Source organism: Netta rufina, assembly GCF_964035555.1.
Source record: "Netta rufina genome assembly, chromosome: 3".
Taxonomy (NCBI): Eukaryota; Metazoa; Chordata; class Aves; order Anseriformes; family Anatidae; genus Netta; species Netta rufina.
Window position 1 is genome coordinate 117,327,285 of NC_140125.1, and position 72,089 is coordinate 117,399,373.

Sequence of the window (72,089 nt, forward strand, 5' to 3'; positions counted from 1 at the left end):
TCATTAGTGAAGACCAACATCAACAAAACAGAGAAATGATTCTGTGAGTCTTTCCTTAAGGAGCACTGCAGTCACATTTTAAGTAAGTTGTTACATAACTCCATAAACTAGTCTGATTACCAAAGAGCAGGTGTCTGAAAGTTTTTGCAATATAGGGTCAGGTTGTCAAATCAAGCCATTTAGAAATGTTAATTTCAAAATTGGGGAAGAAATATAAAGTTTAATTTCCATCTCTCTCATTTTGATATCAGAGAACAGAATGTTTATTTTCAGAGCTGCTGAAATTATTAATTTACACTTGCTCATTTCAATGCCTTTTAGGTAGGAAACATTGATTTGTATTATACTTGTACATTTATAATAATGAAAGCAATGATATATAATTACCTTAGGATTACAACTCCAAATGGCATGTTTATATTAATATTAATATCATATTCTATCACTAACATTAATATTACATGGGAAGCAATGAGGATGTAGTTAACCTAATTCAGACAATAAGTCTGTGCCTAAATTTTTAGATTATAGCTGATCTGTGTGTCATGGGCAGGGCAGGGCAGGGCAGGGCAGGGCAGGGCAGGGCAGGGCAGGGCAGGGCAGGGCAGGGCAGGGCAGGGCAGGGAAGGGAAGGGAAGGGAAGGGAAGGGAAGGGAAGGGAAGGGAAGGGAAGGGAAGGGAAGGGAAGGGAAGGGAAGGGAAGGGAAGGGAAGGGAAGGGAAGGGAAGGGAAGGGAAGGGAAGGGAAGGGAAGGGAAGGGAGAAACTTAAGGTCCGTTAATAACATATAATGTGAATTGCACTCAGAATCCCACTATTCCTTGGGCTGAAGTCCCTGGTGGGCTATATCTTCCACACTTTGATACAGGAGCAAGTTGAAGGCAATATCCAGGGAGTGGTTTGACTCTGGATATATTATAAGCAATTTTGGGAGCCTGAAATATGTTTCCCTTAAAGATAAAATTTACTAGCTTTGCTATATATTCTTTCAAGTACCCAGAAAATTTTTAACTCCCTAAAGCACTGCCTATGGTCATATTATCTGAGTGCCTAATTCCAGAAAGCAAGTTAAGAGAGTGGAGGAAAAAAAAAAATGTAGGAGAAGAGGGTATCAAAAAGTATTTTCAATTCAGATAATAGGTCAGATTTTATTTTTTCTTCACTTTCATTATAACTGATCAACTTTCTTCTGACATGAAACTTAAATGATGTCTTTTGAGTTCACTCTACAGTCTATGTCCTGAAATGTGAAGAGTATGCTTCCTGGTCTTCAGTTCAGCAGAGTTTTGGCAGAGCATGAGAGCATTCTAATCCTATATGAATATAATTTAAACATAGTTTTTCAATGGAATCACCAAAGAAACAGTCTGTATCTACATAAATATAGTATCTACACAAGCATAATTGAATTAAATTTGATAAATAAGTGTGGAATATCCTAACTCTGTCATATTAAGTTTTCAGTAAAGGGCAGTTTGTTTCTCCTTGACTATGTGCCTTTTTTTCTTAAGGATGGGGTCTTTTTGTTTGGTAATAGGAACAATAAAAAACTAAAAAGTATATGTTTTATTCAGATGAACAAGCCAGTTCCAGATTTTCATGTTCGTATCTGAACCAAGGAAACTGGAAGATATGTTTATATTTTTAGTTTAAATTTTTTAAGGAAACAAGTTTAGCAACTTCTCTGATTGTTTTGTTTGGCTTCTAAGAGGAAGAAGTTTTAGAAAGGATTAAGTCCTATTTAAAATATGGAGGTGGAGAGGAAGGATAACTTTGCAACTGAGACAGCAACTCCTGGGACTCGCCTGACTCTTGTGATACAAAAAATAAATCATTCAGTAGTAGTTCATGCATAAAATCTTCAGTTTAGCATTGCATCATCTAACTTCTACTTTTCCTGTCAATCATGGAAATCCCTAAAGTTATCACTCAAGATACTTATTCAAAGAAAGCTTGGGGACTTACGACACTTTGGAGACACAAAATACTAAGGTGGAGAAATCCAGGCACATGGGAAAGGACAGCAGAGGCAAGCAAGGCCTTGCATTCTCTGTCTTAGGGAGACAAACAATTATTTAAAGTTCATTAACTTCAACCCTTTCTCTTTAGTCAAGTGCCTACATCAATTTAAAATAAAGATGAGGAGAATATAGACAGAGAAGAAAAGGTGAAAAATTCTGAATTCTTAATCTGGGGGATCTGACTGGCATTCCTGCTCCAAAGAGTTTGCAGCATGTTGAATTTCTTCAGTGTGTAAAATTCTTCTCAGGAGGAGGTGTCAAGGCTCTAGGTGTTTGGTGAGGCATCCCATCACGTTGCACCCAGGTCCGCATCCTTAATGACATAGTATTCCCAAGTTTCTTGTGAAAACAAAACAAAAGAAAACAAAGCAAAACAACAAAAAAAAAGACAAGTAATAAAGAGGAATAAAATATAATGACATGAGTAGGATACATAGGTAAATTCTGGTATCAGAGTAACTGCTGATTCTAGTAATACAGACATCACTAGGCAAGGCTCTTTTCCAAATAGCCCAGATGTCGTGCAAGACTTGGCCTGGGAGAAGTAGGTTTAGATTCCTGGTCCAAGTCACATAAAGGAAGAACCAAATCTTCATTTACCACCTCCCATTATCTGAATTAGATTAACTGCATCCTCATAGTTTTCCATGATTTTTCTAGTGATAGAGTATTATATTGTTAACATAAACACATCATTTGCTGTTGTAATCCTAGTAATACTACTGCAAAGGGTGATAGATTATTTTATTGTTCTCTAGTATGGGCAAAGTAATTCACACTGGAGCAGAGTCATCTAGGGGGAATATTTCCACCAGAACTTCAGCAACAACTTCTTTCATGGTATCAGAAAATCCTTTATGTGAGAAAAGATAGCACTGAAGGTATGTAAGTGTTTGTAGTTGTGGAGAAGGAAGGAATAGATTGGCATGGAAAAACTGAATTTTGGATTTAGATGTAGTGAAATCTCTGAGCATAACTGTGAATTGAGACATTTTTCTGTACAACTCATTTCCTGTTTATAAAGGACTCCACTGGCTGCATCAAAGACTAAAAGCCAAGTAAGTACCACAGATAGACAAGTGACATCTGAAATCTTTTTTTATTATTATTGGAGAAATTCAAAATTTTAATTCTATTTTTCCAAATAGAGAATAGCATTCTCCTCAACAAAATTCACTATCTTTTAGACTGTCAATGTGGGCTAAATAGCTATGAGTGGATATTTCCTATCATTAGCTCAAAACAGACATTCATGTTTTGTACCCTGATTTTAAATTTGTACCTATCTACTTCTTCATATTTGAAAAAAAAAAAAAAAAAAAATCCTAAAAAATAAATAAATAAAATCTAATTGCTGAGATGCTGTTTTTAAATTCTTCTCTACACACCTCCTCTTGCCTTTTAAGTTTTCTCTTCTTTGCTTTTTTTCCAGCTATTTGACAATTTTACAATTGCTGCCAAAAGCAAATAGAAGAACATCCTTGCTCTCAGCTGGAAAAACAGAGCAAAGGTATCTTCAGTGTCTCCATGTGGTGACAGCTGGGATTTTCATAAGGTTGTTTTGCTCTTTGTTATCATTCATCCCCTACAACTCTTCCCCATCCCAGATCCAGAGAAGAAAGGCAGAAAGAAAACCCCAAAGCAAAGGCAGCAGCAATGTCCTCCTGTAAACAGACTATGTCTTCAAACATACTGTGAATGGTTTTCTAACAGGGCACACACCTTACTAGCAAGAAGGACTCTAAAGCATTCCTATGAGTTTGCCAAACATGTCATTATTAACATGCTCTTAAAACCAGGGGAGACAGTGACAACAAACTAGCTGCTGGGTTTCCTGTTTCGTGGTTTTTCGGTTGGTCTTACTGATTCTGTCGGGTACAGATTTCTTTTTCTATCTTCCTCTCACATAAAAGGGCAGGAATCATAGGGAAGTCCCTGCTAGCCTTCAGCAATGTATTTCTGTACCTTCTTTTCACAAGAATGTAGAACTGATGATTGAAATGGTCACACTAGTCCTTTTCAGCCTGCATGCTCCTCTGCATGGTTCTCAGGATGTTTCAGAGCCCTTTGGGGGAAGACATTTCAGATTGTGTTGCTCTCTCTGCAAGCAGCGGTATGGGAGGTTGGCAGTACCAAAGCAGAAGAAGTGGGTCCTGATGCCCCAGGGTCACACCTTCCTCCTGATCCCCAGCTTGGGAACAGTCTGTATCAAAGGGAAGAGCAGGTAGGTCATCCCTGGTGGGAGAACTCCCATTCTCTTCACCACAGGCTTATTAAATATGGCAAACTGCATGGACCTGTCCAAGTGGGCTCAGCACACGTGGCTGTGCTTTCCTGGCTTGCTGCAAGATGCCCCTGGCAGAGGCAGAGGCAGAGTTTGAGGATCTGTCTCCAAGAAAACTGAGCATTCTAGCTTTGGAAAGCCAAATGCAAAGAAAGTAACCCCCTTGATATGACTGTGGATGCAACATGGAAAATAGATGTGTCATCAAAATATTGGAAGATTAATTTATTTTAAGAGTTTGTCTTGGTATTATTCACAAAGAAAATAGCTAAAATGCACATTGAATCAATGCTTTCTGGAAAGGCATGAATAAGCAGACTGAATTTGGTTACATTTTGATACATACGCTACATGACTTCTTCCCCTTTAAAACAAATTGCAAAGAGACTGTTCAATGAAAAATACTGAATTATAAAATATACATGGGAATAAATGGAAAATATATGGTCAGGAAAAAAAAAATAGTTTGCAAGAACAGGTAGAAAACGCTTAGGAAAGGATTGAACGTTCAGATAGAGACATCAGAAAACCGCCTTTACACGACAGCTTGCAGCGAGCAGCAGAGGGCGCTAAGATAAATTGATTTATTTTAAACTCCAGCCAATACTAGGGTTTTTCAGGGGAGTTGGATATGGGAGTATATAATGTATTATAAAGATTCGCGACGGCTTTAAAATATGAAGAATGACTGAAAGTTCTGAAACATGATGAGAAGCAAGTAAATATTTAAAAAAAAAAAAAATCTATGAAATAACTATAATATAACTTACTGAATTAAAATCGATATTTTTTCTCCCACCGCCAAAGCAGCCATCACAGAGTGGAATATCCACTTTCTCCTGTGCCAGGGTTATTAAAAGACAGCTTGGTGAGATGCTCAGGATAATTGACCTAGGCCCTACATTGCATTTAAAAGCAGAGGATAAAATATATTCTTGATTCACTGTAAAAGAGATTCAAACACTAAGCACTCTGTTAAGGAGAAAAAAAAAAAAAATCAGTGCACATAACGAAGTTGCACCCACACACATTTATCCTGACGGAGGAAACACTGACAGCAGCAGCATTTGTAGCAGAGGAAACGTTTGGCTGCTTGTAACTCCCAGCCACGGGCTGCAAACAGGAGGAGGGAGCTGCAGGAAGGGAACCCCCATCAGAGGGCGCCGCTGCCCCGCTCAACGCCGCTCGGCGCCACCGGCTCCAGGGCCATTTCCCGGCGTTGGCACAGCTGGGGCGGCGGGGGGGAAAGGGGTTGGGGTGCCCTGCACGGCCCAACAGTGGACTGGAGGCAAAAGTATCCCTTTTTGCAACAAGAAAAAAAAAATATATATATATATATATATACATATATATATACATATATATATATTCATTGCCAGGGTGAGGGTGCAGTGGCCCTGCCCAACTCACCAGTGCAGAAGCAAGGGCTTTCCTTCCTGAAAGCATTTCCCGAAATGAGAGAGAAACGTCTGTTGGTGTTTTGTGTGCGCTTTTTTTGTTATTATTTATTTATTTATTTTAAAGATATGAAAGTATTGGTTGTAACGGTCAGTTCCAAGGATGTGTCTCGCATTCTGAAAGCAGGTTTTATTTCGGGTACAAATACGTGCAGCTCTTACAGATTGAAACTGCTAAATTAGGAAGACTAAAAGAGGCTGCAGAGAGGGAGGAATTTCTAAACAAGCTCAAATATATATATATATATGGATGACCTTTGTTTAATATTTGTATGAACATTGGAGACACCTATGCCCTGTTTTGCAAATGCAAGCAAATGCAAGCAAACTGTGGTACTCGAAAACAGACATTTAAAGTCTACACCTTTCTGTTAGCAGAGAGCTAGTGGCCGCCAGATCTATTTTAGCTTCTTTTCTTTCTCCCCTCCTCTCCCCTCCCCCAGCAGGCAAGGCATATTTAACTCAGGGTGCCAAGAATAGTAAAGCATTAGCTGTCATGAAGCACATTCACTCTGCCCTGTGCCAGCCTCGCAGGACATGACTCAAAGACTTTAGCAAAGGTGATGGCAAAGTGTCCCTTTATGAGCCTGATATTTTTCTAAGAGGGCCATTCAGTTCTGTAGGTGCAATGAAAGAGTGTGTGGGGTGGCTTCATAGCTCTTTCTGCACATCCGCATGCAAACAGCATAGATCTCTTCTCCTTTTCAACATTTTTTAACACTATTGCTTCGGCTGAAATGCTCTGGCCAACCCACTCAGAGATGTGCTCTTTTCTCCTCCTCCTCTGTGCAGTGACTGTGCTAAGAAAAAAAAAAAAAAAAAAAAAAAAAAAAGATCTGCTTTAATAACTTCCAGCAAGACGGTTGCCCAGCTCCTGGTGTAATATCTGGCTGTTATGTGTCTCTTGCCTTTTGCGGGTTGACTTTTTAGAAGATGTGCACTTAGAAACGGGGAGGAGAGAGAAGGGAGGCTGCAGGAGCTGGGAGCTGGGGGAAAGAGGGGTGAATTTATACTTTCTTCTTGAATTTAAGGCCAAAGCGAACAAAAAAAGACAAGCCCATCCTTCCCACCAGCCAACCAAACAGCACCAGAAGTGTCTCCTGATGAAGTTCTCCTCGTTTTCGAGATTACATATATAATAGCATCTTTACCTGTAGCACCTTTGAAAGTACAAAGCACACCATGCACTTTCCCATAGGATCACATGCAGAATAACAAAGATTTGTAAGAACCAGAGACAGGTCCTTTAATTTAGAAACACCTTCTTTCTCTCTGTCTGTGTGTGTCTCTCTCATTTTTTCCTCTTTTCCCCCCTCCTGGTGCACCAGCCGGCTGTAAAACTCAATTATTCCCTTTCAAAAGCAGAGATGAGCTCTGCCTGCCTGAAGAATAGGTCGCTTCTTTGCGGAACAACGTGTTAAAAACGGACAATGCGAACGAAGGTTTGCCTGGGGAAAAAAAATAAATAAATAAAGGTTAAAAATGGTCCAGCTCCTCCTCTCCCCTTCCAAACCGAGGGCTAGCCGGGAAACGCGCAAACCTAACTCTGTTTTTAATCGTTTTTCAGAAAGTAGCTAATCGCTATTCAAATGTGTGCAGAGGAAGGCTTGCTGAACTCTTTTTCTTCTTTTTCTTCTTCTTTTTCTTTTTTTTTTTCTTTTTTTTTTTTTTTCCAGAGAAAACGTTTCTAAGTTATAAAATATACAGTCCAAATCCGAAGTATAAGGCTTTCAAAAGAAAATCATTGATCTAAATATTTTACTTTAAAATTGGCTTGAATGTGTTGAGGAGTCGCGGGTTTGGTGTTTTACTGCATATGAGAGGATAATTTCTGGACATGTAAATAAAAGCATATTGCATGTGGGGAAAAGCATAATATCTCATTGCAAATGATGTATCGCCTAGTGCAGAGACCACCTATTCTTTATTTTAATATAAATAGGATTGCAAAAAATGTTCATTAATTTCTTCTATCTATCTATCCATCCATCCACCCATCTATAAAAATAACAGATATATGCACCATATAATATGTCCATTTGATCACTGTATATTCACGTATATAAGTACAGATGTATAAATATATACACATATGCTTTTAGGTACAGTCCTACATAAATTGTTCATGTTTGTATGTATACGTGAGTATGTAATGTGTAGTATAAATGTGTCTGGGTATATCTATACATACACAGGAATATATATAATTTACATATATAAATTTGTCATTTTATATATGTCTATACGTGGGAAAGTTATATGTTTGGAGATATATGTGTGTACATGTGCCTGTATATGTATGGCAGTGTATGTGAAACTGCATACATGTGTATATCTTAATACGTCTGCACATATGTATAAGTCTATATATCTGTGTATATGTAGATATATAGTCACATATATGTCTGTAGATATATATAACTATGTAACAGATAATATTTTTTACTCTCCGATTGAGGTTTACTTCTGCAGCCTATTGTTTCAGACAACAGATATAAGTTGCGATGGAAGAGGAACGTCGGATTTGGTGTCTGTCCCCCATTTCCAATTATAGATGGATCATTACAGACAGAGAAGTACTGAGAATCCAGACATCTGCTCTTCACATGAATGCACTCACCTCCTAGAGAACAGCCTGCCATCATGCTCTGGAAACTGGTTGAAAATGTCAAGTATGAAGATATCTATGAGGTGAGTATATAATATGCATATGAGTAAGAGAGTATATGTATATTTAAATATACATCTAGCTGTATATAGGCACACTATACAATACATATATAGCTCTACTTCTACATATACGCAGATACAGAGACGCGCACACCAACACACACAAGTATAGAGACAGGAAACCAAGAGTAAATGCTTAAATGCTTATTTATTTGCATATTTGTATTCAGCATGCCAAGTCCTAAACTTTTTTTTTTCTTTCGTGGAAAAGCTGTTTGATGCGATTTAAAACATCAAAGAAATGATCTGGGGGTTGGAATGAGGCAACTTAAAGGCAAGAGTTGATTGTTTAGACCTCGAATTAAATATAATTCGATTAAATACGGACAAATGTCGAGAAAAAAAAAATGAAATTAGAAGAGAAACACAATCTGGTATTCGGGGACGGGAAGCGTTTCTTTCTTTTCTTTATTTTTTTCCGATCCCGGTAAATTTTATTTTTTTTTTCTTTTCCTTGTTTTTACACTCGGATACATTTTTACGACCTTTTCTACATGTGCACCAACAGCTAAGGTGTACATGCATACATACAGCCGCACTAGTGAAGCGGCACACACATTCTTGCACGGACGTGTGTGCACGTACCCGAACCGGTACGCTCGCAGTCAGCTCCGTATCGTCCGCAGGCATGAAAAGTTGTCTGCTTTTTCGGACCTCCTCGGTATTTTCGAGGTCAAAAAGCAGACTTGGGGTGGGAGGTGGGGGAGGAATCACAACACAAACACTGCGAAAACGTTTCTCAATTTTGCACCGTTTCCTGACCGGGATCTTTCCCCAAACGACTCCGCGAATGCATTTGGTGTAAGTTTAGCAGTGTGATGGCTTTGCTCCGAAAAGGAAAAGATGTGGAAGGAAAGGCGCCTGCTTTGCCGCTTTGTGCATTATTTTTGAATGTTTATTATTGTTACTATTATTGAGGGCAGTTGAGGGAAGGGGATTCTCGCGGCTGTGGCTGTGGCGGGGGGATTTTTAAAAGGGCCAAATCCGGAGCTGGGGCGCCTCGGGGCTCACCCGCCGGCTGCCCCCGGGAAGCGCCGTCGGGACCGCACTTACAGCGGAAAAGTCCCGAGCAACAACAGCACACACACATCCCAAAAAGAGAGGAAAAAAAAAAAAAAAAGAGAGAGAGAGAAAGAGAGAAAAAAAAAGAAAGAGGCAGAGGGGGTGGGGGGTTTGCAGCCGGCTAAAGGATGGGATGGAGGGGAGCCGGGAGGGGAGCCGCAGTCCGCTCGGGAAAAATGTCTCCGCTCTCAAAAGCTCCCGTCAGGCTAATTATCAACTGGCAAAACCCAGCCTGAGCTACGGAGGCACAGCCCGGCGTCTGTAAGCATCCCCCCGGCGATCACCAGCCCGCAGAGCCCTCTCTGCTTCTCTCTCCCCGTCCCCAGGCACAGCCCGACCATTGTCTGTGCCCGCAGCAGCAGGCGACAAAACATCTCCCTGTCCTGCGAGGTCGGGGAATGTCGGGGATTTTCCCCCCCTCGCTGTTTTTGGAAGGGATTTTTAAGCCTGCTCCGGCCGCCGGGCGTTTTGCAGCCACGCGTTTCTGCATTGCCGTGGGAGAGAGGCGAAGTTGGGGAGCACTTGGATGGACTAGGGCTGCAGGAGGGATGCACCCCAACTTGAGGGAGCGCTCCGGGTCTTTCTGTAACATGCAGCCTTGGAAAAAAAAAAAAAAAAAAAAAAAAAAAAAAAAAAAAAAAGCTTTTGCTTGTTCGGAAAGGAGCTGAAGCCTTTTAGGCTTCTCTTTTTTTTTAAAAAAAAAAAAAAAAAAAAAAACTTTTCCTTTACGAATTATAATTAACAGCACGATGGCAGGGGCATCTTAGACACTTAAACTGGATCTGTTCTTAAAACAAAAGTGTGTGCGTGTGTGTCTCTGTGTGTATGTGCGTGTGTGTGCGGGGGGGGTGGGGGGGTGCTGCTCTGGGAAGTGTGAGTCTATTTAGGAAGGAACGTAAGTTGAACTTTAACAGAAATGGCAGACAGTCCAGTTGAACGGGTTCCTGCAACATCAAAAAGGTTTTATATCGCCTCTGGCTTTGCCTCGAAACTATAAATTTACTATGCTTTAAAATTCACTGCATACATTTTACATTTGGGTGAAAATCGGGGTATATATGTACATATATATATGGTGGGAAGAACAGGATTCAGAATTAAATGGAACCCAATTTAACCCAGATTTAGCATTTATTTGGCTATTGAGAACAAATACGATCTGGTAACATGCACCAGAATGGCTTAATCTCCGCTCTAAATAAGCATATTATAGTCACTGCACATTTCTTCTTCTTTTTCTTAAAAAAAAGAAAGAATTAAAAATGTCTCTTTTTCCCTCAAAAAAAAAAAAAAAAAAAAAGTACAAGAACAAAAGCACCAAAGGCAATCAATTCATCGTATTAGGAATGTATAATTAAATGTAAAAGAAAAAAAAAAAAAAAAAAGGAAATGTGTTTTTCTTCTTCTTCGCCTCTAGCATTGCTTCATCTCACTTCCTTACTCCAGCTCAGCAGACTCTACTTTCCGCGTCTTCCTCCGCTCGAGTTAATTGAAGTTATGCCTCTTCCTTGCTAAACTTTTTCCCCCCTCTCCCTCTCCCCAAACTCTGCCTCTGCCAGCCCCCCTCGTCTGATTACATCTAGTAATTCTCCACTGAATGAACGTCATTTACAATAGTAGGGGAGCTCTCGAGCTGGCTGCCAGCTTCACGCTCCATTTGGTCCTGCATTCTCCCTTTAAAGTAGTCGTGTAATATTAATAGTCATGAATATCAATTATTATGAGGCGGTGTAGAGAAGGGAGGAAGGGGTAGCGGAGCAGTCTGAGCCTAGCCTTGGGTTGAAGAGGATTGTATTTGGGAGCTCAAAGGGAGAAAAAAAAAAAAAAAAAAAGAAAAAAAAAAAAAAAGGAAAAAAAAAAAGAGAGAGGGAGGGGTAAATCATATATGTAGATAGAGGTTTCCAGGCTCGGTTTTGGGGGCATTGGTCTTTTTTTTTCTTTTTTTTTTTTTTTTTTTTTTGATGGATAGACTTCGAAATATCTCAAGCTGTTCTCCTGTGTCCAACACGTCCCTTTGCAGATCTCCTTGATATTTTTCCCTCCAATTATTAGTATTATCACCACTATTTTATTTTTAGCTATTACAAGACTTTTTTTATTTCCAGATGTTAGTCCACACCTATTCCGCCATGGTGAGTTTGGATCCATGTTGTACTAGAATTGCATGTTCTCTCTCTCTCTTGATCTGTTGTCTCTCTCTCTCCCTCTCTCTCTCTTTTTAAACGCCTTTGGCTTGGTAATTTAGCACAATAATTGGAGGAGGCTTGCAGCTGCTTCTCCCTTTTTGCATTGTGTGTTCTCGATTTGAGCTAGGGGAGTTTGGGGGGGAGAGTAGGGAAGAAAAAAAAAACTTTTTTTTTTTTTTTTTTAACCATGTGTGCCATTGCTTGTGGGGGTTTGAGCTACACTTTGCGGAATAGATATTTTTCTTGTTTACTTTAGCCTCGCAGCTTCAGCACGATGGAGTTGGACAAAACTCCTCTCCCACCTTTTCTCTGAAGCCTCCACACACTTTCCCCCCCCCCCCCCCCAAGCCCCCCCATACCCCAAAGACTTTTCATTACAATTACCCTCCACCCCCACCCCTTTCTCCGGAATATAATATCGAAAAGAGACAAAAGACACTGCAAGTTGCTGCAGAAATCATAGCGGCTGGATTTGTTCAATACCGATGTTTCATTTTTATTTGGTTTGATGTTTTTTTTTATTATTTTTTTTGGGGGGTGGACTCTTCATACAAAGAGCCCCCGACATATTTTATTATTACTATTATTATTATTATTATTATTATTATTATTATTTTAAGTCCTTTATCGGACGACTGCTTTACTCGGACTCCTCCGAGAAGTACAACTTTCCTTTTGGTCTTTTCCACGTGAAGATGGGTTGGTGACTTTGAGTTGCAGCACAGGGAATAAACAGAAGTTTGTGAACTTTAGGCAGGACAAGGGGTGGGTTGTTAGGAGGGATGCTTTTGGGGGGATATTTTTATTTTTATTTTTAAATCTCTGGTTTTATTTTGTGGGCTGATGGAAGGAGAATCATGTTACTAGACTCAAGTCACACATCATATACGTATATGGAATCCCAGTCCTACATTTTTAATTATGACATTTAGCATTTCAGCTGTCTCCCCCCCCCCCCCCCCCCCCACTTCGCCCTTCCCGATAGTTATTGGGAATAGTATTGGGAATGGGCACGGACTGGGGACGAAGTGCTGGGACATTTCTCATCTGTGGCGGGGGAGGGGGACACGACTGAACGCTGGTTCACAATTGTTCTTTTTTCTTTTTCTTTTTTTTTTTTTTTTATTTTTATTTTGGGGTGGGTGACTTGCTGCTGGGTTTGTATTCATTTTATTTATACTAGGGGAAAAAAAAAAAAAAAGTCCTCTTTTTTTTTTTGTTGTTGTTTTTCTTCAATTCCGCTTGTAGGACCGGCATGATGGAGTGCCCAGCCACAGTTCCAGGCTGTCCCAGCTGGGATCCGTCTCCCAGGGACCCTACTCCAGCGCTCCTCCGCTGTCTCACACCCCGTCCTCGGATTTCCAGCCGCCTTATTTCCCACCCCCCTACCAGCCTCTTCCTTACCACCAAAGCCAGGACCCTTACTCCCATGTCAATGACCCCTACTCCCTAAACCCCTTGCATCAACCCCAGCAGCACCCCTGGGGACAGAGGCAGAGGCAAGAGGTGGGATCAGAAACCGGGTCACTGCTGCCACAGCCTCGGGCCGCCCTGCCCCAGCTCTCGGGACTGGACCCCAGGCGGGACTACCACTCAGTACGGAGGCCAGATGTCCTTCTGCATTCAGCTCACCATGGCCTTGACTCCGGCATGGGGGACAGCCTTTCTCTGCATGGCATCGGACACCCAGGGATGGAGGAGGTCCAGGTAAGGCACCGCGCTTCTTTCTCCTGGGCAATGCAGACGCCTTCTAGCCTGGAGCCCTGCCCAGGCTAGAAACGATCAGCGAGGGTTTGCAGCAGTTTCTGTGTGGGTTACTATCCTTTGGAAACACTGGAATTATAATTGTGATGTTTCCCCTCTTTTTTTTTATTTATTTATTTTTTTCCATCGCTGTCACGCACAGGCTCTGCTTTGTAAACTCTCCTCTACATGGAAAACCAGCAGAGTGAGTGGGAAAGGCAGACATGCTGCTCTAAATATTCCACGTGTTTCAAAAGCTGGCAGAGTTTAAGCCTGTTTTTTCAAATCCCAGTTACTTCACGTGCAATCTCAGCTCTACCCCTCCACCCCCCAAACTAACTTCCTGAACTCCAGGGATTTTGATGAAATTGTCAAATTACTTTTTATTTTTTTTTCATCCGTGAGGGAGGGAAAATATAAACAAAACCCAAACCAAAAGCAGCAACTGGCCATCAGGAAGAATCCTGCTCCCCCTTTTAAGGACAGCTGTTAGGGTAGCACTAATTTTAAATTGTTTTATTCGCTGCTATGGAAAACAAAGGAGTTTCACCGGGCTCAAAGCACAATGTTTCCCAGCCTTCCCCCATCCCACGCGAAACTCATCATCACGTGTTATTTCCTAAAAACAGAAAGGCCCTTAACAGCTTCGGTGCTGGGGCGGTTTGCACCTTGCTGGAGCAGGGCATGGCCAACCGGTGGGGGACCCGAGATGGAGGCTGGAGCCTCCGGGGGCCAGGTCCTGTATCCAGCTTTAGAAGTCGGAATTTGGGATTTCTTCTCCATTCCTTTTTTTTTTTTTTTTTTTTTTTCCCTCCTACATTTCTATATGATACATATAATGAGTATATATATATATTCAAACTTGGAATAAACACAGATACGGGTGACTGGATGAGACATAGACTTCAAAGTTATGGAAGGAGAAGGCTGAGAAGGAAACAAAAAATAGTTGTGGAAAAGGATCCTTCTGAACATCATGGGAATCCGTGGCAGAGGAGCAGGGGGGCTGTATTACATCGGCTCAAGAATTGTCTTGAGCTTCACGGGGAAATCACGGAGATTTGCTAGGGATCAGGACAGGGAAGAGTGCTGTAGGTACAGGGAGGTTTTCTTCCTGGATTTCCTGCTGCCTCTGAGCTCCTTGCCCCTTTGGTCCCTTTTTCCTGCGGGTTCCCAAGCTGGTCGGGCAGACCTGGGGGCAGACCCCGAGCCCCACGGGCCGTGGGCGCAGCTCTCATCCCGCATTCCTGGTTCAAACTCCCTTGCAGTTCAAGGCGAGTTTTACCTCTGTGAATGCAGAAAGGGGCTCTCTGTGGTTCTATCTTTCTGCAATAGACGTTAGCTAGCATTTGTGCTTTGATATTTACACCCTCCACAAAGAAAAGCCGGTAATTGTTGGCTCTAGTGCTCTTGTGAGAGAGAGAGGAGAGGGAGGGAAGGGAGAGGGAAGGGAGAAGGAAGGGGAGGGAAAAAGGGAGAAAGAAGGGAAAAGAGAAGGGAGAGAGTAAGGGAGGGAAGAAAACGAAGGAGAGAGGACGGAGAGAAAAAGAGAAATGAAGGAAGAAGGGGAGAAAAGGAAGAAGAAGAAGGCAATGATGAAGAGAGAGAGATAAAGTCATAGGAAAAAGAAATAGGAAAGAGAGAGAAAAAAGAGAGAAGGATAAAAGGAGAGAAGGAGAGAAGGAGAGAAAGAAAGCCCCTAAACCTCTGATCAGCTCATATAAAGCAGTTCTCCCCTTTTGCAGCAGCCCCCCCGTGCCTCCCCCCGGCGGCTCGGAGCGCAGCGCTGTGCCGGGCGCTGCCGCAGCGAGGCCACCCGCGACCTGCTCCAGCGGTGTGGGAATAAGGTTAGGGATAGGGATGGGCAGAGGAAGCTGTGGACCAGCAGGTCTGTGGTTCTTGTCTGTGGTTCTGAGGCCACGGGGAAGCAAACAGGCCCCTTATTTGCAAAAGTTTGGTCGCAGACTAAGGGAGGAGGAGAGGAGAGAGAGGGTATCCCAAGGAGAAACACGTGAATGGAGAAGTGTCCAACTGCAAGTTAGCAGAGGCAGGAGGGAAAACAGCCCAGTCCTCTCTCCTCTCGTTCAGCATTTTCTATTCTTGTCCCTCCATTAGTGACAGATGAAGCTGGGCAACTTTCCACCGTGAATTTTAGGATGGATTTACCTGAGTTGTAAGGATTCGGCTCAGACCGTGAGAAGTCCCATTTCAGCAACATATATTTACCATCTACAAACACTAAATAGAATTTTCAGGAAGGGTCACGACTCTTTTTTTTTTTTTTTTTTTTTTCCTAAGTGGTTCAAAAAGTTGAACCGGTATCTAGGCAGACAGTTAAATAAAGAAGGGTATCTTTGCTTTAGCATATTCATCTCCGATTAAATAGATGCCTCGAGAATGGGTTGGGCTGTCAAGAGAGAAAGAGAGTGCGTGACAGCAAGAAACAGTGGTTATTATATAAACACCAAATCCAGGCCATGTGTAAGCCATTGTCCAGGGGTAGAATTAAGTGACTGTAACACGATAGCGCTCTGTTATTGTAAACAGGACGTATTGTATTGCTATTGCTGCCCCTTTGGAAAGGAATTTTCAATCTGCGATTTACAGCCATCACACAGGGAACAGGGAAGCCAGGACCTAATAATTGAAAATAAATTTGCATTATCTAATAGGGACACTGAAAAACATCATTGTAAACCCAGATTTATTTTTTTTTTTCCCACAATCTAGACAAAAGTAGGGTTCTACTGGAAAGAGATACGACAAAAATATATGCAGGGAAAAACACAAAGTCTTTAAAAGAAAAAAAAAATCACTGCCCAGGTTCTCCTCTCAGTTATTTCCCTAGGTGTTGAATAAGGTGTATACATATATGCACATATATTTATGGTATATAGGAAGCTCGGTGCTATCAGATTATTGGCGGAGCGGAGGGAGGGCAATCTTCCTCTCTTGATTTTGTGAGTTGGAAACTCATCACCTTTCCCCTCCCTGCACACACACCTCCACTCCTCCGCCCGCTCAAGGCCGGCCCCGCGCCTGTGTACTAGCAGGAGACACGGAAAGTTAAGTTGCACCAAAACACCCGAGTCTCTTATAAAGTAACCCCTGGTATCACTTTTAACTAAAGAAGTCTAGTAATTAAAAGTCTGAGTTGTTTTTCCACGTTTCCGCATGCAGTCCTAATTAAATCTTTACGATCCTCTCTGTGACTATTAACTGCCAGCATGCTGAGCGAATATCCTGTACAAAAACCCAGCAGGAGGGCGTAATTAGATAGAAAATCAGACAGGAGTCTTCTCATTAACTACAACAACTAACCCACGTTGCTGATGGAGTGAGCGGAGTGCACGCACACACATAAAGCGTGTGCACAACCATATACTCCAGAGATAAGGTGAGATAAGGGGAAAAAAAATGAAAAGGAAAGATGGCGCTTCATATTTACCTTCAGTTCTGTGCCATCGAGTTGCAACACGATGGGCTCCAGCAGGCTGCAGGATTTGCTCATCATCCCTCTTTGGTAGCTGCTCAGGGAAAGGAGTGAAGACTTTGTAATTTTATTTTGTGCCCTTTAGGTATGTAGCCTATTGATTATGAGAGAGACACACAGACATGCACAAGCACACAGCATAAGGAACCACTGTGTGTGTGCGCATTTGGTTGTATATGTAAGGAAAAAAGAGAGGAAAGATCTCCGTCACTTTTTGGGGAGATGTAATTTTCTCCCAAATCATATTCCATCTTGAATGTCTGCCGAGCAGAGAAAGAGTCAGAGATAAACGTTGGATCCGGATAAGCTCAGCCTCTCGGAGTAGCAAAGATAAAGTTAAAATAATAGAGAATAAAATCATTGTTTTGCTGTAAAGAGGTTTTCCTTATCAGGGAAAAAAGTGAGAACTCCCAAATATGAAATAACCTGAAAGAAAAAAAAAAAAAAAGCCAAATAACAAATAGAATGTATATGTATATATTAATAAAACCAAGAAACACACAAGTCCTTCGTTCACCTGGAACCCAGAATTTATCCTAAAACGGAACCTGGAGCAATTCTGCAATTAATTGTTCTTACGACACTGCTTTTTGAGAGGTAATTTTACTGTACTGACCGCAGATTGAGCGGTAATTTGTGTTTGTTTGTTTTCGTATATCGCACCTTCGCGCTGAGAAATGAAACCCAACATTTGCTCTGTCCTCTTTTGCCCGTCTTTGTTCTCTTCTCTGTTAGAGAAGTTAATACCATAATAACAGGTGTGCTTCGAAAGGAACTGAAAACAGTAATAATAGAAAAGTGTTTGAAAGGGAGAGCGGGACACTATTTCTAGACAATCAATGTAATAGTTTATACTTTTGATAATGTATAGTTCCGCTCCCTCCTCCCGCCCCACAAATTTAGGACATGTAAGCAACCCCGGGAGCTGTAAATCTCTTTCTGCTTGCACCCTATACGACGTGGGCGTTGCGCTGCTCTCCGAATTGCTCAGGCTTTAATTAAAAGTCCATAATGTAAACTATTATATATAAAAAGTAAATGGCCCTTGAATTATTAAGATGTAGCAGGGTAAACAAACAAACAAAAACAAAACAAAAAAATAAACGGAGGGGGGGAGGGGAGGACAGGGGAGGGAGAATTTAAGTTGTCCTTAATCGTGTTCATTTATGTCATGCGATAGATCTTGCAGATGCTACCAAATTGCCAGATTTTCAAAGGAAGAAATATAAAGCTTTATCGAATGCAAAGAAGTCAATGTGATATCCATGTTTTATAAGATAACAAAAACAGTATTGCACCCCATATGCTTCACACCTCTTTTTTATTAGAAGACTATATAATTTGTAAGAATTTCATTTCCTTGTCGATTTGGGGGAATAATAATAACAATAATAATAATAAAAATCCCTCCTCCCCTAGTGAATTAATATAAATGGAAATAACAGAAACTCCAGTTTGGAATGACATGATTTATGTACGCGATTCTTTAATATCCAGTCAATTTGAATAGTGATGTTTTTATATCCACAGTCAGTTGAAGATGCCAATAACAGCGGTATGAACTTATTGGACCAGTCTGTCATTAAAAAAGGTATGGATTATTCCAACAAGCTAGACAAACTTTTACTGTGTAGCAATATCTCCATGATATATTTTTACTTTGGGGCAATTAATTTATCTGGGAAGCAGGCATACATGGCAGCAAGATGAATAGCTGTTTAGATCTGTAGATAGAGTGAAGGGAAAAGGAGAGACGTGTGAAAGGAAAGTTGATTTTTCCCTCCAATCGGATTAATTACATTACCTCTCTCAAATAGGGCACCCCGTGCTCCAACGCAGTTTGTACACCCCCCACCCCACCCCCCCGAAAGTCCTCGTTGGGGATCGCTTGAATTTAACGGGGGGAAGGGGAGGGGTGTTGAATCCCTTTTGGGTTTAAATGCACCTCCCAGGCGAATCATACGTGAAGGAGAGAGAAAGAAATGCCTGTGGAAAGGCAGCCCTGACTTCCTTTCCCCCTTCCTCCAAAAGCCCCCCCCCTTCCCCCTGCCTATTTTTTAAATCTTTCTACATATGCACACATGATTTAGTGTAACTGCAGAATCACCCCATACTGTTAAAGGGAATGTGATATTAACAAATGTTTGCAGTCTCTTGTACAGCTGTAAGCAAAATAATTAACTAATTAAACTAATTAAATGTAATTACAATAACTCATTTTGGGCGTATTGCAGCTGCTTAATTTTTTTACATTTCTCTGACAGTCACTCGAAGATGCTTGGCGATTAGTGTTGTGTTATGCTGATAGACATTAAACAGATCACACACTGCAAATGTAGGGAAAGCTATCTTTAATTATCTAAGGAGTTTCTATTTCTAGATTCAATTTTAAGTACCAGAGATGAGGCTTAGAAATGCTGTCCCTTATGCTTGCTATCAACAGCACTTATCTCCAGGACCTTATTATTTGTCAAATGTGCAGAAAAGCTACAAATATTTTAGTGCAGATGATCTTCTAGAATGTAAAGCAAAATAATAGTGAAAGTGTTTATTTAAATGTGTTCAAGACAGCATGAGGTCCTTCCGTGTATTTATTGTTTTTTATTTCAGTCCTCATGTATAGTCCCTGTCTTTCACAGAATCGAGTTGTAGTTATTTGAGGGAGGACAGATGAGAACCTGAAGATCATTTGGCAGCATCATTTATAACCACCGGTTGAAAAGTGGAAGGTGTTTCTGAGAAAGACAGAAAATTACTTACCTTAAAAAAAAAAAAATCATCATTTGTATGCGATTAGTAGGTTTGGTGCTCAGGATCTGTAACCTGACGGCTTCTGGTTGCATTTTCCCCCTTCCCCCCCCCCCCCCCCCCCGCTCTCTCCTCCCCTCTCCTCTCCTTTCCTCTTCTCCCTTCCCCGCCCCGCACGCTACCTCACACACGATGTTTCCTCTTGGGCGTATTTGATTAATTGGTGCTTGATTTGTGGTCGGGAGGCTTCTTTTTAACGCCGGGCTGCGCTCGTACTTTTGTTCCGCAGCCTGGTACCCGCAAAACCCCCTTCTGCGTGAGCACCCAGCCCGGAGTGGGTTTTCCCCACTCTGGCTGGGGCTCCCCTTCGTCCGAGGACAGCAGAAGCATGTAATGTGCGTGCTGAGTGGTGGAGTTAGCCACTGAATAGCTTAAAATCCGAATGTTATTAAGGATATGGGTTAGGTGTAGATGGAGATGTGTTGAGTGTGCATGGGCAGAGCAGTGGCCCCGTTTCGAGCAGCTGCCGCACGGTCCCATATAGGTGGCCCTGCGTGGGTGTATTTGCAGCTATAAGGGTGAGACGCTCTGAATTTCATCCACGTTACGTATGCAGTTTAGAAATCTGATTGCTAAAACCACCGAGATTCGTCTGCAGCTGTTTTGAAGTCACCAGAGCAGCGTTTGCTGCCTCAGAGGCAATGCCGAGCTCTAAGAAACTTTCCAGCAGAAGGGAAAATTGAGAGCTCAGTTTCCCTTTGCATAGCGAGTTCCCTGGGTGTGGAGGAGGAGAAGTGGGCAATAAGTGGCAGGGAACATTTGTAGCAGACGACATTTATTCAGGGCGAAAAAAAGGGACACAGAGAGGGTTCAGCCTGAATTTTGCTTTGTTCCCCGCACTTCGCAGCTGTGAAGATGTTCTTTGAAGTAATAATAAGTTATTTAAACTCTGTAGGTCATTATTGCAGGCAGATGACACATAGATAATGTTTTATTTTTGTGCTGCAGAGCACTCCTCTGGATGCATATTTACTAGATGAGGATTGGAGGGGGTCTGTTTCACAAAAACCTGGTTTGGTGACTAAAATGCTTTAATTAAACTGTAGTGAAAAGAATATGATGCAGACTTGAAGTATAAGCTTAATTAAATTATCCAGACTGTAAAGGCCTACTTCTTTATGGTCTTTGAGACCTGCAGATGGAATTATCTATCTGTCTATGCAAAGGGATTGCCAAAATATTAAGGAAATTTTATAAGGATTCATACACAGCTATTGATTTATCTCACGTATCGATCCCACACAATAGATTACATATACACAGTCTCTTGTTATGTTTGCTATCTCAGCTTACTTGACATTTCTGAAGTAATTTAGTTAAGAGGAAATGAGTTGTTCCCAGTAGAGAGAGCAAACGAGTGGAGTGAAGGTAGCCAGCGTGATAAATGGCTCTTTCATTTGGAGATCTCCAGAGCTCGTTTAAGGCTAATTTTCTGTATTAGCCCCCTTTGAGCTATTAATGCAATAGGCAGGGACCGTGGCCCCTCATCTCTTAGCTGCCCCATTAGAGCGAGCATTAAGCTACCAAGCCTGAACTCTACTGTGGTGGTGGTGGTAGCGGTGAAATAATGAAAGGTGCTTTTTAAACTCTCCTAATCTAAACTGGCAGAGGGTGGTTAATACGATTTGAAGGGGGCTGGTCAATGAACAATCAATAAACTAATAATGAGAAGGATGCGGTACATTAACAGTCTAAAAATCCAACAAGACATTAAAAAATCATCGTTAACTCCTAGTTCCATTAAGATTTGGGTGGTGGAAGTAAGAGGGAGGGAGCCAGATAAATCATCAAGATGATGATAATCATCAAGAGCATTAATACCAGATTTAACTCAGCTGTAAGAACTTACCGGCTACACGTTTTGAGGCCTTTTCCTCCATTTCTGCTGCAGTGAGGGGAAGGTTTTCGGTGTGTTAGGGATAAAAGACAGGGTCCCCTTGTCAACTGCCCATCTGAGATTTGCTTGGCACAGTCTATGGTGAAATAAGTTGTCGTCTTTCAAAACCTTGCGTGGCCCGAGTCCAAAGTTATTTTTTTGTGACTCTGGGGCACAGTCTGTGACCTTAAAATTATCCTGATGTATTTATTTACTTTCGGCTATTTCTGAAGTGTCCAAACACTTCCATCTGATTTAGCACGAAAGACCACTTTAACCTAACACCTTTTCCATTGTCTCTTTGCTGACACGCTCTATTATTGATATTGTTTTAAAGAAACATATGAAAGGAGACGAAAAATAAAGTACTTAGTCGTAGAGCATAAGCTTCCTCCCCACCCCCTTCTTGAGGTATCCAGCAATAAATGATTAACTGGAAACCACTCCGGACACAGCTTTTCAGGTGGTAGATCTGGGAATCAAACGTTACTTCAGAGATTTTGCTTCGCTGCCACTCTCTTTGTGCCTTTTTCTGGACTACCCATTGAGCCTTATGATCCCTTTTAATTTAATGCAAAACAATTTCGGGGGAATACATTTCACTTTGAAACGTACTCCTGGCTTTCAGGGAAAGGGACAGAGGAGGGGGGCGAGGGGAAGAGAAGGAGAAGAGAGGGACAGGAGGGAAGGGAACAAGAATACACACACTTTCTGTATTTGCACATTAAGTCTACAACAAGAATAGGGTATTTAGTAGCAATGGGTAAGGCATTGTCCCTGGATTTGCTAGGTTTGGCTACAAAGCCAGACCAATAACAACAAAGCCTTGATGCTATGATGGACAAGCTTCCTTCACACCCAATAAGTAGATAAAAAGGTTTGAGGGTGGTCTGATAACTCTTTAGTAATAACTTTGTCCGTTAAGTTTAATAAGAAATATTTGTCGCGATTGATTGCTTGACGGATCGACTATCCTGTTATTTGCCACGGATATTGAGACGGTACCCATAGCTTAGAGCTTCCTTTTTTTTTTTTTTTTTTTTTTTTTCAGTTGCTTTCAGGACAAAATTCTACTTATTTGTTTATTTTTAGAGATGGTGAATGCCCTTTTAATGCCGCTTACACACTTGTGAGTGTGCATTTGTGCGCGTTTTCACGCGTTTGTGAAGAGCAACCCGGAAGAGAGCCACCACCACCAGAAAAAAATGGGAAAAAAAAAAAAGGAAGAAAAAAAAAAGGAAAAAAACAACCTCAAGACTTAATGTATGCACAGAAAATTGTAAACATGTAAAGAACTGAAAGCTTCACGCTGAGTTTCGCCATGCTCCATTTCCTCACCATTTCCTGCTGTCGTTTTAAAGCGATCTCACTCATCTAGAGATCCCGTTTGCAGGAACAGTATGCTTATAATTACTAACAAATCAAGCGGCTACTGTTGCTCTCCCGGTTTATTGATAAGCTGAAGAGAAATGGAAGGGGGAGAAATGACAAAGAGGCTAGAAGTAACCACAGGAAGAGAAAGAGGAAGAAAGGGAGGGAGAAATAGAAAGAAGGGAAGGAAGGGAGAGAAACTGACACGAGGAAGAGAGAAAGAAGGGAGAGATTTGGAAAGGGGAAATTGGGTGAAAGTGGTCGTGGTCACGATCCAAACGCGTTTAGAAGTGAAAGAAAATCTAACAGTTTATTCTGGGGACAATGGGAACTAAATCACTGGGAATAAATTTAAAGCAGAGGTGGTGGAGACACTATATATATATATATATATATATATGTATACATATATATATAGGCGTGTGTTCTTCCATGCTATGTCAGCAGTTCCTAAGCAGCTGGGAAAGCTGGCATCGACTAAAAATATACTGTCCATTTCGGTTTACACCAGGCTGCATGCACACAGGGATTTGACACTTGCAGCTGCGCGCACGGACGTGTGTAGCTGTTCACCCACTAAAACCTCCACATTATATTATCTCTGGTAATGCCTGGGCTATATCTGAAAAGCTATAGCCATGATAAACATATAGATATGATATAGATACAGATAATTCATTCCGTGGCAAACACTTTTTTAGGCAGCATTAGGTAATTTACAGAAGATATCGAGTGTAGATAGAATACATCTCTCTGAAGCTATGAAATCGCAATAGATATGCTTACACCGCCTGGTAAGCCTCTAAAACGGGTTGAGAGTTATTAAGACTCCCAACTGCTTGGCATGTTCATGTGGTTCTTTTCGGGGAGGCAATGCCAGGAACAATAGCTGAGGAGCGCTCAGCATAGCAGGGAAGGCAGCCAGACTGCTTACCAAAAGCAATTTGCATGGGAAAAAAAAAATGAGCACGTGAAAATCTATATTTCAAAGGTTAACTAATGTAATAAGTGCTCCGAAAGGCCACAGAGAGTGGAGTGAGGTCTGTTTAAGCCTTGCCCGGGTACTTCTCTCTTTAGTGAGTTTAGACTAAGATCAGATGTTCGTGGAATTGCTGCCTCTTGTTTAATTTCTCAGTTCACTGGACAGTGACCTGATAAACTGGCCACTAAATATAGCCACAGCAGAGGTGTGCTCAATCCACTGAGCCTGTGTGTTTGTCCGAAGGGAAGGGGAAGAAAGAAAAAGAAAAAAAAAAAAAAAGACAGTGATGGAAATCTCTCTGGTGTGGCATTCCTTTAATTTATCTGTTTTTTACTTTTTCTTGGTGGTGCTCTAACATGAAGCTCCAGAGCATGGTGTAGGAAATAAGTGATATATCTATATGTGATGAGGGGAGGAGAGAGACGTTACAGCACAACATCTGCCAGCACTACATCTGATACCCCGGAGGAGTCTCTTCCTATAGAATCAATGGCAGAAATCCTATTAATAGCAAGGAAAGCAGGAGCGGGCCTCTAACTCTTTTATAACTGTTTCTGTTCCGATCTCAAACTATTTGAAACCGCCTTTATGAGCTGCATAATGTGCCTAACTAAAAATAATAGAGAAATAGGAATCCATTTCACTTTCCGATTCCCTGAAGTAAAGCCACTCAAAATAATTTGTTTATACTGGAGACTATATACAAGGCATATGAAGCAATACGTATATCTAAAATCGACATGCCTTTTGGTTTTTAGCTGTTATAGAGCTTTTATTGTGGGGGTCTGGTCTGGCGGTAGGAAATGATCTGTAATAAAAACAGTGAAACACGGTTGTGTCTATTCCATACACTGAGGTTATAAAATTGGCAATTGCCCAGTAGTTAGCACTTGGTAATATATTAGGATACCCGATCTTATTGTTTAGCAGCTCCAGACGACTTAAATATCCCCTCAACCCTAATGGGTTGATTCTCCAGATATGTTGCAAATAAACAGGGTTTTTATGACTTAACTGACATGTATTATAACTACCTAAATAGCTGGCATATGTGCAGAATAGACCCCTATTATTTGCCGAATTGGTTTTACAATTGATTGAGTGGGAAATGGGAGACAGCGAGGCACTATCTGCTCTGCGAGGGTGTGTAATCAATTAGGCTGCTCCTCCGGAACATGCCCGCCGCTCGGCCACGACACCACCAACAGCAAACCCACAAGTGCGGAGCACACTTTCGAGAAGGAAAACGCGTGTTGCCGTGATTCCGAGAGGAAGCAGCAGTAGCAGCTGTCAACTCTTATTAACTCCTGCATAAAACATACCTTAAGTACGGTTTGTTATCAATTACTTGCAGAAATGAAACAACTGGGAAAATGCAGCGAGGCTCCCTATAAATTAAAGTGATTGGTTGATTGATTAGAGCACCTGCTGTAAATCATAACAGTTACACACAATTATGAGAGAGCCATTTAAGTTCATTTGTAAACAAAATTCGTGGCACGGGGGAATTGCTCTCGGTTTTGGTTAAGCTTTTTTTTTTTTTTTTTTTTTTTTTTTTTTTTTCTCTCTCCTCTCTTCCCCTCCTTGTTTATTTCGGAGTATGTCTGGTTGCTATTACAGGAATTTGTTCGTTATAATCCCCTCGGTTACTCTTAAAACAACCTTTTAGTTTATCAGAGAAAAGGAATACTTTGTCTGATTGTGAACAGAATAAAATGGTTTTTATTTCGTTTTGGTTCGCCCTTTTGTTTTGATTTTTTTTTTTCATAACTTTCTTTAAATATGTGCTACAGTAAATAGATAATCTCTATTTAGGGACTGGAGACTTCCCACTACTTTAAGAACAACACAATATGATTAAGTTGGTGAACGCCACGTTAGACCAGATATTTTTTCTGCTGTTTATTTATTTATTTTTTTTTTCTGAAGGAAAAGGCTTATTTTATTTCATAAACCAGACTTAATAAAAACACAAAGCAATAACAGAGCTGTTTTCTGGTTGCTGTATCCTCCAGCCTCGATACTTATTTAAGACAGCAATTCCCTTAGTGTAGCGAATTTATTCCCGGCTCAGCTTAACAGTAATGGGAAGCATTAGGAAAGAAGCACATTTTCCTTTAAAAAATATATTTATTTTATTTTTTATTCCTGCAAAGTGTCCGGTGCTGTCTGTTGTAGAAAAACACTGGGGGGAGGGGGAAGGGGGGGGGGATTGTACAGGCCAGGCCAGGCCTCAAAGTTGCCCAACACTTACCATGTGTATTTTATTTCCCTGTGATTAAACCCTGCACAGAGGCTATACTGAACCACCTTTCTCTCCATCTATTATTAATTTTTATACCCTTAAAAATTGGGGGTGAAGCACCATTTAGGCTGTTGTAGGTGCTAGAGCTTAAAAATTCCCTTTCATTTTACTCTGCTGGGCATGGCAGAAAGACTGTGCTTATCCCGTACTCCTTCGCGACATGATGGTTTCTCCCCTCCCTCCTTTTTCTTTCTCCAGTTCCGGTTCCTCCAAAATCTGTTACTTCTTTGATGATGAATAAAGATGGCTTCCTGGGTGGAATTTCAGTCAATACCGGAGAGGTGTTTTGCTCTGTACCTGGCCGCTTGTCTTTGCTTAGTTCAACTTCAAAATATAAAGTAACAGTGGGAGAAGTTCAAAGACGCCTTTCTCCTCCCGAGTGTCTGAACGCATCCCTCCTAGGAGGAGTTCTTAGAAGGTAAGAGACTGGGACGCATTTGTGAACAAGCCCGCGTGCGGGCATCCTTGCATGCACCAGAAATGTTTGATCAATAGTAAAGTTGATTGCAAATGTACATTGGTTTTATTGTCGCAGCATATGTGTGCTACTTTGAGAATGAGGAGAAAATATGTTATATTCAGACACTGAGATGAATGTTACATTAGGATAATGTAACATTAGGATAATATTCAGACACTGAGATGAGGCTACAGAAAGTTTGGGCCATGTATAGATGTTATCAGAGCTTCCCAAAATGAAGTGAGGCAAGATAAGTTTTCACTCTTGTACACGCACACGCTTTCTATATATCCTCCTTGTCTTTACTTTTCTTTTAGCAAATGCACAAGATAAAATGCCTCACTGGGCATGGGGAAATTAGATGTTGCAGGATGAGCCTGTTATATTTCAGTGATAAGCTGATTTCTGAGATAAATCTGTGTGGCATTCTCTATATGGTAATAACGATACGGTAATTAAACGGTGTCACACGTGACATTACTGAAAGCAGTAGGAGATTAAGAGGCAACCTGTAAAGTAGGTGAGTACCCGACTCAAGAAAAGCCATTAACAGATAGTTTGGAAAGTCAGTAACTTAGTGCTTCATCTAGAGAAAGTTGGTAGTGGAGTCTCTCAGAGTCAGTCCCGAGGCCTATGCTGCTGAGTATTTGTGCAATCCACCCACTGATGTCCTGGGGGATTTTGCTGAAGGCCTCCAGTTTATATTGTTGGTACTCGTTAAGCAAGAGGCAGAGGACCTATGGGTCTCCATCACTTCAGGGCTGTTCATTTAGTTATCAGTAACAAGAACTTGAGTTCTGAAGTCACCAGCTGAACTATCAGGGAGAGAGAAAGGCCTTTATCTTCCTAAGAGGGCTGTGAATTGTCAGTATGATTTGTCTGGGAGAAAGGTGAACTAAGGATATAGACCAGTCAGAGCAGGGAAGAGGTCGTGGGGTGGTGTAAGGTACTCTCAAGTCAATGGCAGGTGGAGAAAAAATAACAGGAGGTATACGGCAGACTGGAAAATAAAGGGTGACTTCTATCAGTAACAGACGCATATGAATTAACCCAGAAAAAGAATCAGAATACGTTTAAAAGTTGCTAGTGTTAGAGAAAGAACAAATCTTCCCAACTTCTGTAGTAGCTATTGGGCAACTTTGACTCTCAGGTGCTTTAAAATGAAGTTTTTTGTGAATTTTTTTCCTGCAAACAATTCTGTGATGACATCTTTAGCTCCATCTCCGTGTCTGGACGGGGGGGGGGGGGGGGGGGAGGGAGCGGAGCGGAACATGTCCTGCTACACGCAGCCGCCCTAAAATACACGTGAGAATTAGGAGCTCCTAAAATAGCTGCCATTCCACGTGAATGTCTGTAATCAATGTTCAGCTGCGATCCTTGCCAGCAAGAGAGGCAAAGTTTTCCTTACAGACGCTAACCTGCCTGCTCCTCCTGTCCAGCCGCAAATGGAGCAGGGAGGACATCTGAAAGATATACTGTAGAAAATATAATTATCAAGGTAAAGAAACATCATTATTGAGCTTCAGTGGATTTCTGGAGGTGGCCCAAGACATAATCATTGGCTGCTGCTGACTTCAGTTCCTATCTTGAATCAGAATTTTAGACAAGCTTTTGGTTCAGAGCAGATGAAATATAGGAAGCCGTTCCCTTGCAATTCTGCCGTCTCTCCCTATTTACTTTGATATCAAATAGTGGGAAGCCAGTCTGGCTTCTCTGTCGTTTCTGGCTTCCTTTCCGTAAATGTCACTGCCAATTCTTCAGCAAGTAAGAAGTAATAAACACGTGAGATGGACCCTGATCTCAGTGTCAAAGCCCTTACTGATTTCACAGGTAGCAAGATTTCATCCCCGGAGGTTTACGTTATCTATAGGTGTTTGAACAATAGCTCTGTATTTGCCACCTATAGCTCACTTGTCATTTTAGTGTCCTTATCAGTAACCTCCAACAAATATTCACATCTTCCTTCAGGCCGCACAATCCCTCTGTATAACGCACTGCCTTCAGATGAGCGCTGCCTTTCCGCACACACTCACACATGCACGAAATGGTTCCTGAAGTTTCATACTTTTTTTTTCCTTCTACTCTATTCATCCACAGTCACACACATTATCCCTTCGAGCCTTTGTAATTATTTATTTTATTTTATTTTGTTCTCATTCTTCTTTCTATTCTGGTTCTTTCCTAAAATAAATAAGGATTTAATTCTCTATCTTTCTGTCCATCTCCACGCTCCATCCTACGAGTTAGTGTCTTACAGTAGGAACCCATTTGCTCTCTAGATCAAAACCTTACACAGTAATTATTGTTATCTGGCGTTATTTCATTTCCCTGGATAAAACGGGGAGAAAAGTGGGCTCATCCCCATTCCCACCCCTGGGAGAGATAAAGCAGATCTCAGCAAACTGGAGCAGAAACCAACACACCCAAAGTGCTTAACACCGAGTGAAAACTCTCCCAGGCTCCACTGACTGCACAGATTAAATGTTTCTTCCAGGAACACTGCGGGGTTAATCACGATGTTAATTTCTTTGTAATTCTAGAGCCAAATCGAAAAACGGGGGGAGATCTTTGCGAGAAAGGCTAGAAAAAATCGGTTTGAATTTACCAGCCGGCAGGCGTAAGGCTGCAAATGTCACTTTACTCACCTCCCTGGTGGAAGGTAAGCGAGGGTCGCAGCTCCCTTCACACCCCTGCCTGCTCTCAGCTCGTGTCTGACATTTTGCGAACCAAAAAAAACTTTCGGGATCAGGTGGGAAAGCCTTGCAAAGGTGAAATGCAGGGCGGGGGGAGCACTAACGCTGGTTAAGGATCCCTGTCCCCAAAAATGAGATTACTGGCCTGAGGGTCATTGACTGATCTTGGTGGCAAGTATGAAGGTGTGTGCATCTGGTACGTGTGTATTTATGTTTGTGTGTGTATATATATATATAATGCGTGTGCATGCTTATGCAGGGCAGTCCCATTCGTCATTGCTAGTAATTACTAGGATGTGCTCTCCAGCTCCATGTCTGCTCCATCCTTTTACTAATTTGGCCCTCCCGAGTTTATTTATGGCAGATGCCCCCTACAGGACGCCCATAGAGGAAAAAAAAAAAAAAAAAAAAAAAAAAAACTACCGAAAGAAATCTGGGGAAAGAAATCAGCAATTGAGGAGTCACAGAGCGCAGTTTTCCTTAAGGTGGCTGGAGCAAAACAAAGACGAGAGAGGGAAGCGGGAGGGACTGAAGCTTCACTTCGTTTCTAGTCAAATGATGTCATTTTGGTGTTCAGCGTGTTTTCTTTGATTTATTGTTGCTGTAGCGAAGAGCCATTTTTAGAGCTTCTAATATGTTTAGGATACGTGTGTGTTTATGCTGAGAGAAGTTGGACCTTCTCCAAAAAACATAACCAGAATAGTATGGATGCAATTATGAATTATATGTATCTACATTATACATACACACCGAGAGGCGTATAAATAATCCACTTATCTCTTCTGCATATAAGCATGCATAAACATTTGCGCTAGATATTAACTTTTCAACTCTTTTGATTGAGTTATGGCAGTGATAAGCCCTTACCGCATGCAGAGCTGAAGGCAGGCTCGCAGCCGGGGGGGGGCTGACAGCAACGAGCTCCTCCTGGTACCTCATATGGCTTCTGCTAAGTGTGCAAAGCACAGAGCAGGGTTCCGATATAGAGTCGGGGGCGCTCGCTATAGGGGACTCTCAGCATTCCGGGTGCGGTGAGCTGCCCCTATAACGCCGGGGTTGCTATCCATAGGCGTCAATGCGGGCTCAGCATCCCACTCTTCGCAAAACCAGAGCATCCCCAGAGCTGTGAGACATGAAAAAAAAAAAACTGTCAAGTGCATAGGAAGGCAGACCTCGCTCTGCTTTCCCTGAAGTCCTTACAACCTGAGAGCTCCCTCTCTGTGGAAGGGGCAGCACCTGCTGGAGGTGAAGGCTATGTTGTGCCACCAGCCAGCCTCGGGCATTGTAGTCATCCCACTGCAGAGAGCAGGAGGGCTCCGGCAGGGTGCTCCCGATTTCATTACGGGGGTCGCTGATTAGCGAGAAGCCTTGGAAAGCGGGGGTGAAGTCGAAAAGCAAATCCGTATCGTTGAAAATCCGGATCGTTGAAAATAACGCGGTCCTGGAGTTGTTAGATATATCTGTTTGGCGTGTTGAAAATCTTCCCCCTGCTCCCTCAGGCCGTGCTTTAAAGGGTTTAATGCTTTATTCTAGAGGGGTTGAGCTATAATCTGGTGGAATCCCTCTAGAGTCTGAGGTTTTAATGATTATTATTATTTTATTTTAAAATTTTCCCCTCTTCTTTCCCCCCTTTCTTCAGCTACTGTCTTCTTCTTGTGGCATAAAGTACATCAGTAGGAGTTTGATGACATGAACCTCTGGAGGCAAGAAATCTGAAACCAGGCAGGCAGGGGAAGTGACAATTGCAATTAGAGTTAGAATAATTATTTTTCACAGAAAAGGTTGCCATTAGTTGCTGTCTTTCCATTGGGCAGAGAGGAGTTCCTGTTGCACAAGGGTCAGTTAAGATAGCAGGCTGCATTTCCTCCGATGGAAATTATCACTTATCTCCCACATTTTACTGATGTGGCAATAATTGTGATAATGATGTAAGTGCTCTGTGTGCATAAGTGTGTTTATCACGTCCTATACTGAAATGACAGTAATATGAACAAGTCCACATCTGTAAAATTTTGGACAGTGTTTCTTCTGGTGTATTGAAACAGGAATGGTTTCTCTGCTCTAGGGGAAATTTGTGTCTTGCTGTCTTTTGGGACTTGACTAGCTTCCCTTTGCTGTTTTTTTTTTTTTTTTTTTTTTTTTTTGGTCCAGTTCAAGTGAAAAGGGAGTGAGTGTGTATGTGTGTGGGTGTGTGTACTTTCCCAAAATTCTGCACAAGATGAGTTGCATGTGCATATGCCATCACAACTACATTGGAGCAAAGACAAATCTCATCAACTGTAAATCTGTCCCATAAACTTCCTTCTTCCCCCAAAAGAGGGCTTGGGGAGGGAAAAGCCTGTCCCTAAGGTGCAGGGGTTATTGTTGGATTTGTTAAAACCAAAAGAGCTGCTCTCTCCCAGGGGGAGCAGTGGGCAGCAGCAAACTGCTGCACGATGCTTTGGCAGGTCGGACCCAGCCCAGGGTGGGGCCGGGAATATTAATGCCCCTCTCATTCCATCCAGGTGAGGCCGTTCATTTAGCCCGGGATTTTGGGTACATCTGCGAAACGGAGTTCCCAGCCAAGGCTGTTTCTGAATACCTGAACAGACAGCACACGGACCCCAGCGACCTCCACTCCAGGAAAAACATGCTGCTTGCTACAAAGTGAGTGTGAAGTTGACCACCCTCTTCTGCCCTCCCCTGGAAACCCTCCCTCATCTCCTAAAACCCTATGTCTGAGCTCGTTTTAAAGGCAGATGGAGCTTCCAGTCCCCAAAAGACAGCGGCCCCGGGGGGGAGGAAGGAATATTGCCCTGTGGGCAGGGTAGACCCTATTGTCTGTGTGTTCCTCTGCAGTGGGAAACGCGTTGAATTTACAGATGATGTGGGTGACTGACCCCTAGCTACCATGCACCATTTCCAAAAATTGTTATAACAAGAGGACTAAAAATTTATTTTACTTCTACATATGTCTCTGTCCCTCTTGCTGCTCATGCACACCTGTCTGTCTGTAAACATATTATCCATACAGTCACCATCTTATCCATACAGTTTAATTAAAAAAGTCACCATGTACTGCTAATTGCCCTCGCTTTTCTCCCCCCAACCCATTTCTCTCCCTCGGGATTTTATTGGTGGCTTTGTTGTATGGGATGGTTTACACCCAGCTGAACCTCCTGGGCCTGAAACTGGGTGATTCAGAGTTTGCTTGGGTCTGTGGCAGTGGGTGCTGTGTGCCTCTGCACGTTTCTGTCTCTGGGAGAAAGAAAGGAAAAGAAAAAAGGAGAAAAAAAATCACCCCAAATGTGATCTCATTTATTTCATGCTCTGGGACGTGGCTTGCCTCCAATGACAGTGTAATTTAAAGAAATATATGGAGGGTTGAAAAATCATTTGCTCAAATTTGTCCAGATGTTTTTTAGACGTGATTGGAATTTGATTGCCCTTTTCCGCAGGGTCAGAAGATATTAATGTCCCAGAACTTTAATTGCTCACAGACCCAGCTTTGCTCTTTGAAGATGTAAAATGTTGGACTCATTACTGTTTGTTCTCCAAATTCAAAGTTTCCTCTCTTGCACTTTCTTAATGGATAATACACATAGAGGTAGACCTTTATCTTTCTCCACCCTCTGAAACCTTTAACCCACTGGGAATTTCATAGAATTTCAGAGGATGAGAGATTAATGCTTTTTTTTTTTTTTTAATTATTATTATTTTCCCTTTCTTTTATTTTTTATTCCATACTTCATTTTTTCCTAGGCATCTATTCAAAGAAACTATTCCTTTGGGAACCCCCTCACCCCCAGGGTTCTTACATTGCCCTGGCACCTGTTGACTTGTAGGCCTTCCGGACTAGGGCACTGTGAAAGAAAGGGGGGGGGAAATCATTTAAAAAAATAAAATAAATTTAAAGGTGTGGAAAAACAATCAAGAGCCAGATTTGAACTCTGTGATGCTTTGATTGGGGTGCATCACTCTAGAATAAAATAGCAAGTGTTAGCTTTGCTAAGCCAGGTTGAACTTTCTCAACAAGGCTGCCCAGCTCAAGCAGTCTCGAAGGAAGTTCATTTTAGTCCACTTCTTGTCCCTGTGCCACTCATCAACCCGTGGCTGTACTTTTATCCAGGAACAGCACTGATGGGAGTTGCTCTGGGCCGTGGTCCGGATGGCAGCTGGCAACACCATGGCACATTCAGCCTGGTTATTTCTGGAGGCAGCAAGCAGAGTTGGGTTTTCACAGTGTTCCAGAGGCATCCTTGTAGTTTCAGGAGAGATTCCTATCTCCAGACCTCCTGTTGTTCTGGAATTGCAGAAACCTCTTTCCTGTAGAGCATCATCCTATGCAGGGAACTGTTGGCTCACCATGGATGACCCCCAAAACACTACTAGGGAAAAAGAAACATAGAATCACAGATTCTATGGAAATCCTAAAAGAAGGTGGCAAAAATATTCCATCCTGTGGACTGGGATCAGCTTGGGCTTGAACTTGCTCCTTTCTTCAAACTTCGTTGTCTCAGAGAACAGTGTCAAGTGTGGGATGAGTATAACCATCATTTTTCTCTCTCTTTCTCTCCTTTCCTCTCATTCTTTCACCTTTCTCTCTTTCATGCAGGCAACTTTGTAAAGAATTTACAGATCTCTTGGCCCAAGACAGGACACCCATTGGAAACAGCCGGCCCACCCCTATTTTGGAACCAGGCATTCAGAGCTGCTTGACTCACTTCAGCCTCATCACTCACGGCTTTGGGGCCCCTGCTATCTGCGCCGCCCTCACGGCCCTTCAAAACTACCTGACTGAAGCTCTCAAAGGCATGGACAAGATGTTCTTGAACAACAACACTGCTAACAGGCACACATCTGGCGAAGGACCAGGTAGTAAAACTGGAGACAAGGAAGAGAAACACAGAAAATGAGAGGAAAAAAAAATAAAGAAAGAAAGGAAAAGAAAATAATAAAAAGTTAAATAAAAGGAGAAAAAAGAGAGAGAGAGATAATCTTTTAAAATAAAACCGTCTTAATTTTAGCTTTAAAAGTATTGGATTGGGCTTTGGAAGAATTCTATTAGGTAGGACAAAATAATAATAATAATAAAAAATAATAATAATAAAAGAAAGACAATAATTTAAGATCAGAGGAGCACAATGGCGCAAGACCAGTGGTTCAGAGTCTCTTGCCAGGAACATGTGAAGACAACCACCAGGATTTTTTTTCCCACTTCTGTTCTTTCACATTTTTTAAATAATGATTTGGGGAGGGGAGGGGGGAATATAATAATAATTAATAATAATAATAATAAAAGAAAGAAATGAATAACTTATTGGAAGAAATCGGAGAAACATTTTTGGTGTCAGTGCTTTGATTTCTTGAGCTGCACGGTCTGTCTTACTATTATTTTCACTTATTTTATTTTATATTATTTTTTTGGAATGATGTCCTGTCTCCACCCCAGATAAAACCGTTTTCAAGAGCGTTCCTTTCTGAGCAACCCCATCACCTTGTTCCCCACCTTTCCCATCTCATCTCATCCCTTGTTTCTGTCTAGACTAGGAAAGAAGGGCAGGCAAGTGCCCAGGCTACCCCAGACCCTGCACGAAGACATGAGCCTTCGTTCATGGCAGTGTCTTCACTTAATGACATAATATGGGATGCTTCAAGTCATGGTAGTTCAATTAAATTAGTTAATTCAAATTTTTAAGAACTTTATCTTTTTTTTCCTGGTCTAGACAGACTATGTTTAGGTTACCAACGTTTACAGGTGTGTATGTGCGCATGTGTGCGTATGTGTGTGCATATACTTATGCACACACATAACCTGATAGGGGCGTGCGTGTATACTGTATATGTTCATATATATATGTATATATATGGATGTATACATATATATATATTTAATATGTGTGTATTGCCTCACATATCCATGCATGTAAACATACCTTTGTAATTTAGTACTTGCCTTCAATGGTAAAATGCCTTGTCTATAATGGGTTGCAAAATTTGAAAGTAAGGTCTGGTACAATGTCAGTGCTGTCTAATATCTTAATTTTCTGAGATTTCCTCTTTTCCTCTAGAGAGTTTTATATTCCTAACTATGCCAATGTTTCAGTCCTTAATTTCCTTGAGTAGTGTGTGCGAGAGATATTTTCCCCCCATTTTTAAAGAACTGTTAAGAACAACAACAAAAAAAATGAGTGATATGAGTATGTAATTCTTTCTCAGGAGTATGCACTATTTTATTTTCTTCTGTTTCCTAAAGCTTTGCCCGCTTGGCTTATGAGCTTCTTCAAAGAGGACTAGAGATCCCTACACAATATATCAGGTACAGAGAAAAAAAATCCACAATTCTGATATTCTGATACTTTTTTTTTTTTCTTTTTTTCAAATCAAAGCCAGTTGTTTCAGAATTCTGTAGGTGCACTTCTTTAAAGAAGCTCAAAGGGAATAATTTGAAGGAGATAAAAACTATAAGTTGAAATCGAGGTGTAATATTGCAAAGAAAATAAGAGCTGTGTTGAATGTTACCGCACTTGCTTGGCACACGGGGTTTGTAACCAGGGAGGAAAGGGCTGCCATGTGAGCTGGCTCCTCGTGACGGGAGTGGGGAGGGTTTGCCAGGGAACATCCTGGTTTCTCATCTCAGTCTGAGGAAATCTGTTTCTCTTAGAAAGCTTTTCAAAAATGTCTTGTGACTCTTGCTTTGGAATGAGTTGGTGTGGTAGGGGGAAAACTTCTTAACTTCGATGTTTTTCTCAGTGGTTTGGTGTGTGACAGGATGTCTTATGCTTATGATTTGGGAGGGGTGGAGGGGAAGTCTGATTTTTTTTTTTTTTCTCTTTTCATCTCTCTCTCTGTCTTATATGGTAAAAATAATGCTAAAGTGTAAGGATGTGAATTTCTGTTTGGATTCTGCAGTATTGGGTAATTGCATGTATTTCTCAGTGGGGCAGGATTTGTTCACTAACACATCTTTTTGCTCATGTCAGAACAGTTTCTGTGTTTGGGGGGAGAGGAGGGGAGCGTAAATCCTGTCTCTTCTGGACTAGCTGGCAAAACTCCAGTGGGGCCAGTCCTCCCCCAGGACCCCTGTTAATTCTGCAGCACCTAGTGCCACCGACCCAGGCAGGCACACCTGTACTCCTAAGGGGGGAGAGAGAAACCTTAGCCTTGGCTTCATTCCTAAATACCTTCCAGAGTGGGTGGGTGGGAGAGAAATCATTTAGCAATATTCTCTTCAACCTCCAACAAAATATTTTTAAAGCAAAGCAAATGAACCTCATGATTCCCACCCATAATGTCCTTAGCTTCCTAGGGGATGGCAGCAAGTGGAGGTCTCAGGCTTTGTCCACTGCGTGTGGGTTGGACATGTGGCAAGAGAAGCCCAGGGACTGTCCTGTCTTGATCAGCCCTGGGGAGCACCCACTCTGCTGGAGATGCTCCTCATCCATGTAAATTTGGTCCTGCTGGGGCAGAGTGCTCATCAAGGGGAAACTGAGGCAGGTGGCTTTGTCTAGGGATTGCTGGGATGAGATGGAGGGTGCCTTCAGCCCTGGTCTCTGGTCAGCTTTAGGCAGGTCCCTGGCAGCCAGCAGTGGGTTTGGCAATCAGCAGGTCCCTGGGGATTTCCCTGGTGGAGGTGAGATCTATGTAACACAACAATTCACATTGATCCCCCACCAGGATCCATGCTGGGGCCTCCCAAATTGAAGAGCAGCAGCCTCTGGCCCTCCAAAGCCTGCCCCTTGACAATCACTCCCCTCCATCTCCATTTCATCAACCCTCTGGGGAAGGAGACACTGGGTTCCAGCACAGGGCAAACCCCAGCAGGGGGATGTATGAGGAAGGGAAAGAGGACACGTGTGTGTATGGGGAGGAATGAATGGCATCACCTGAAAATATATCTCCTTACTCTACCTATGGAAACTACTTACTGAAACCCATCTCAAAGTGTTGAACACCACTTTGCCTTGGTGAGGAGCCTGTGGGTTCAAGCCCTCCAATATCCCCAGCCTGGAGGTGCTCCTGGGCACTGGGGAGACCCCAAGTCAGAGCTCAGTCTTCCATCTCCCCAGCTGCATGCACAAGGACATGGGGGACCTGTCCCTGTCACCCATGAGCTTCCAGATGAAGGTCCAGGGGGATGCTGAGGATGGCCCTTCCTTTTTTTGGGAGGGGTGCTAGGGATGCTCCTTCCTTTTAAATGGGGAAGACAACTTAGAGCATCACACCACAATTGTGATTTAATGGGAAGAGGGAACTACTTCTCAGGGAAAGATCTGCACATGTGTGAGGGCCCAATCCTGCTGCTGATTAAATGTCCCCTAGGTGCAGGTTTGGTCTCCTGGAGCAGGATCTAAACCTTGGTAATGTCAAAGGGAGGGTTTCAGTTGACTCCTGGTGACTTTGGATCTGCATCTTGTGCCTCCTACCTGGAAGAGATAGACTGTAAATGCCAGGCTGCACTTTGCTCAGACGAAAGAAAGGCAAATGTAAAATCCCCATTGATTTCAGAGGGGCTACCTTCCCCCCACCTTTTTCTGGTTTTGTTTTATGCTCCTTAAGGTCTGGAGACAAAGTCTTGAGGCTCCTGCTTTAAAAACAAAGAGGGAAAAGCATGGTGTAGGAGTGTAGCCATCCACCTCTGCTCTTCCTCATAGCCCAGTGCTGGTCCCAGAGGGACTCATCCAGTGCTTGGTGTCTGTGGGTGCTGAGGATGGAGGTCTCCCCCCGAGTCTAATTCCAGCCTCCCGCCGGAAAACATTTTCCTGCTCCCCTGTACTTTCCCAGCCTGACTACTTGTGTTGGCGGGGCAGCTCAGACGTTTATCTGATAATTGAGTTATTAAAAGATTTGGTTTCCTCGGGATCATAAATCAATAAACAGGAGGATTAACACGGCAGCTTTGCTTTTTAACTCAAGAGAAAAGTTTGAGGAGAGACTGTGAAAAGTTTGTTTTCAAACCAAACAGGTGGGTTGCTGTAAATTTTATTTCATTCTTAGTCTTTTTTTTTTTTTTTTAATATCAATTCTATTTTCCGTTGGAAATGTCTTTGTTTTCGTAGTCTCCTCGACTTATTTTATTATTATTATTATTTTTTTCCTGGTAGTTATTCACACAAGGTGTGAAGGAAACAAGAAACCCATTCTATGGGAAACCTTTTCCAATCCAGCGATTTCTCTAAAATCGGGTCGCGTCTTGTCCCACCTAATAGAAATTCTCTGTGAGAAGCTGTTTCAGGTCCCTCTGCATCCCGGTTCCCGGACCAACCTCCCCCCAAATCCCCCAATTTCCATTTGGGGCTGGGTGGGGGGAGGATGGTTTTTAAGACCGTTAGCTCTGCCCCAGGGCTTATTCCCTTCCCCTGCTCATCTCCTTCCGACCGGTTTAACACGCAGACCTATTCGGCTTGTGTTTTAATACGTTTCTCGGAGAAATTGGTGCTCTGTTCAGCTGCCGTAAGCCTTTCCAGATCGATCTGGCCAAGAGCCCCTACCCCTCCGGCTTCCCCGTGTGAAAGACCGTAAGCTTTTTACAAATAGTATATTTTCTTATACAAAGGAAAAAGGAAAAAAAAAGTAAAAGGAAATATCCCCAAACACATTGGCAAACGCCTGAACATTTCGAGAGAGACAAAACATTGTGTGCCAGAGAGAAATAAGGAGAGAAAAATCAAACTAATGCAAAGCTCTGAAAAAGCAGTTGAGAAACTAGAAAGATGAAAGAAAAAAAAAAGTCATATAAACACTGTTCCTTTCTATGCCCCAAACGATCCCTTTCACCTCCTCTTCTTGAAAAATCTGACCATGCAGTGAGAAATGTCAGTTTATCGACTCTTCCTGAGAAGAAATGCGGAGAGGCATTCAGTATTGAGTTTGTATATATTTATTTATGCTTAATTTAACGGGAATGTGTAAATATGGCGAGCAAGTAGTTTTTGGGTTATTTATCTGTGAATCTATACCTCTGTGAATGGGTGGGGGAATTTAAAAACAAAAAGAAAAAAAGAAAAAAAAAAAAAGAAAAAAGAAAACCGACAAAAAAACCGCCTGACTAGATAGTATCCTATCTGAATCTTTTCTGTTCTTTATAGACAAGCTGTTATGGTAATGGGTAGAAATTGGTTTCTTGTCCAGTGATGACCTGATTTACATAAATAATAAGAATAAGAATAAAAAAAAGAGATTGTTGTGTTTTGTTGTATTTTCCTCTTCAGTTTTTTTGAATGTTGGTGCTGCTTCGATTCTGCAGACGGATTTACTTATAACTCCAAGAAGTCTTCATTTTCCCAACATAGGTTTTGGGGAAATTCAGGACATGTCTCTACATAAAAGAAAAAAAAAAGAAAAAAAAAAGACAATAAATATTGCTTCTCAGAAATGTTGGTATTTTATTTCTATCTGACTCGAAGTGTCCATATTTTTACCATCCTTACCTCTTCATTCTAAGCAGACCTATAATAAACCTCATGTCATGTTAACGTGATCCTTCGTTTCATTTTGCCTTTACTAGCTGAATTAGGAGATATGAAAGAAAAATGAAATTATTTTCATTTTCAAAGTATTAGCCATTAAATCAAAACGTTATATATCATTACAAGTCTTCGATATCAGGAAACTTTTTTTTTTTTTTACTTATTATTTAATTTCCGCGGTTCCATTGCTGTGTAACTGTTGTTGTACGTTTCACTTATGTATATGTGACTGTGAGCGTGTATATATGTATATATATACTCTTATATACAGATCGGAAGTGATGTTCGTATTCACAACGCGGCATTATTTTCTATCTTTAGGTCTACAGTTGCAACAACTAATTATCAAAAGGAAATATTAAAAAACAAAACATCCCTCCTCCCCCTTCCTTTCCCAAATCGGCTTTATTTGGGTTTGTAATCGGCACTGATGAAGAACAGCTCCGGGGAGATCCAAATCCCCAGGGCTAACCCGGAGCCACTCCGGAGTGACTCGGGATTTACCCTGCGGTTGGGTGAAGAGAAAGGCGGGGGGCAGACACATCAGGATTTATTTTTATTTCTTCGCTGCTGTCATAGAAAGAAGTATTCTTTTCCACCCTCTCCTCCCTTCCCCTCCTCCCCCCCGCATTTCGGAGCTGGAAAGGACTGTCAGTTTATCCCTCGGCACGGTCACCCTGCGAAAAAAACACACACGTGTGCTCAGACAGACAGGGAGCCCTGCGGCTGGAAGCCGGTTTAAAGCATCGCATTTACTGCGATGAACTATTTTAGTTAAATACCCGCTCCGAAGAGTTGTCTGGGTTCAGGTTTGCCTGGTGGTTTTGGGAGGGAGCGGTAGTGAAGAGGGAGGACAGAGAAATGCGGGAGCCATAGCAGGCAGCGGATCGGTTTTTGAAACTTAATATTTCTCTCGGAGAAGGGGTGGGGGGATAGCAAAAAATAAATCCATCCCCACCTCCATCTCCCAAACTACCTCCCTTCTCCCTCTCCTTCCAGCTTGGACTACAGGAGCCGCCTCAGCTGATCGCCCAAGGTGTCCATAATAAATCCTCCTCAGCATAATAATAAAAAACGCCTTGCAAACCACGACCCCAAAGTCTGTTTTATGGGGAAGCTTCCGAGGCTCGCTTGCCTCGGCTTCAGCCAGGCTTGGACTCAGCCGTGACCTACTTTCTGTCCGTGGTGTGATGGCAAAAGCGCCCGGAGCAAGTTTGCGGGGCCTGGGATGGAGGGAGTGGGTGGGAGCAGGGGATTACCGGGGTCCGAGTAAGGGGTAAAAAGAGGTGGGGGGAACAGTGAGAAAAAGAGAAAAAAAAAAAAAAAAAAAAAAAAAAAAAAAAAAAAAAAAAAAAAAAAAAAGAAAAAGGAATCCCACTCCCCCTTTTCCTTCTTCCTACCGGAGTTTTGCAGGGCGAGGATCGGGGATCCCCCAGCCCCCTTCAAGGCTGACCCAGCTGCGGGCAGGTGTCGGGTGAAGGATGCCCGCGGGCAGGGAGGGCTGGGAAGAGCAGCGACATCGGAGCTGGTTTCCAAAAGCAAGGCTGCATGCTTTTATGCGTTGTTTTGTTTTCTTTTGTTTTAATCGCGCCGATGATATTATTTTTAGTAGAGCATATGTTTTGCATGAAACCTTTCAAAACAGCTTGCGAAGTTCCCAGAGGAGTCTGGGAGGGGTGTTTGGGGGGCGAGAGGGGCGGCTCAGGAAGTTTCTCTGCTGTCCAAGAACTGTGCAACAGTTATGTGGAGAAAAAAAAAAAAAAAAAAAAGAGCGAGGAAAGCTCTTTTATAACTCAGCAGAAGCACCCGCTGGTAGAAATGGGGGCTCCCTTTAAAGGGCGACCCGAAGATACGAAGAAGGGCTCACCCCAGTTTCTTAACCTCCCAGGGGCAATCTTGAGATGGCAAAGCCAATGAACATACGTCTATATTTGTAGTAAATACAGGTAGGGCTCCGGGTGCCGCTGTGCCTTGCCTCCCCCGGGGCCGCCTGCTCCTCCCTCTCCCCCCAGCTCACAGCCAGCGCTGTCTGGGGGGAGGGCGGGGGGAACTCGCCCACCAGTGGGGCTGAACAGGGGGTCAGGAAAAAAGAAATATGCCTGCTGGTCTGTGCTCCACTTCATTATCCTAAAGGTCTCCAACAAATCAAGATCAGATTCTATCTATCTATCTATCTATCTATCCATCCATCCATCCATCCATCCATCCATCTAATCTATTTATCTATCTTTCTACTCATCCCGGTCTTTCCCCTTTTCGAGCTTCTCCCTCGGCTAAGGTTAAAAATAAATGAATAGCAGCAGTAACCTATCTCATCAAATTTCCCCCTCCCCACCAGTCTGATGTTATAATCTGCTTTCCCAGTCGTGACCGGCGGGGACCTTTTCTCTGTCCCTTCTGCCTTGCCCCAGTCTCTGTTTTAAACTCAAGGTACTTCTAGTTTCCATTACAAAACTTCACCTTGATTTATATAGTCATAAACATCATTTTTGTCTTCCATCCCTTTGGGCTGAACTCTTTTTCTTTCTTCCTTTTGGTTTTCTCCTTTCCCCCTCCCCACCTGCATGGTATGGCCCACATTTATATGAGACCTCATAAATAACATCTGGTGTCCCTATGATGGAACTAGTCAAATGTCTTAAATAATCCCCAGTACCAATATATTCCCTGAATTCTTTTGTTTTCTCTGTCTCTCCCGTAAACAGTCATCCACACAGATTTTTTTCCCTGTAGCTGGATGTGTGTGCTCAGCTGTACTGGGATATTGTGTTATATAGAGTGTCCCTAAAATGCGCGTAACTGCGCAGCCCCGTGCAGAATCAAGCTCTTTCTCCCACTACTACGCACTGTTATAAGTTAATAGGGAAAAAAAAATGCTCCTTGGTTTTGTCTTCGGAATTAAAACATTGGAATAGATTTCGGGAATGCAAAGGTCCGGTCCTCCCCGCGCTCCCCCCCACTCAGCCCAGGGCTCTGCTTTCCGCACATTCCTCTGACTCTGGGGCATCCCAGAAGGGCCGTGGGCCTGATCCTGTGCCCCGGGTCAGTGGAGCAAGGGCTGCTCGACTTTCCCTTGCAGCAAGTCGTCCTTCTGCAAAATCCCCGAGAAAAGGAAACCTCTGGGGAACTGCGAGTTAAGAGTGTCTGTATGCTCTCCTTAACAGGAAGATGGAAAAAACAGACTCTCACGCAATTATGAAATCACAGCAATTACTTCGGAGCTTCCCCCAAACAACAGGAAAATTAGAAGTGTGTGTGAGTGTGCATTTCTCACCCGAATATTCAGAGGCAATAATCCTTTTACCTCCCAACTCCAGCTTTGCCCCCGGGTGGGGCAAATAAATAATTCCCCGAGCCCCAAAGACAATAAATAAATAAAGAAAACGGTAAGATTCAACCCTTGGCAAGGTGTTTTGAAGCGGTACCCCGGGTGTGCAGTGTGACCTCCTGCTTCGCAGAGTGGGGAGGTGCTGTGCCTGGGGTTGTTTCTGCTATTAAATCCACAGCAGTGTGCGCGGACGAGCCTCCTTCTTCTAGACCATGAGAGGACAGGTGGAGAAGAACATCTCATTTAAAACAGAAACGTTTGGTTCTTTCCAGGTGATAAATTAGTGAGACAAATAAAGAACAGTGGGTACAGCTGCAATTATATACTTAGTTTGACTCCCTTAAACGCCAGGGTGAATGAAATGGGTATGGACATTTCGCTCCCTTGTAGAAATCCTTTAAAATACAAATAAATAAATAAAAAAAAAATCTTTTGTCTCCTGAAATCAGCTCTAAGACTAACTGATCTCGCTCTTGGTGCATAGAGCATCACCTGGAAGTCTTCTTTCCTGCAAAACTCTCACAGATTTAACCGAGAGCTGCCTTTATTTGCCCCTCCAGCTCTGTTCTGCCCCCAGATCAGCGGTCGGGACAAGAGCAAACCCCGCTTTCCTTTACACTAACGCTGCTTTATTTCAGTTCAGAGTAGATCCTATTTTGGGTTGGGAAATGGGTAGCCCGTTTGCAGCTCTGTACGGAAAATCAGCCTACAATAACTGGTAACAATGGGGAGGGGGGTGGTGGGAAAAAAAAACATACTGGGGACGGAAAGCCTTTTCGGATCAATGCTTTTCGAGGAAAGAGGACGAATTTTAAAGCCTATTTCAGATCATAGCAGGAAGGAAAGAGGCGAAATATGTCAAAACGAAAAGTTCTGGATCTAAACGTTAATGCTCGGCAGTGAGTGTGGGAGGTGGTTTTGTTCGCCTGGGAAAGTAAAGCCCGGCTTTAACCTACCCCGGCCAGACGCCAGCCCCCCCGCCGCCTCCTCTCAGCCTTACACCCGCAAAACCCCGAGAAGACGGACGAGAGAGGAAGGCTGGGCAAGGCTCTGACTGTCGCTTAAACCCCTCCAGTTTTACTTTCCTGGGACCTTGCCGTTGCAGCCGGAGCCTGGGGGCTTTCCCTGCGCCCTGCTGCTGCCGGGGGAGGACGGGGGCGATGGCCGAGGCGTAGTAGGGACCTCCTTCTTCCTTACGCTTCAAAAGTTTCTTTAAACTTTAACTTAGGAGTGACATGAAATGAGAGAAAGGAACTTTCGTTGGGGGAGACCTGTAAGCTCCGACCTGTAAGCTCACATTTTGAAACAGATTTTTTTTTTTTTTCTTTATTCCAATTTTTTTCCTTGCCCCCTCCCTGCTCTGGCCTTGGCTAGGGAGGCTGGGGTTTGTTTGGAAAGGAGAACTATCAAAAAAAAAAAAAAAAAAAAAAAAAAAAAAAAAAAAAAGGAGGGAGGGAGTTAGTTACACGGAATTTCTCTTCTGGATGAAAGGTGATAATTAGCGGTTTGCTCGCCCAAATGTAGAAATACCCGCAGCCCAAAAAACACACAGGGCTGGGGCGTTGTGCAATCCTGGAGGATAGCTGTGAAAGTCAGAAAGGGCTTTTCTTTTCTCCCTCTGGCTGTAGATATCGTCTAGTGTGTGTACATATACGTACTCGTGTTACTGACCTGCGGGACATATTTTACAGCTACTTATCTCTCCCCGTGCAGAGAACGAAGGCGACAGGGCTATTTCCTCCTTTCTGCCTGCTTTCTCCTTCTCTCCCTGTTCCTATGCAGCTGCCACAACCCGTGTCGTTTGCAGCCTCTTTTATTCGCCAAAAACACCTGACCGGCTCCGGGAGGCTCCTTCTTCAATCTGACAATTCTCCCTGCCAGGAGGGATGGCCACACTTGTCAGGGGCTGCAAAGTTGGGATATCCCCAGCTCTAACCCCTTGCAGAAATTGGGAGAGGGGAGAAAAGCATGGGAGGGAGCACATCCAGCCACCAGCCAGCCCCTTTTCCCCTTGTCCCTTTCTAGAGGGATGAGAAAGAGCTTTCCCTCCCCAAGCTCCTCGCTTCACAACATCCTGCCAAGCAATAGGCTGTAAAATAGTTATCCAGCCCAGCACACAGGCAAGTGCCGTTTGAGAGTAATTTCTGCCCCGAGCGTTTGGCCGGGGGCAAAGCAAGCGTGCTCTCTAACTGATCAACCTGGATATTTCATTATTCATTAATTTACTGTTTAACCAAATCCCACTCATTATCAGAGGCAACGCTTGGCAGAGCCCAGCGAACAGTAGCAGTTGGTGTCAGGCGTGGAGAATTGGCCCATTTGATCCTGGGCTGTTTTATTATTCAACACCACTGACTGAGAAAAAGGCCCATGAATAATAAAGAGCCAAAGCGTGTTTGAACTGAGAAGCATGACACAGCCTTACAAAACAGCAGTTAGGAAATTAAAGGCGAGGTGGCCCAGGCTTTGCATTTTTTATTCTCACTGTGGGCACAGGCATTGGGATCCCACATTTTTTGTTGCTACTGTGTTTATTGCTGTTGTTGTTACTCTTTTACCACCAGCCTTTTGAGAGGTGCAAACCCGAACTCTTAATCGGAAACTTTTCTTGCAAAGTTTCTCTCTGCTCTATCCCGATTGTCATTTTGGTTTTAAAAATGACACTTGTGCTGTTTGCTTTTTCTCCCTTCCTTTACTCCATAGGAAATAAGCCTACTACAGGCATCGTGTCTGGATCATTTTGTGTGTAAACCCACAATAAATCTCACAAGAGAAGGTTAACAGAGCACTGGGATGCCAACGGTGCCTCGGGAACACTGCTGAGATCTGCGGGACCCTCAGGGCTGGGACTAGTCCTTAAGGATCAAGTCTCCAGGAAACCATTCCTTTGAAATAATTTTTCATATTTTGACACCACCTTCATCTTTAGGCACTGACTGATCACCAGCTGAAAAGCAGAATACACCCCCAAGTCAGTGACACCATTCAAAAAATATTTCATGTTGGATGTACATAATTTAATAGTAATCCTTATTATTATCATGCCTTTCATTCTAGTGAACCCAGACATTTGCTTTTTTGGCCTGAACCCTTCCCTTCCATACAGCAGCAATTCATAGGTCTTATTTTAGTTACATTAGCAACACCCTGTATTTTCCAAAATTCTATTACTGTCAGGACACATAGGACTGTCCTATGGAGTAGTGACTTTTTGTATGTCTTTAAGAAAAAAAAAAAAAAAGTATTCTCTAAGGTGGCTACAACACAGTGTCCTGAAAAAAAAAAAAAAAAAAAAAAAAAGAGCTCTGCCTTTCATAAGTTCTGCAAGAACTGTGGAGCAAAATAACTTAACCCTAATCTCAACTCTACCAGACATGATGGTACGAGCAGCCATGGTATTTTAGCCTTCTCTGCATCCGAGGCTGGGCACAACACGCTGTGGGAGTCACAGACTGGGGGAGCCAGCCCCATAATGCTGAGACTGGTCTCCTCCTCTGCCATTTGGATCTGCACTCCAGATGCTTGGCTGGAGAAAAAAGATTGTCCCTCCAGTTTGTGTCCCTTCCTATCTTCCCTCTCATCTTCTCCCCTGCCTCCTGAGATACACAGAAGCGGGATTTCTGATGGGTGGTAGCCGTGCAGGGAATGATAATTATAAGACCAAGTGTAGGTTATCTGCACATATTAGTTCTGGTCAGGATCAACAAAGAACTCCTAAATGATTTAGAGTTACTTGATTTGGATCAATTGTTTATTTGATAAAAAAGTGGCCAATTCAATCCCACACAACATGTCTTTTTTTTTTTTTATTTGTGGCCTGGCTCCCTGCAAAGGCATCTTTGAACAGGCCATGTGTATCCTATTGTGGCAGCAGGCACTTATCCATAGACTCTGTCTCATCCTGCAGTGTGTTTTTTAGTTTTCTTTTTTCTTTTTCTTTTCCCCTGGTGTTGCTTCTAGAAGAAGTGGTGTGAATTTCATTGGATTTTTAAGTCTTCATTAAAAAACAAAACAAAAAAACAAAAACAAAAAACAAAAACAAAAAAAAAAAAAAACAACAAAAAAAACAGGTTCAAGTCTCTGTTAGGAATACAGGATTGGAAATTTGGCTTCTCAGTCAGAGTTTTGTCTTATCTTTCTAAATGAAAACCTGCTTTAGAAATCACTTCAGATTACCAGTTTCCTCTTAAGTCTGGTTCAGACTGACTGTGGGTTTTAAATAATGGGAAAAATAATAAGGTGTCTGTATATGTGTGTGCACATGAACTGGTACAAATGATTGATGCTTGCTCTGTTTATTCCTCTAATTTGTCTATATGGAATCTTTTTCCTATCTTTTTTTTTTTTTTTCCCGTTCTTTCATTAATATTCATGAGTATGGTTAGTATTACTGGAATTGAGTGTATCTAGTGAAAACAGCCCAGACTTCTTGTTAGCATTTGTGTGGGCTTCATACATATTTGAAGTGGGTGTTCTCATTATCAGGGAAAACACATGGCCAGGTTCATCATTGCTGAAACAACTTCCTTGCTGACTTTAGGAGAAAAAAGATTTCACCTGGACATCTCTACTAGCAAATTGCAAAACATGGCCGTGTAGTTATGCAGAAGAGACTATACATATGTGTTATGTTATGGGATTGCAGACACACGTCTGATTTGGACTGTCAGTTGCTGCAACATTGAGTGGTTGGTCATGTGTTAGGAAACACCAGTAATTTGCTCTCATAATGTTTCCACTTGGTTTTCATTCCTGCTAGGTTAGTCCTGCTAGGACTAACAATAACGACTGTAGGGTACTTTCTTCAGGAGGTATAAAATAGTGAGGACTCAAGGCTATTTTGTGGGAAGGTAGTAGTCTTTAAGAACAGCAGCATGTTTTTTTTTTTTTTCCCTTGGTAAAAAGTGGTTCTCTTTCTGTTGCTGTAAAATAAATAAATAAATAAATAAGGTTCTGCTGTCAGGACAGGAGAAGAAATCTGGTGTTTCCATGCATGCATGAATGTGACGAGCAGACATGTATCCCAGTGAAGGCTCTTGAGCATAAGTGGATGCGAATGCCAGAGAAGGATTATACCATAGGTGCAGAATTGCAGGTTTAATCGCATGTGATTATAATTGAGTGTGGGGGTATGAGGGCAACATTGGTGGTATAACTGAATGGGGAGTGTGAGGGTGTGATTGTAATTAAGTGTGGGTGTAGCACTCCGAACATAACTGAATGTGAGTGCCAGGAGTTGGATATGTAACCAAATGTGAAAGTGTCTGAGTGAGTACATGTTAGTGGAGGGAAGAGGGTATGATTGAAGCTGAAGGTGGGTGTATCTGAGTGTGTCTGCGATGGAGCAGGTGCATGCTGGAGGACTCTCAGGAGCCAGGATAGCACCAGCAGGACCACACGAGACAGACTCTCAGCCATGTTTTGTGGGTCAGGGATGTAAGAGGTGTGGGTATAATCAAAATGCAGTCTGGGTTTTCTACATTGAAGCATGAGCTGGTACAGCCCTTCCACTAGCTTGCTGAAAGTCACAAGCAATCTCATTGACTTTAATGTAGCTGAACATGCATGAATAAGTGCTCAGTACCAGGAACAAAGACTACAAAATTAGTGGATGTAATTAACCAACCCAGTAGTGAACAGTGCTGGGCTAGTCTACAAAACATTGACTACTTGCTCAAATAAAATACTATGCTATATACATATATATATGTATGTATATATATTTCTATGTTCCTGTTTCCAGTGTATTATTTTTTTATGTATAGTTTAATCTGTAAGTTTACTGCAGAAAAGTTTTTACAAACAAGGCATTTCAAATGACTTTTGGAGGATGTTTGTGGCAGAGGTATTTCCAAATACCTTTTTCACATGTAGCATGTGTTTCTGAACTAAATTAATCCAATCAAGGCAAAGGACTAACACATCATAAACTACGTGTTTAAACAAAACTAATTAGCCCAGCTTTGTTTTGATATATCAAACATACACAACAAACAGCCCGTAGACTTGAGACCAAGATGCCTCAAAGAAATAATTTGGAATGTGGCTTTGAATAATGAATAAATCATAACCTCGAAGACCTTGTGTGAATCTCAAAAAAAGTTGAATTAATTCAATTCTTCTTTTTTCTTCCAAACTAGTGGCTCAGCTCTAGTTGTTTGTGTGCCAGAATGATTGAAAATGATGCTACCAGCAACATTCTCATTGCCATTTGCCAATGTACGCAAGTTTCCTATTATTTTTACCTTCCTTTTTTTACTGCTTCTCATTGAGACAGGCACACACTTCTCTTCACATGCCTTAGGGCTTCTTGACACTTCAGAATTTACCAGAATAGCTATTCCAGAATTCTGGAATAAAATTGGCTACATGGGGGCTTTAATTAAATAACTACTTGGGAACCATTATCCAGAAATAGTACATTTGCAGGAGTAGAAAAATGTGAGAGAAACAATGTGACCCAGTGAGTAGAGACATGGAATGGGAGAAAGGAAAAAGCACAGTCTTTTCTCAGTTCAGCCATTCTCCTGAAACAGCTGTCTTATTCCTCATTTTTATATAAATAAATTGGGATAAGGACCCACATCCTGGTGTTTTACTGAGGGACTGAGGTTAATTTCATTAGCTTATTTAAAAGGTAGGAACCTGAATAAGTTGCAGAGGCTCCCTCTGCATAGATAGAGCGAGCTTTTACCAGGGGCTGTTTTTTTGCCACCTTAACGTGAGTAGATAAACTGTATGACCAACGTCACTGTCTTTGTTTCTTATTTCGCTTCATGGGGACCCAGAGAACTCATAGGAGACAGCATGAGTTTTCTTTTACTTTTACTGATCTCCTTATTGTTATTGAACTACAAGTCCACATCTGATAGAGCTGCTAAATTAGGCACAGGTAAAGGTGGCCATTGCTACTTATTTTATGTTGAGAACTTTGAGACACAAAGAACTGTGCTTCCCCAGCAGTGTCACTGCTACTGTAGACTTTCCTTCTTCTTTGTCCTGTTTCTTTGCATAAGTGAATTTAGTTTGTAACACATGAGAGTGATACCTTTGGTTTGACCAAGGAGAATTGTGGTTTTGTGGCCTATTGAGTAAAATATCAGCTGAACTTTTGCATTATCATTAGAGTCACATATGCTCACCACATCCACCTTGCTTTGACACCGTCTCAGCTGCTTGGTGTTACTCTGCTTTCACTTGTAGGCTTTGATAGTAACAGCACATATTTTCTAGTAACAGCAGCTCAGGGGCACCCACTTGTGAGCCTCATGCAGGTGGCATGTTAGGTCAGCTCATGACAGTTTTGATGCAATGCAAATGTTGTTTGCTGATCTTTTATTAACTTTCTTATTAGTTGTAGAAGTGAGCTCTTGGATTACACTCCCAACCTTTCTTTGAGGTATGAGAGTCTAAGGACACTAATTATAGTGTGATCTGTGTGTGTTAAGTCAATGAATATCAAACCCCTGGTGTCTGATTCAACACCCATCTGTCACTGCTAAAGCTTCCAGTGACATCAGTGGCCCAAGACTGGGCCCTTCAAGTGTAAATTTTAAGGAATGAATCACTGCACACTTCTATAAAGGTTCCTGCTGGAAATGACTTGATTAAAAATAACACACTTAAGAGAGGTGTTTCAGCTCCAGCCAGACCTCATTAACAGAATCACTCTTGATGTTCTCCTTGGCAAGCCTGGCGTTAGGTCTGCTTCAAACTTGTTTATGAGGTTGTTTGAGGTTTGTGCAGCACACAAGATCTACAGTTGGAAAGTGTCACTGCATGAGGCTGTAATCCTCGCTGTGGTCAACGTGTTGAGAGTTTTATATTTCCTGACTGCAGGATCTTTCCATAAAGTGAAGGGGGGAGGGATATTATTGTGATTAACCAGCTGGTTTATTAAAACTTCTGGAAGCCATGGTGAAGCTTTAATGAGATTATTGTGTCAATAAACTGCAAAGTTTCTTCTGCTCTTTCTTATTATGGGGAAAATAGAGGAACTGGCCAGGCCTTTCTCAGGCCATGTGAAAGGTTATTAGAGACCGTAACCCTGGGTGTGAATGGTGGCAGTGAGACAGAAAGAGGCCTTCCTGATGCACTCATCAACTGAAAATTTGTGAAGTGTTTCTTTGCGCATGGTCTCTGGAGGTGTAAACTACAGCAGAAGCTTTTGGCAGCTGCAGCAGAAACAAGTACATGTACCTCCTTCCCTCAAACCTCCCTGGTTAACCTGCAGGCTGAAACATGGACAAGTTTTCCATAGGTTACCTATAACCCATGGTTTGGAAACATGCATGGCATTTAAAGACCCTATTTTGGCAGAGTTCCTAAGCACCTACACAATCTGACCACTCGGGCTCATACCTCTATGCCCCCAACAACAGCCATGACAAGCTCCTTTTTTATAAGAGTGGTGGAATAACAGTTTTCTCTAGATAACAAGAGCATTTAATGTTTATGCAGAATATCATATACTTGGCTTTCTTTCCAATATTAACTAACAAATTTCTCTGCTGGGTAACCAAACAATATGATGCAGTGCACAAGGGAGAAGCTGAGTGTGCTCCAGATCTCAGGAAAAATAGTAGTAAGGTGAGCTGTAAGGACTTCTTGGCCTTTCTTTTTTGATTCCTCTATTCTTTCTATCAATTTGAAATGGAATGTGAAAAAATAAATAAATCATGTTGTCCTAGTAAAATACTAATCTTTCTTTTATTTGTTAACTATATTACTTTATTCTGAATCTCTTAATTTTTATTGATCCTTTTCCCCCCCCCTCCACTTTTTTCCCTATTTTCATAAACTACTTAAAAGAATGTAGGATGGCATGAAGTCAACTGTCATTTTGCTTGGAGAGGTGGAAAAGATAGGGAATAGAGTAGAATAGAATAGAATAGAATAGAATAGAATAGAATAGAATAGAATAGAATAGAATAGAATCATAGAATCATAGAATCATAGAATATCCTGAGTTGGAAGGGACCCTTAAGGATCATCAAGTCCAACTCTTGACACCGCACAGGTCTACCCAAAAGTTCAGACCATGTGACTAAGTGCACAGTCCAATCTCTTCTTAAATTCAGCCAGGCTCGGTGCAGTGACCACTTCCCTGGGGAGCCTGTTCCAGTGTGCAACCACCCTCTCTGTGAAGAACCCCCTCCTGACGTCCAGCCTAAATTTCCCCTGCCTCAGCTTAACCCCGTTCCCGCGGGTCCTGTCACTAGTGTTAATGGAGAAAAGGTCTCCTGCCTCTCGACACCCCCTTACGAGGAAGTTGTAGACTGTGATGAGGTCTCCCCTCAGTCTCCTCTTCTCCAGGCTGAACAGGCCCAGTGACCTCAGCCGTTCCTCGTACGTCTTCCCCTCCAGGCCTTTCACCATCTTCGTAGCCCTCCTCTGGACACTTTCCAACAGTTTCATGTCCTTTTTATACTGTGGTGCCCAGAACTGCACACAGTACTCGAGGTGAGGCCGCACCAGCGCAGAGTAGAGCGGGACAATCACCTCCCTTGACCTACTAGCGATGCCGTGCTTGATGCACCCCAGGACACGGTTGGCCCTCCTGGCTGCCAGGGCACATTGCTGGCTCATATTCAACTTGCTGTCTACCACGACCCCCAGATCCCTCTCTTCCAGGCTGCTCTCCAGCGTCTCATCGCCCAGTCTGTACATGCAGCCAGGGTTTCCCCGTCCCAGGTGCAGGACCCGGCACTTGCTCTTATTGAACTTCATGCGGTTGGTGATCGCCCAGCTCTCCAACCTGTCCAGATCCCTCTGTAAGGCCTTTACGCCCTCATTTGAGTCCACAACTCCTCCAAGTTTGGTGTCATCAGCAAACTTGCTCAAAATACCCTCTATTCCTACATCCAGATCGTTTATAAAAATATTGAAAAGTACCGGCCCTAAAATGGAGCCTTGAGGGACCCCACTGGTGACCGCCCGCCAGCCTGACGCAGCCCCATTTACCATAACCCTTTGGGCCCTGCCCGTTAGCCAATTGCTCACATAGAATAGAATAGAATAGAATAGAATAGAATAGAATAGAATAGAATAGAATAGAATAGAATAGAATAGAATAGAATAGAATAGAACAGTTCAGTTGGAAGGGACTTACAAAGCTAATGAATTCCAACTGGAAATCTTCACAAAAACAAACAAACAAACAAACAAAAAACAAACAAACAAAAAAAGAAAAGTATGCCAGGTTGTGTCCAATATGATGATCCTTTCTAGATATTAGTGTGTTGGGTCTGTCTGAGCTGGAGTCAACTTTTCCCTGCAGCAGCCCACACAGTGCTGTACTCTGCACTCGTAGCTGGAACAGCACTGATATCACTCCAGTGTTGTGTCTATTGCTGCATAGTGCTGGTACAGCATCAGGACTCCTTCCAAGCCCCCAAGAGCCAGCAGGCTGGGGGTGGGCAAGTGATGGGGAAGGGACATTGCTGGGGCAGCTGACCTAAACCAACCAAAGGGATATTCCATAACACCTGATGTCACACTCAACAATAAAAGGGGGGGCTCTCGTGGGGGAGGGGGCTGTTCCTCCTGAACAACCACTACGCGTTTGAGGCCCTGCTTCCCAGGACGTGGCCGAACACCGCTCGCTGATGGGAAGTAGAGAATAATTTTTCCTCTCTCTGTGCTTCCGCGCGGACTGATTGCTTCTTTTGTCTCTGTTTTTTTTTCCTCCCATTCCCTTTCCCTTTAATTAAACCTTTCTTATCTCAAACCTCGAGTTCTCTGTGTTGTATTTTCTCCCCCTTCCTCTTTGAGGAGAGGGGGAGTGAGAGAGCGGTTGTGGTGGAGCTTGGCTGCCCACCTGAGTAAAACCACCACAGTTAGGAAAAAAAATAGGAAATTCAAATGGTATTTCTAACATAAGGACTTATAAATTCATTCTCTACAGCAGACAGCTTGGAGCTGTCAGGCCACACTTACTTGGCACATATTGGCTGATGTGCCACTATCTAGTCATATCCATATGAGGCTGATTATTCTTCATTTGGGTGACTTTAATGCAAAAGCAGACAATATCACACCTTCTGGTGTCATGCCTGTGGTAAACAATGCCTCCAGTATTGGAGGCATCTCCTCTCTGTAATAATTATTATAAGCCAATAATCTCCTCTCTGTAATAATTATTATAAGCCAATAATTATATTCCCTTGAATAGATCAGGGGGAAAGGGATGAGCTTCTTCAGTAGATACCCTCTGTACATCCTATGGTGCTGCAGGATTTAGGAACCATGCACATGTGTTTAAAGCCACGATTAAACATTTCTCAAAGAAATGAGTGTGTGGTCTATTTTATAGTGAATGTAATAAAAATTACTGGATCTAATTTATTCTTAGCATAGGCAGGCCAGAGGTGAATCCTTGTTTTTAGTTGTTGCTGTAGCAAGTATTTGCATTATTATTATTTATTTTTCATTTTTAGGCATCAGCTCAATAATTTCTGTTTATTTGTAACATGAATTAAGTAGAAAGGATGTTGTTAAAAGAATAAGCTATTTAAATGCAGACATTATAAAAACACAGGAATGCCTATTAAAGTACTCAGAAAAGTAGTTATGAAGTCTGATTCAAATTCCATTTTAATCAGTAGCAAAATTCTAATTGATTTCAGTGAGAACAGGGTCTGCCCATAATCAATGCTGTCCATTGTAAAGTAATAGATTCACATTCCTACCCTCTGAATGCAACAAGGCACTTTCCTTAAATTTTCCTAAAGGAAAACCCAACTCATATAATTTTGGATGGGTCATAATCAGTGGATTATAGGATTTCTTTCAAGGAGCCCAGAGCTGAGCACAGCACTCGAGGTGCAGCCTCACCGGAGCAGATCACAGGGGAGCAATCACCTCTCTGGTCCTGTTAGTTACACTGTTCCTGATACAAGCCGAGATGCCTTTGGCCATATTGGCCACCTGGGCACACTGCTGTCTCATGTCCAGGCGAGCATCAACCAACACCTCCAGATCCTTTTCCTCTGTACACCTTTCCAGCCACTCTCCCCCAAACCGTGTAGCCATGCATGAGGTTGTTGTGGCCAAATTGCAGGACCCGGCACTTAGCTATGTTGAACCTCATTCCATTGGCCTCTGCCCATCTATCCAACATGTCCAGGTCCCCCTGCAGGGTCTTCCTACCCTCTGTCAGATTGACACTTCCTCACAACTTGGTGTTGTCTGCAAACTTAATGAGGGTGCACTCAATTACCTCATTCAAATCATCAATAAAGATATTAAAGAAGATGGCTCCCAACACTGGCCCCTGGTGACCTGTTGCCAGCTGGATTTCACTCCATTAACCACTGTTTTCTGGGTCTGGCTGTCCAGACAGCTTTAACCCAGCAAAGAGTGTACCTGTCAATAATAATCAATAATCTTTTGTCCTTTCTACTTCAGCATAATTGCAGTCATCAGATTTGTTCTGAATGTGATCTTCAGCATCCTCAACACATTGCTCACTGCATGAACAGACGTACTTAGTTATCTATTGTGTACTTCCAGGAAAATACAGAGTTTCTACACCTCTTATCCAATAATATCTGGAAATCCAGCTCATTTCAAGTACTGTCTGTCTAGGACTGTCAAGCAGTAGTGACATGGTACTTCTTCTCCATTAGGAATCTCATACAATAGCAGATGAAAAATTATGTTCCTTCAGGTTGACCTTGAGGGGACACATAGGTTACATTTTGTTGACCTCATTAATGTATATAAATATCTGAGAGGAGGGTGTTGATTGGATGGAGATTTTCTCTTTTCAGTTGTGCCCTGCGACAAGACGAAAGGCAATGGGCACAAACTGAAGCACAGGAGGTTCCAGCTGAATATGAGGGGGCACTTTACTGTGAGGGTGACAGAGCACTGGGACAGGCTGCCCAGAGAGGTTGTGGAGTCTCCTTCTCTGTAGATATTCAAAACCCACCTGGAAGCCATTCTGCACAATGTGCTCTAGGTGACCCTGCTTGGCCTAGATAATCTTCTGAGGTCTTTTCCAACCTCGGCTATTCTATGATTCTGTGATTTTCCCATCCTTCTGATGTCTAGTTTCCACACAAAACTAGAGCCCATCTGCTTGCATACACATAGTATGGAAACATGTAAGTGGTCTGTAATGAGTCTGCACTGGAAATATTTTCAAAAGTCAGAAGATAAGAAAAATTCCATACTTATCGCAAGTTCACTTGGAAACTGCTGTAGACATAGTCATGCTTTGAGAGGTGCCTTCCTCACCTCCAAGATTTAGGAGCGATGAATGGACCTTTTCTAACAGGTAAGATGATACTTTACACTCTTATTCAGCCAAAAGGATGATAATCACTTCTTCAAGGGGAACATTGATCTCATATCCAGACACAAGGTTTTGATGTTAATGTTAGGAAAAACACATTCACTGTTTTACTTGAAAAAAAAATCTGTAGAGATTCTTTATTTAGCAAAAATCACAGGGCATGTCTAGTTCATAAGTGTTAAATATAACATGAAGATGGAAGAGTTTTTCAGTTTTTGCTCCTGTCCTAACCTCTTCTTACCATGGCCTCATCTATAAAACACTTGCAGCCCATATTTTCATGAGTTTACTAACCTAAGTAACATGTGCACAGACCAACAAATAAATAGGAAAGGAACCTTCAATAAAAAGGTATCAAATTACATTAAATCACTTTAAATCACAAAGTTTGATGTGTTGGTGGGGTAATAGGGAGTATGAGATGTTTAAAGAGGAAGTTTTTCAGCAGGAATTACATATGGCCCAAACATAATTTCATGTAACCATATTCTGAACCCACATGACATTGGGCGTGACTGTTACTGATATATTTCAGGTGATGCTGAAGGAAAGATTTTTTTTTTTTGTCCACAGCTGTCAGACTTCCAGGGAAGTTCTGTGTGTGGGCACTAATCCCTCAATTCTGCCAAAGAAAATTATATTATCTCTAAATTTTCCGTGCATTTTTGGTGGGAGAATAAAATCTTTGCCTCAGATTGCCCATAATACTGCTTTGTTCTATTAAATCACCGTGACAGCAATGGTTGTCCCACAACAGAAAATGTCTTCAAGAGAAAAAGGTGTTTCTATCAATGTGTATAGGGTATGTGTACCCTCCAGGCAAAGAAATCATTGGTCACTCTGTGGGACTGCCAGTTTTAGTCCAGGACTATGTATTTACCTCCAATACATGTTAAAGCCCATCAGCCCCATCCCTTCCTCCATGTCTAACAGAACAAAATTATTCTACAGGTTTCTCTTTTTGCTAATTGGCAGCAGCTCTGTAATTATGAGATAACTGCTCCAAATGAAATATTTGGGATTGGGTTTGAAATATTGTTTCTTCCTGCCTGCCTGGGGGATTTATGCAAATGCAGAAAAAATTGTACCCTAAGTCAAAAGATTCTGTGGTCTTATCCACCTCTTCCAGGACTTTATGAGCAGGAAGGAAGGTTAGGGCAGTTTTTCATTTCCTATGTGAATGTCAGAGCTTGGAAAAATAATAGGGTCTGGAATTGCTCTTCATAAAAAGTATGTTGAAATTATCTGTAGAATGGAAGGGAAATGCACTAGGTGAGATAGGAGATATAAAAATAATTTTCCTGTTGCAAAGTAGTTTTCTTCCTTTAAATGGTACGAAGGACTAATCTGTTTAGTATCCAAGCAAGCTATTTATATATATCTGGTAATTTATTTTGCTGCAAATAAATCCATCTGATATTATTAGGGTACATACAGAATATATATATATATATATATATATAGTTTGTCCTTTTTTTTTTTTTTTTTTTTTTTTTTTTTTTTTCCTTTTGGTTTCTAATGCTGAAAAACACCTGATTATTTCTGCTCTGCAGCCAGCAGTCTGCAGTTCAGAATCACAAGCTATAGATTAGAACATTTATAAGACTCAACAGACAAGAGGTTAATTTTAAGTGTGAACTTTAAAAGCCTCAGCTGGCTAAATTTTGAAGAAAAGATGAGACAGGTTCAAGGGTTAACATGACTTAAATATCCCAGGACAAACTAAGTATAGCACCTGGGAGACTATGGTTTTAAAATAACCCTTAAGAGTATAATATTATTAATAATTTCCTAAGGCTTTTAAGTTCCAGAAGTTTCCTGTGGTCAATAGTTAACAGAAAAAATATATTGTGCTTAGAATTCAGATACAGAAACCTGAATATTTTGTAAGATTTCCAAGTTTTCTGTGCATAAGAAAACAAATTAAAACAAAACTCATGAAATACAAGTATGCTGTATTACATATGAAAACATAACTAGTTCACATGTACACTACATGTATGTACCTACATACACATACACATATACATGTGTTTAGAGAGGTGAAGAGAAGGGCAACAATCATTGCTGAGATACACTAGCAAATCAAAATTTGCTTCTGTGAAGCATAAATATGAAAAAGCAATATTTATTACTGCAAGAAGACTCATGAGATTTTTAAAGAGATACTGAATATCTGGGGGGTAGATTAGTCTCATGTAGTGTTGCATGTCTAGACAGTTGGTACCTAATCTAAGCTAGTTGTCTAAGCTGTTGATCATCTCTCAATAGTCAATGGAAGCAGACAGAATCCTCCAGATAGCAGTTCATCTCACTTACACTAGGATGGGTTAGGCCATTACTAGCGGTTTGTATCTTTCTTCACAGACTGTAAGAGGAACTGATTAAATAGTGTAGACAGATGTCTAACTTTCTGATGGCTAAAGTTAGGTGAGGTGAATTTGATTTTCCTGTGCTTCCAGGTTAACACTTCCAATCCAAATAAATAACTTTAACATTTGAGATGCATTAGGTTAGATTGCTAATCTAGATATTAGAAAGCCAAAGGCTTTGAACTGCTCAAGTTTTTGTACACTTCCAGTCTTTAAGCATTAATTATATTGCTACAGTATTCTCCTTCATCTGTCCTTTCTCTGTCATCATTATCTGATTTTGTGGGCAATGAGACCACATCCCTACCACCTAGACAACACCTAAATCTTATGCCTAGATTTATGGGCTACCTACAACCCACTGTCAGATGAAACCAAGAATGCAGATACCTAAAATATCATTCAGAGATAAAGAGAGGTGGGAATCAGTCAGAGATTAAGGCAATTAAATGTTGTTTTGAATGTGCAGGTGCCTATGGGCTCTCCAAGTATCAAACATCTCACTATGGGAGGTAGAAATCTGTTCAGCAAGGTCAGTGGAGCACAGAGAGGTTGGCAGCTTACACTTAGATTTAAATTTATTTAGGTACTGCAGAAGCCTGAATTGAGAGGACAAATGTAGGTTATGCTGTCCTAACCCCTGACGCAAAGACATTTTGTATGTCGAAAGTTGCAGGCAAGTTTCTGTAGCTCCTACCACCTTTCCACTTTTTTATCTCTAAGTGATACCCATAGCAGTGTACGTCTCTGCTGAACCAAATACTGCTGTGCCTAAAGGCCTCGTGGGTTCAGGTGTCCCAGAAACCAGACTTGCACAGAGGGAGTTGAGCCTGAAGAAGAACCTCTCTGCCTGAAGAAGACATTGATCCCCTTGCCCAGAAGGGATCCCAGATCCATTCTATGGCTTGAGATTTGATGTGAAGGGGGAAAAGGAAGGAAATAGGGAAATATCCTCAGTTCTTGCCACCAGGCACAGATGAGGAATACACAGTTTATGGGACTAAGGGAATTAAGGGAAAATAAAAGACTGCCATGAGGCCTCCCCTCAGTCTCCTCTGCTCTGGGCTGGACAAACCAGGTGACCTCAGTTGCTCCTCATATGTCTTCCTCTTTGTACCCTTGCTCTACTTGGGATACTCTCAGATAGTTATGTTTTGGGTTACCCTGAGTAGTTCAGTGAGTATCTGCTGCTTTTTGTGATGTCTTTTTTGTGTGTTTGTAGTAAATGATCTGGATAAGGTTCTAAGATCTGGATCTAAGTGCAGAGGAGAACAGGTTCCATCAATCCTTTATAGGTCTAAAGCTAAGCACTTGGGTCACTTTAAGAAGAATGTACCTCAACTTGATTTATTTGCGTTCAGAAGTAGATGAACTGAAATCAGCAGAGCAGCACTGGTATACAAGCAACTCAAGCAAGGTCAGAATCAGTCACAAAATCTGTTTTTTAAGCTCCACTAAGCCTTTATGATAATTCCCATGCAAATCATCCAGAATACCTTGTTTCTAACGGGCTTTTTTCTGAAGCTGTAACATTCTGCAGTCTATTTCTCCCAGGCCTTGGATTTTCTGGAAGTGCACACATGCTCACTGTTAATAAAAGCAAATGGCTACAGGGGATTCTGAGTCTTAAATTTAATAACGGGTAAGAGTTCAAGTAAACAGTGACTTTGCATCGGTGCAGATGGCTTTGCAATGGACATGCCAATGGTGAACTAAAGCTCAGCCACCTTCTTTCCTGGACATAGATCTGTGTATTGATCATTACCTGATCTGTGTGTAATGGTAAAGAGGGGGAAATAGATTTTATTGCTCACCCTCTTCTTTTCCTCTCCTCACCCTCACCCTCTCCTTTATTGCACCTGTGAGGTCTTGACTACATTTTTTTTTCTTTTCTCTCTGTCTCTTTTTTATTTTTTTCCTCTTTCTTCTTTTTTCATCTGTCCAGCTACTGATGGAAAGGGAATTTCCAAAGCACCCAGGATCCCAAGAGCACTGTGCTAAGAATAAATAGCACAAAGACTAGTCATTTCATAGCAAATACCACTCGGTAGGAAGCAGGAAAACTGAATTAGTAAGTATGCCAGTAATTCTAATCAATATGCTCCCTTTTGCATGTCAGGCTACAAATGCAGAACAAAGTTGGTTAAAATGCACGTCCTGGGACATTTTAACATCTGGAACTTTTTATGTATTCATGAAGATTGTGAGTCAGATTCAAAAAGCTGTTTAAACAAGTGTGTTGATACACATAAGGTTTACTGTATATATAGAAAAAAAGCACCATTGTTAACATGCTTTTTTGTACCCCTGCCAACCTTCTGCCAACTGGGGATAGAGTGTAGGTTGTTGGCTTGTGTTCCTAAAGCTCTCATTGGAATGGAAACTTCCCAATTCTGGTTCAAGGGTTAGCTGGGTGTTTGATTTAAGCTAGACTGCCTTGGAAAACAAGGATTTATTTTTTTGTCAAAATGAGCATTTATGTTGATAATTCTCGCATTTGTTTTTTGTTATTATAGGATATGTTTATTTGGGATTGAAACAAGTGTTCTGGTTGACCTGGTACTAGAAAAGACTGATTTAATTTGGTTAAGACTTGCAATATGGCAGTAGTTGACTGTTTATGGGGGGATTAAGGTCATTTCATGTTGGTTGTGTATAGATTACGTACCTAGCTCTGGTTAATCAACTAAAAACCTGTTTTAGGACTGAATGAGTCGCTGTTTGGAGGTTTCTATTCTCTGGTATTGAAACCATATACAGAAGCTAGATGGCTGCTTCGGTCCAAATGCCTAACTCAGAGATAAGTGTGGTGTGTTCCACCATTAACAGGTGTTAGTAATATGAGTTTCATGTGTGCTTTAAGAAGATTGAGCCAGGCCATTTTCAGCCATGCCCAGTCCCAGGCCTACAGTCAACTGGCACAAGCAGGAACACAGGAGGTTCCATCTAAACATCAGGAAGCACTTTACTGTGCAGGTGACAGAGCACTGGAACAGGTTGTCCAGAGTGGTTGTGGAGTATCCTCCTTAGAGATCTCCAAAAGCCACCTGGATATGGTCCTGGGCAATCTGCTCTAGGTGTCTCTGCTTGAGCAGGGGTGTTGGATCAGATGACCTGCAGAGGTCCCTTCTAACCTCAACCATTTTTTGATTCAGAAATGTAAGCCTAAATCTTTTGAGAAATCACCATTTCTTTAAGAAATGAAGTTCCTTCATCTCCTAATTTCCTTTGGCTTCAATACATGGGAGTGAAGTACTGATTTATTTTAAAAACATGCACCTGATGGAGTTTGAAGCTAGTCTTAATCTCAAGGACCCCTTTCCCTCCCCCCATCAACAGCCATGGTGACGTACACCCTCAGATATCCACAGGTTAAAAGAGTTGGAATGAAAAATTGTATCCTGAACCCTGTGGTGTACCATGTAAGTGTCTTCTTGGAGGTAAAGCAGGAGGCAGGAAGATTTAATTTTTCCACCCACTTGTTCTCCAAACATAAGGAACTCTGTGCCTCAGGGAACCCATCAGATAGTTTTCTTACCCAAGAGACTGGGTTTGAGGTATAATTAATTAATTAATCACTGTAAAGTGCTCTGAGTTTTTGTAAGAGTTAGAAGCAAAAATGATAATACTCAGGTAAATGGAAACAGTAAAGATATTGCACATGTAAAAAGAAATATTTTATGAATGTGTTTACAGTATCCTCATTTAATACCCATTTGGTTTGATTGCTCTTAAAAAATCGTTTTAGTCAAAATGTTACATTCTGTGGGTTCCTTGTAGAGCCGTAAAATGTAATGCATTAATTCTTAAAATAGTAACTTAAAAAAGGGTACTTTCTTAATACACCACAATCTTATTATAAACGTTCTGCTAGAAGATTCTTGCATCCAACTTTCTGTTTACAGTTAAAAGTATAGAATTAATAGAATTAATAGAATTCATAGAATATCCTGAGTTGGAAGGGACCCATAAAGATCATCAAGTCCAACTCCTGGCACCGCACAGGTCTACCCAAAAGCTTAGACCATGTGACTAAGTGCACAGTCCAATCGCTTCTTAAATTCAGACAGGCTTGGTGCAGTGGCTACTTCCCTGGGGAGCCTGTTCCAGTGTGCGACCACCCACTCGGTGAAGAACCTCTTCCTGATGTCCAGCCTAAGCTTCCCCTGCCTCAGCTTAACACTATTCCTATGGGTCCTATCACTGGTGTTTACAGAGAATAGGTCACCTGCCTCTCCACTCCCCCTCACGAGGAAGTTGCAGACTGTGATGAGGTCCCCCCTCAGCCTCCTCTTCTCCAGGCTGAATAGGACCAGTGACCTCAGCCACTCCTCATGTCTTCCCCTATAGGCCCCTCACCATCTTTGTTGCCTTCCTCTGGACACTCTCCAACAGTTTAATGTCCTTTTTGTACTGTGGTGCCCAGAACTGCACACAGTACTAGAGGTGAGGCTGCACCAGCGCAGAGTAGAGTGGGACAATCACTTCCCTTGACCAACTAACAATGCCGTGCTTGATTCATCCCAGGATATGGTTGGCCCTCCTGGCTGCCAGGGCACACTGCTGCCTCATATTCAACTTGCTGTCAACCACAACCCCCAGATCCCTGTCTGTGGGGCTGCTCTCCAGTGTCTCATCTCCCAGTGTGTACATATGGACAGGGTTGCCCCGTCTCACGTGCAGGACCCGGCACTTGCCTTTGTTAAACTTCATGTGGTTGGTGATCGCCCAGCTCTCCAATCTGTCCAGATCTCTCTGCAAGGCCTTTCCACGCACATCCGAAACCACAATTCCTCCAAGTTTGGTGTTGTCGGTAAATTTGCTCAAAACACCTTCTAGTCCTACATCCAAATCAAATCAGTGTTAAATTATGTCTCAGTATTTTCTTAAGGTGGAATTTAGATACCTAAAAGTTCGAAGTCTGGATCCAAAAGGTTCTTCTGGTTTCTCTTTGTAGTCAATGGAGAAGAAAAGTGATTCTTGAGATAAATAGACCTAAAAAAAAGAACATAACCAAGCTGAGACGAAGGACTCTCTGGAACCACCTTATTCTTTTTCCTCTTAACTAGGAAATTTGCAGTTATTACTACAGATGATTGCTATACTTTTAAGTGAGTTAGTAAAACTTTAACCTTTCAGGCTTTAAAGGTGCACAGGTGAGATGAATATAACTTATGGTTTCCATTGTCCAAATGAGACATTACAATGGAGGCAATGTACACAGAGGGACTGAGTTAACAACTCACGTGTAGGTCATGATTCCTTTGAGGGGGATTCAGGATATTTCAAATGACTCTGAAGCTGCTGGATATGACACAGGAGATATTGTAAATATATCTCTTTTTGGAGTGGAGGCTGAAGACACCTGATTGTTAAAGTCTTGGACTTAAATTTTGAAAAAAAAAAGCATGATATTTCTGTGAGAAAATCATCTCTTACGAGATTTCTAAAACATCTGCTTCTCATCCCATCACAAATGCTGCCTGTCTTTGGGATGCCTTGGCATTTCCACTTCCAGACCCGGCTTGCAACCAGCAGCATACGAACATTAGAGGAACTTCATGAAGTCTGGTTTGAGTTTAGGTGTAAAAATGACCAAGTCTCATCTGCTTTCTATCTTCTAGGAATTGCTGGCTAGTCCTTTTCAATCAAGATTGACCATTATGTACATTTTTAAGGAGATTGTATATGGGAGTAGAATAGGAGCCAGCTTAAAGAAGTAGGAGATCCTTTTCCCTGTGTCTCCTCTATAAATCCCTCATTATCAAAATAATGTCTCATTTATGGTCTTGGATGAGTCATATTTCTTCTGATACAGATTGATATAAATAATTTATTGTAGTCCATGTTTGATCAGCAGAAAAACTTAAGAGAAAAAAAAAAAAAAGGCAAAAAAACCCTAATCAAACATCATAAAAAAAAAAAAAAAACAAAAAACAACAAAAACAAGCTATAGCAAATAGGCTCTGCATATGCTCTCAGTTTTTAATAATCAGTCTTTATTTAATTAAGCTTCATGTTTTTCTTGTGAGGTAATTCTTATTATTATTGAAATAGTACTGTATCGAAGGAAAAAAAAAACAACGAAAAAACACACACACAAAACACACAACAACAACAACAAAATAAAACAACAAAAAACAAAGATATTAAGTGACTGATGAAAGGGATAGGAGGTGTTATTATAAGATCTGGATTCAGAATTGTCCAGTTTACTATTTCTTCAAAACATACAGTGTTCCTTTCTAGTGTGAGCTGAGATGTGCATTCAACACAATCAACAAACATTTTTATTCAGCTCCTGTTGCACACAGTGTTATGATTTAAGGACCACAAAGTTCTGAGTCCCTGGCTTTATTGATGAAACAAGTTGTATGTGATTGATTTATTAATTTTCAGGATATAACATTGAGGAAGCAGAAATATGTGCCTTGACGAGGTTTCGGAGCTAGATACAATGAATCAATCTCTGGTCCCCCTGCTATCAAACTGTTTTCACAGATGTAGTTTTGCAGGCTGCATCTTTCAAAGAATGATCATGTTCTTCCTCTGTTGTCAGACATGATTGTCCTGCATACTGGAGAGCAAAGGGATGTATCTCAATTTAGATTTTAGACCTCATGGTTTCTTCTCTATTTACTGCACAAAGCTAATGTGGAATGTAGCTTTTGCATAGCAGAAGCTATCAGTGTTGTAATCTAACTGGACACAGATTCTAAGAGATGTAAATGAACTTCAGGTGAAAGAAGCTGTAAATAAATTCCAGATGAAAGAACGTGTAATTATGGAGTGATTTGAGACAGTTTGCTAATGTGAGACTTGTTGCTGAAACAGAACCACAGGGCAGCATGATTTTCACAACTGAACCTAGCAATTAAAAAGTAGTGTGTTCTCTTGATCTTTCTGTGTTTAACTGTGGACCTAAAGTCAAACAAAAAAAATATGTTAATTCAAAAAAATAAAAAATAAAAAAAATAAACTACTCTTGCATTAAACATATGCCTCTCACATAGAATAGTCAACACCACATGCACCTGCAAAAGACCTACACCTTTCACCATAACAGAATTCTATATTTTCATTTTCTTCTCCAAATATTTTTAATGTCCTTGAAACAAAGACAACTGAGCCTGAACAGCCTAACAGTGTTGGATTTATTAATGATTGCTCTGATGTATCAACAGATATGATCCAGTATTAGATTTCACCCTATTTACTCCAGATTAATTATGAGGACACTTACAAAGATAAAAGTGGAAAATACATTAACTTTAAATAAGAACAAGATACTTAAATGATGTTGTCATAACATTGCAGAAAGAGAAAATAGATTATTGAACAGCATGCTGCCCTGTCTGTTCAGACTCCCAAGCTAGCTGCATTCACATTTATTTTCCTGAAATAACATAAAAAAGCCACATAATATTCCTGTGTCTGTATTTCTGTATAGGTATAGAGGAGCAACACCATCAAGCACCTGTAAATAAAATGAGTGAAGAGATGACAGAAAAATAAGACGTTATCTCTATCAAGTACAGCAGCACTAATGAAGTAAATAAAAATGGCATTCACTAAAGCAGGAGCAATTACAAATACCTTTCATCACACATGGAATTTCTGTTCTGAAATGTTGACTTAGGTGAAGGACATTCAGACACAGTGGTCTTAGATAGCTAAAACTAGAAAGACATGCTGGTATTGTAATTACTGCATAGACATGTTACCAGGAGGTCAGTGCTTGATGGCTAGAACACTGAAATTCGTTTATTCATAAAGCTGTAAACAGCTGCTGGCTGGATCACGTGGACTAAGTTGGCTCTCCTAATCTGGTTCCTTGCTTACCAATAGTCACATCACAAATGCAGTCATTAGACTCTGTCATGTTGTAGAATATATTGTCTTTCTGATTCCAGTTAAACAGATGCAAAACTTTTTTTCTTATACCTATGTTTCACAGAAATATCTCAAGAGGAATTAGGAGACTAGAAATTTCCAGATGTAATGTCTGTTTGCATGAATAAGCAGAGAAATTCATTTTCCAGGTCACCATCTTTTTGCAAAACATGGAATTCATACTGAAAACAAAACCAAACCAAAACCAAACAAACAACAAAACAAAAACAAAACAAAACAACAACTAACCAAACAAAATCAGAAAACCAAACTTCAAAGGGTCTTAGAATAAACTTCTGGAGGCCATGATATAAAACCCCATCTTTTTGGCAAACAAAACAAGTTGTAATATCAAGCTATAAATTAAATATCCAGAGAGATGCAACTGTAATTAATTCAATTATAATGATGCAATCAATACACTGACACTTTCAAATTTGACAAGGATGATTACTGGATCACAATTTATCACCCAGCTTTCCCAATAGTCAATGCATCCAATGAAAAGTATCTTTTGACTTTTTCCCATTTGGTGTTTTAGCTTATTTGAATTATTAGCTCTAATTTTGTCAAGCTGGAATGTTACAGAATGCGCTGCTAGGATACTGCAAGATTCATGGGTTTTGGATATTGTACGATAGTAAAACAGCTGGAGGGGAGGGGAGAACCGGTATGGTGAGTAATGGCAAATGCATCCATCACAACAAAGAAACTTCTACCAGCCCCACTGGCAAAACAGTGAGTTACTGAACTATCAAGGATATCAGGCTGAGGATTTTGAATGATAGCTAAATATACTTTCCCCTTAGAGGAGTGATCTTGCTTTGGACTGATTATATTTGTTGCTATCAGAGATGACAATGAACAGCTGTGCTCGGTGGTAGCTGCTTGTAATTTCTTTGCCAAACTCACAGGACAAATAGATACATTTTGAAATTAATAATAGGAATAGGACCAAAAAAGTGGGCAAGTTGTACAGACATGATACTCTCCAACCATCTTTGAAAGAGATACTAGTTTTCTGACTGACCTAGTAGCATCACTGAGTCTATTTATACTATCATCTATATTTTGTTATAAAGCGTTTTAGCAGTGAGGTATAGTATTCCCATGGTGTAAAAGAGCTGCTTCTGCACACAATTTCCTTCAAGCATAAATCCAAGTCACAAGCTCTGCCATCTCACAGTTTGTCACAAAATAGATAACTTTCTTCAAAAAAAATGTATCTGTTCATGTACAAAAGGTGCTAGGAAAGAAATTGGGATGCAGTTGAAGTCAATCGCAAAAATGTCACTGACATCAAAAAGGACAAAAAATCAATCACTCAACACAGCTTTGAGGTTCTTTTCAATTTTGGTATGCCTTCACCAAATAGATTTTACAATAGTGAACAACTTTGCAGGACGTAGAGTCTGTAAATTTGCTGCTTCAAAAACTTGTTTTCCTTAGGGTTGAATATGGATTTGAACATTTGAACTGGCTTTGGTTCACAACTCTTAGTCCTGGTTTATACATTTTGTTATCACCATTAGATTGTTTGATAGATCTGAGGAAAGTTATAATTAATGTTCATGTTAGTTACATTACTTTCAGATGAATATGTAAAGTCAAACTAAATAATTGTAAGGATTTCTGCAATTATTTCCCTCCCAGTTTCTTAACTGAGAGCAATAAAGATTGCAAAATTAGGGCAAGACATAAACATGATGCAAATGCCATGAAAATAGCAATGAGCACATCTCAGCACTTGGAAGAAACATTTAAGGAACACGTACAGCAAACAGTATACACAGAGACTATTAGACTATTTTATACTTGGACTTTGGTTAAAACATACAGTCTAAAATTAAACAATAAGTATGAGAAGTGAACTAATAAAGATTAAGCACATAAAAACACAGAATGCAGAGTCCAAATAAACTAGAGAATGTGGCCACTGAATGCGTTGAGGATAGACTTAGAGATACACATACCAGTAGGACCTGATACAACTGTGATAGACATTTGAATTTTTGTTAAGACCTCTCAGGACCATAGACACCCTCAGCCTCCTGGCTTCTGCAATGAGAAGAATAGTTTCCCATGCTAAATCTTAAATGACCTAGATCAAATCTGTATTTAAAATTCATTGAAATCAGCTATATCCTGTGATTTTGAATAGGTCACAGATGAAATGTGTCTGCGTCCAACTTGAAAACACCTACTGCAGGAGGAAATGGATGGTTGCTTTCTAGGTAGGAACAAAGAAAGATGATGTGTGGAATTATTTAGATTTCATGTACCTTTGGTTCTGGAATTTGATCCTTGTGTGCTTCAGCCCAAACCCTTCACATTATAATATGTCTACTAATTTCAAAGACCACAGTCTGTATGAGAGGAACGGGAACATGTTTAGCTATTGACTTCTATGGGAATAAATGAGGGGAGAACAAGATAGATGGACAAATTTGGATGGCCTCTTATAGGTCTCTAACCTGAGTGCAATAACATTAAAATTTAGGATAACATAAGATTTGTTTTAAGTTCTTGGTAACTCTGAAGGGTCAGGTTCTACTTACAATGTAGTAATAGGAGAAAAATATTTATAGTGTTGAATTGTTCACTCCGGCAAATCCTTCAAGTTTATTTTCTCATCAACTGCATCAGGGGCTGGAGTCTGTTGACTGTAGCTAGTATGAAGTCAGAAACCACTCAGCTTTGTTTTAACTCACTTATTACAATATTAACAATACCTGACTGAAGTATGTGTCAAAGAGGATGGCCTCTTTGCTTTTATGTTCTTGAGTTAATGGAGGCAGTGGTGTACTCAGGAGTTCTAACATGAGATTTTCTTCATGATTAATATGCCTGAATTTACGTGTTTATGGTTAGATGTATAAAATCCCAGTTCAGGCTTGACTGAGTCACCTGAGTTCGTAGTGTTATTAGGGTGCTGGATATTATTGAACATCCCAAACATCAAGCTGTGTGGTGCAGTCGACATGCTGGAGGAAAGGGATGCCATACAGGGGGACCTGGACAGGCCTGAGAGGTGGGTCTGTGTGAACGTTATGAGGTTCAACAAGGCCAAGTGCAAGGTCCTGCATCTGGGCCAGGTCAATCTCAAGCAAAAATACAGTCTGTGAGTCAGATGCATTGAGAGCAGCCCTCAAGAGAGGGACCTGGTGTTGGTTGATGAGAAGCTCAACATGAGCCAGGAATGTATGCTTGCAGCCTAGAAAGCCAAATGTATCCTGGGCTGCACCGGCAGCAGCATGGCCAGCAAGGTGAGGGAGAGGATAGTGCCCCTCTGCTCTGATCTCCTGAGACCCCACCTGCAGCCCTAATTCAGCTTTGGGGCCTCCAGCACCAGAAGGATACAGACATATTGGAATGAGTCCAGAGGAGGCCATGAAGATGACCAGAGGACTTCTTCTATGAAGACAGGCTGAGGGAGTTGGAGTTGTTAATCTCTTCTTAGAAGAGAAGGCTCTGGGGAGACCTTGTAGCAGCCTGGTAGTACCTAACTGGGGCCTACAAGAAAGCTGGAGAAAGACTTTTTGTCAGGGGGTATAGTGATAGGACAAGGGGGAATTGTTTTAAACTGAAAAAAAAAAAAAAAAAAAAAGTATATTTAGATCAGTTATAAGGAATAGATTCTTTACTTTGAGGATAATGAGGCACAAGCTGCCCAGAGAGATTATGGATGTCCCGTGCCTGGAAGAGTTTAAGGCCAGGTTGGATAGGGCTTTGAGCAACCTGGTCCATTGAGGGGTTGGAATTAGATGACCTTTAAGCTCTATTCCAGACCAAACCATTCTGTGATTCTAACATCTATTCTAGGAAATAAAACAGTGCCAAGGCCCAGGACTCTAGCATGGTTTTGAGTAAGCCAGCTAATACTCTTGGGAAATCTAGGGTTCAGATGAATTTGCACAGATTGTTCCAACCAGGGAGTCAAGATGTGCCTGTCTCATTTTTGAGGGTATGAGAATTCAAAGCATGCACGTGGACAGATATTGCCGGTTGGCAAAATGATCCTGGAATGGCTCTACTGACTGTATTGATTATATCTCTACTGACAATGAGAGCAGAAACACCTCCCCTGCTTGTTCAGACACCTGTATGTAGTCATCAAAGCTGAATGGCTTAATCTTGAACTGAACCCAACCTCCAGGTCAGCCTGTGTTTCAGTTCCTTTTTAAGGGGAAACCAGTACTTTTTCTTTATCTGTTCATACTGACAGATTTTTGAGTAAAATGATCAGTTATTACAGCTGCAATCTCCCAATTACTCTTAGCTGATCAGAGTGGTCTGCTGGAAGGATTATATTATGATGACCCTCTGCTTACACACTGCCATACCCACATATTTTCCTCCTTTCTCTCATGCCAGCATCATTATTTCTTATTTTTATCACATTGAGCAGTCACCACATGATTTGCCTGAACATTAAGCCTCTCCCTCTCCTCTTCCTCTTCAGCAAGATCAGTCTGGAGATCCAGCTCACTGTGAGGTTGTACAGTCCCAAATGATAACAGCAGAGAAAGGGACAGAGCAACATCGCCCTGGGTGAGGCTCCCAGTTTTTGTGGCTATCTGTGCTTAGAGTGGCTTAAAACAGTGATGAGGTACAGTGTGTGGATGTAGAATACTGTGGTGGAATCTAGCTGGGGTATTTGAGTATTTAATAGCACTGTTATTATGGTTGGTGTTAAGGAATTAGTCAAGGGAGATAGGAAAAAGGAAATAGAAACTAAAATAATTCCTCCAAAGCCAGTCTGGATTTTCCAGGCAACAGTGAGGAAAACGATGGAAGTCTAATCATATATTTTAAGCTCTGTTAATGGGAATAACCTCCTGTAATTTTCTCAACAATACATTCTCTTTTTCTCCCCCACTCTCTCTCCCCTTATTTACCCATTACCTTTTAAAATTAAATAACGTGAGCAATAAACAGGAAAAAGAAATGGTGATATTTCCTACCTACAGTAACTGAATAGAAGTGCAAATGAGAACCCCAATGTTTAGTATTCTAGAGCTTGGATGTGCCTGAATTTCAGACAACAGCTGGATTGGAATTTCACTGATACCTTTAAAAAAGGGGGTTCTTGCTGGCTTCAGAAGTTTTAGTTGAGACTACAAAAAATAATTGAAAGTATTAACTCTGAAACTTCTCCTGCAGAAAAAAAAAAAAAATGTTCAAAACATACTAAAATCTGCATTCAAGATTACACATTAAATTAACTATACATGTATAGTTTACTTTTCTGCTAAAAAAAAGAAGAAATTTCAGTCTC

The 72,089-nt window shown here is 41.5% G+C and overlaps 1 protein-coding gene across 1 annotated transcript; it reads left to right on the forward strand.

Moving 5' to 3' along the window:
• Window positions 1-8,371: 8,371 nt before the first annotated feature.
• On the forward strand, window positions 8,372-34,365 carry TFAP2B (transcription factor AP-2 beta; the record flags this gene model as incomplete). The annotated part of the gene is made up of 7 exons (XM_084285414.1): window positions 8,372-8,452; window positions 12,988-13,446; window positions 18,506-18,566; window positions 26,516-26,735; window positions 29,318-29,436; window positions 31,975-32,116; window positions 34,065-34,365. 7 exons carry the CDS (start codon window positions 8,372-8,374, stop codon window positions 34,363-34,365), a joined length of 1,383 nt encoding a protein of 460 aa, XP_084141540.1.
• Window positions 34,366-72,089: the final 37,724 nt, after the last annotated feature.